Raw genomic sequence first — 71,218 nt, 5'->3', positions numbered from 1 at the left:
CCGGTCCCTGATTTCCTGGGCTGGTTTCATTCAAATACTCCCCAAGTTGTGCCATGCTTTCTGCTCGCAGTGTCCTATTGTGCATATCCCCCTTTTGCTGCTTCTCTGGATTTGGGGTCTGCTCTGCAGAGGCGCTTGGCAGCTATCACAGAGGTGAAGCTCCAGCTTTGCTCTCTTTTTTATGTCCAGATAGAAATATGGATGAGCATGCAGCAGCTTCTGCTTTTCTGTGCCTTGATATTCTCTTCCCTTCCACTTGATAGGAAAAGTCTGGCTATAGCTTCCTGAATGTTGTACTATCCCTTAAATCCTCCCAGAGATGCTGAGGCATTGGTCCACACTGTAATCACTGAAGGATTACAACCAGTGTCATTCCATATTAGTGGGATTATTAAGTAAAATTGGCTTACAGGATCCAGCATGCTGGCAGCTTACCCCAGCTTGAACAATAGCTGCGTGTCCCTTCTGCCTGTCCGCCCTTGCGCTGCCTTCCTGCCAGGCTTCCCATTGATTTTAAATTTTACTATTGACTTTTAAAGCACTCAGGGGCTTGGGGTTTTCCTGCATTGTTGATTTATTGCTTTCCTGGGAGCTAGGACAAGCTTCAAGATCTTCATCCATCAGCCTGCTGTCAGTGTCAGGGTTTTGCCCACAGATTTCAGCAATGAAATGCTCCGGGTCTGGCACTGGTGGCGTTCAGTCAAAATTTGAAGCCTGTTTGTTTTTAATGACCCTGTTCTACTCATAAACTGCCCTTAATTCAGAGCAGACAGAGGTGGTCGCTGCATCGTATTCAATTTGCTGCTGCAGCTGCCACTGGGGTCATGTGCAGTGCGGGGCAGGTTATGGGAAGATGCTGCCCAATATCCTCCAAATTTTGGAGAAATCATTAGAAACTCTTTTAGCCCTTACATTGGCCCCGGCTGCCCAGCTTGTGCAGTGTGCTGGGTAGCCTGGGGAGACCCTTTTCTGAGCTCATTACTTCCATTTTTCAGACCTTCTGGAGGGAGAGGAAAAGCACCAGGCTTTTCCAGCCCCCCAGTCACCAGATGAAAGAAGTCTTTGAAAGCTTCAATCAGAGGGTAATGTTGCTAGGGGAGGACTGATTGAGGATGTGTGAGGTTCAGTATTGCAAGAGAGTGCTGTGCTGCAGTGGGCACCCAGAAAAGTAGGTAAAAGTGCTGCTGCTCCAGCTTAGCTTACCTTTAATGAACATATTATTCTTTCTTTTACATCATTGGAATGTGTAACTTGTTTTTTCTTATTAATGAAGTAATTGGTTACAGTGCAGGGTCTGTGTCCATTAGCACATCTGCTCAAACACTTGTACTTTCTGATACATGCTCTGCGTACAAGCAATGTATTTATTCCTTGTCTGAGTACGTGCCTTATCTATTACACCTCATCTCCCCATTTGAATTTTAAAAAGAAAACTAATAAAGAAGATTACTGCACTGTAACAATAACAATGCTAATTGATCACCGGCACAGCAATATCTTGGGGATGTTTCTGGAAGTTGCTTTGGTGAATTCTTAATCAAGTGCATGAGGGCTCTCTATTTTAACAGAGTTCCTGCCTTGGGTAAAGACCTCTTTGACTTGGCCAAGCTTTTTACTTTCATCCACAAAAATTGTATAGAATTAAGTGTAAGCAAGTATTCTGACTTGCTACTACCATAGCAATAACCTTTGCTCCTGGATCCACTCCAAGGCCAGATACTGTGCTCGATCCGGATCCGACCCATGGTCCGTGCTCATTCCCGTTTCACCCATGTGTGACCCAGGAAGGTTCACTGCCTGCAGCAGCCAGGCTGGGGAGCCGGAGGGAGAGCACAGAGAAAGTTTAGACACTGCTAAACACAAGCAAAGATGCCAGATGAAAGCAGGTGACCTGCTGGAAGCTATGGAGGAAATGTATGAAAGCTGTAACTCTCAGTTATGAAAATCATAGAACAGAGTTAAAATTAATATAAGACAAAAGAGGACTGAGATGGCTCGGGTCTTGTCAAAGGAATTGAATTTAAAACTATAACTCTGAGAAGCGCTGGGTTTTGTTCTGTGTTTGTGTAAGCAGCCAGGATTATTGCAAGCGCAAGGCTCTGCCTGGCATTCTTCCAGAGGGGGTGCGTGAGGTTAGAGCTGCATAAGTCTCCTCTGTTGGGCTGGGGAGCTTTGCTAAGCTGCCTGACACCGCTTGATCCTTCTGGATATAGAGAGAAGCTTCCCATCATCTGCAAAAAATTAGAGGTTATACGAACAGTGTCATGAAGAATATCAGTGTAAGTGAATTACGGCACTGATGTGTCTGTTGTGGAGCGTGTGCCCGGAGTGGTGTGCGTCTCTCCCTGTGGGCCAGGTACTGCCGAGCAACTTGTGCTGCATGCCTGTATCTGAGTGGCGACCAGTACATGTCACTCAGAGCTTTGAGATGCCAAGAAGCCTCCGGCAGATGTTTTATACCCTCGTCTGCTGTGAGAGGTATGGACAGCTGTTATGAATTGAGTGTTGAACCCGAATGGAGCCCCAGTCCTCATTAAAACCTGTACTCGTGACAACTTCTAGACATGCTCTCAGCTTCACCAGCTCCCTGCAGTGCAAACACATCACTCTGGGCCAAGTGTGCGTATCAACCCTCTGGTGAGGTGGGGGTGGTAGAGCATCCCACGGCTCTGAGGCTGGACTGGAGGCTGTGGTCCCAGAGGGAGGCGGAGGTTGGAGAGGGGACAGAAGTGCATAGCTTCACACTCCCAACTTCTTGGGCCAGGGCTCTCCAGGGAGGTTTTCTGAGCAAGAACGGTGTCCATTAGGGTCTGCTATGGTCAAGAGAAAAAGACTTGGTGATCTTTTGGTATAAATAGGGTGAAACGATGCATGTATCAGGCTAATCTCCTCTTGCAGCATTAGACTAACAAAGAGTAGTTACTGCAGTCCAAGGGGCAAGAACATTGCAAGACTTCATTCATGTCTTAACAGTTCTCATCAGTCCATTGAGAAAGTCCCAGGAAAGTCCTGAATTTCATCACAGAGATAATTGTGGTGCTTTCCTCTTCCCCTTCTCTGAATGTCTCGAACCCTTTCAAATTCTGCGCAGCCCTGGGGTGCTGCTCTCGGAGGGAGCCCCTTCCCTGCTTTTCCTTATGCTACCTTTTGGTGTGTTTTGTGGACCTGAGGAGTGGTGCTAGTGGGTGCTTTTGGAGGCCAGGGGGGACAGCCCTTGCCATGCTAAGCACATGGTGGTGCTCCCAAAAGTCCACAGTACATGTAGCTACAGCACAATTTCATCTTGCTTGCTCTCTGTGTTACAAACTGTATGCAAAGGGTGAAATAAATAAATGAATAAATCATTGGCATTGTAACACTGCAGACAACTGGAAACATGATATAAATACTAAAGGCTGGATCTACGCTTCCCAGCAGTGTTTGATGTGGGCCACAGAAACACTACCCCAAGGGACTTCTGGTCCCTGAGGATCTGATTTACGCCAGTGCTGGAGATCAAAAGCCAGGATGTGGTGTTGCACAGCTATAATAACGGATGTCCAAATTTCGTTCAGCTCCAGGTCTGGTGAGACAATGCTAAAATGCAGCTATTGGCAGACCAGGAATTAAATGATTTTTGTTGGCTGGTTTAGGGAGGGGATTCACTGTTTTCATCAGATGCCAGTACTGGTTCAGCCATGTATGGAGGAAAAGAAGAGGCTTTATAAGGCTTTATGAATTGGCTGGACACCAGAACCTAAGCCTTGCTAGATGTAGCGTTTATCCTTACAAAACTCATCTTCCAGTTGTGGAAATAAGCAGGGCCGGATTCCTGTCACGCAGCCTGGGACTGCTGTAACACTGATGAGAGCTCCGGATACTCCGACCTGTGAAAAATCATTGCATAAAGCCCTGAAGTGCCAGATGTGTTGTTAATAGGTTCCTTTATTTACTTTTTAGTATTTGCTTGTGCCAACCATTAAACACAGTCCAGGCACTGGCCCTTAACAGGGTGGAGTGTTTCTATCCGGACAGGAGCATCTGTTATTTGCTGGTTAGCCAGACGTGGGGCAACCCTTAGCTCTAAAGAGACCAAATTGTGGACGTCTCCTCTAGCACAGGGCCAACCTGCAGATCCATATGATGTTTCCACACTCGAGATCCCCAGCACAGCGTGCTTTCCGAGGGCCTCTCCTCGCTGGGTATCACAACCTGGGAGAATGATGTGAGATTTCTTCCACTTGAACATTTGTATCCCTGTGTATTCTGGGTTGTGCCCTCAAGGAAGCAACATCTAAACTGTAGATCACTGCGTGTTAGTCTATGGCTTCTACAAACATGAATTTAAATAGTCTATTATCTCAAAGCACTGTTAATGTTATTATTCCCACTTGTTAGATGCATGCTCCATACTGAATACACTCCAAATTCATTAGCTTCCATTTTATGTTGCATAAATTTGTAGTCTGCCCTTTCTAAGGAGAAGATGAAACCTGACTGTAAAATTTACTGAATAGTTATTCCAATGTAGCTCGATTAGTAACTTGCAAGGATTTTGCAAGCCTCTGAGATGGCTTGAAATGCTTGAGTCATTTTATTATAAGATTTGGGGTTAATATTCCAGCTTAATAATACATATGAGCATTTATTAAACTCTAGGCAGCACTTATAAAGTAAAAAAGTGGTTTATCATATCTGTAACAGCCTCAAGGAAGAGAAACTTGTGACTCAGACTCTGCTCTCTTTTCCTTCGTGCTGAGTTGCAGCTGAAGTTCTGGGGGAGGCTGAGCTCCCTGGGAAGAGGACAGGCTTCATTTCATGGACTGCTCTGTTGCTCCCAAGTTTTCTTCTAAGGATGACTAGATGGTAATCTTTAAATTGGGGTGCTTTGCTTGGGATGTGGAGAAGGGATCTGCTGTTTGGAAGGCAGTTGTTTCAAAAATGTAATTTCCTATAAAAGTATTCAAGATGGACACTAAACTTTCAGGCACCAAGAAACACCCTTTGCTAAAGGAAACCTTAACCATCATTTGACATGTGTTCAGCAGGGCTGATGATCTGAGTAGGCTGGTTCTTGATTGCTCTGCTATGCCACAGCAGCCTGCAAGACTGATTCAGTACAGATCTCGAATCCCTCCAGTGCTTGCTGGGTCACACGCAGTGGCTGATGTACAAACGAATGTGGGTTTTTATGTTAGTGCATTAAGACTCAAGGGTCCCTGGTTTACAGATCACTGCTAGAAACACCTTATTAACAGGCAGTAGTTCATATGGCACTATAAAAAATCAGAACAAGTCTCCCTATAGGGAGATTTAAAACTTTCTTGACTGAATTTTCTCAGCTTCAGGAGATCAAACTTTCTCCAGATCTGAGAGTAACAGCACCAAAAATATGATGCACTCATTTATGTCAGCAGAGATTCTTAACCAGGCACTGAGATGCACTCCTGCCTGTTGGAGAGAGGCAGAAGGAAGCAAGTAATATGAGCTAAATTAAAGAAGGAAACTTCTAGCTTGAAAGTGGAGTCTTAGGAAGCAAATTTAAAACTGGTGCAACAATATGGCAGTGGATCATTGGAGGGGTCCAACATCAGCAAACCTGTGCAAGTGTGATTAATCCACGGGCTGTTCTCCGGCACCTGCAGGCACCTTCACTGAAAGGGCAACGTGAGGCTGGCTGGGGAAGGGCAGGCTTTTCCATAAAGACATCACAAGGCTTGCAATAGTGACAAATGCAAATGCATTCTGAGAGCCAAATTCATCTCTGTGTGTAATGGCTGTGTATAACTCATCAAATTAGAGTTTGTGAGACACATCAACCTAGTGCTGGCTCTCTCCATGGGACTAAATTTCCTTTAAACTGCTTTCACGTGGTGTGCAAACTGGAAACAGGCACGTTAGTGATGCTCACAGCGGGGCCTGCAGTGGAGCAGCAGCAGTGAGGATGACTCAGAATAACAAACCTTGTCATCCTGGGTGAACGTGAGTGAACGACAAGCCAGCAAGAGGCAGAGCTGAGGGAAGACCTCTCGGAAGGCGATGAGGGAGCGGCTGGGGCTGGTGGAGGGGGGCTGTGTGCCCCACAGCCAGGCTGGGAGCTGTGGGCAGGCTGGGGCCAGGGGAAGGGGGTCTCCTGGACATTCCCACTGCTGTGCTACCAGAGACTGTTTTGTCCTGCAAGTGAGATAAGAAAGAGATGTTTGGAGGAACGACACTTATTCTTTGCTAATTCATCCTCCGAGGCTCGAGCAGTGTGTGTCCAAGAATGCCTGTCTGAGGGCTCTTCTGGGTCCAGGGATGGGAAAGGTTGGTGTAGAGAGCAGGACACAGCACCACTGCACATGTTTCAGCTTGTTTTATTTGTGCTGTTCACAGCTTTTCCAGCCCTTACTCTCCCCTGCTTCTTGCTGTTTCCCATCCAGTCTATCAGAAATGTCTCAGAGGGTTTTCACTGAATGATGCAGGATGCTGGGACCTGCTGAGCTGGCCAAAGGTGTATCTAGCATGCAGTGAAGGTGGACTGGGGAACAGCCACCTTGAACTTTGCCTATTCAATTAACATTAGTATCATGAAGGAAGTGCATGTCCTGGTGAAGATGGTTGGTATTTGGGAAGTTTCCTCCATCTATCAGGGTTGGCTCTGAGGCTCACTGAAACCTTTGACATGACCTGCTGATTTTAGTATCTGCTCAAATATTTACAACCAAATAGATTAATTGCAGCATCCAAGGCATAAAACTCCTGATGACCCAGGTGCTCCTCTCTGGCATGTCTCTTGTACAGCTGTGGGAAGCCCAGTGAGCAAATCCGGTTTAGTCTGAAGGCGAGTCTACACTGCATGAAGGACTTACCTCTGCTCCTGCTCATTCAGCATCACCCAAGACAAAAATCCTCCTGCAGCCATCCAAATCAATCTAATTGTAAGCAATATAAAATGGTGCTTTAAATAAATCTCATTTGCATACTGTGAAAAACTTCTCAGCTTACTGAATATGGAAATTACCACTGGAAAATTATTTATCACCTCAGTATCAAAATATCAGAGGTTGGCTGGTGCCTTTGGGAAAATCAATTGTGATACAGCAATATTTCTCACTTCCCCATATATAACGCGAGCTGCCAAATTTAATCCAGTTTTGCATTTGATGGTCCCCAGTAGGATGAAAAGGTGAAGCTAATGTCATATAAACAATACCAAGCATCATCCCCCATGAAATTTTATGTGACAGTTGAAAGGTGCCGAATTATCCCAAAATAGTCTGGGGACTTCACAGTTCATGCAACCTGGCAGTTTACAACAATGCAAATATTTTGCTGCTCACTTTGCTTCTGTTCTTTCTTTTTAATTGTAAATTCAGTACCAGTATTTCAACCTAGTAGGTGAGAGAATGGAGGGTTTTCATGCTGTGCCGTGCACTATTCTCTGTAACGAAATGCTGTAGAGTGCGAATGTGGAGGCAGAAGGAAGCACTTGCTAAGTCCAGATCCTTCCCTCTTCACTCACTGTTGATCAACCAGAAGTCTCATCTGCTGCCATTATAGGGTAACTTTCCCTAAATGTGGCCAAAATGAGAGATTTGTCCAAGGACATATCATGAGCCAAATTGCAGGTTTTTTTACCATGCAAAAAAGAGCCTGCTTTTTTGCTCTTCCCCTGCCCTCCCAGCTCCTGAGACACTGTCTCTATTACATGGGCACATCATCACTGAAGGAACTCCTTGTTTTTCTTGTCATTATCTGCAAAAAGAGTCTGATGTATATGTAGGATGTTAAAAATGTGTACATTTATTGAAAATTGCCTGAGTAAGATGAACTACTGTTGAGAGTATTTGAGTACAGCCTACGAAATGCTGCTAGTTCCCAGTCCAAGGAAAGAACTAGATGTGTTTTTCTCTTTCTCCAGTTTCTCTTGGGCAGTATTGCTAAATGCTGCTCATCTTTGACATCTGGGATCTGGCTATTTTACTGGGAAAAGTCCCTTTGTGATTATATCTATGCTGGGGTTGCCCAGTTAATTTCAGTGAAGCACGGTGGTGTCAGCAGGATGCAATGGAGAGATGCTTGTTTCAGAGCGGTTGCAACTGCTGGACTTTTTTTCATTCTTTAACCAGATCTGCATCAGACATCAGTGTTGCCTATCAGTTCAAATTTGTCAGGTGCTGCATCTCTGCAGCACTGAGTGCATATTTTAGTAGACTGAAGAGCTTTCAATTTGCCTATAATGAGGCTAATTACCAAATGAACACTATGCTGGTCTCCATGGGACCTGAGGATGGAAGGACTAGGACTCTGCACAACATGTACAAAGATCTCATTATATTAGGAGTAAATTGGAGTAGGCACTGCATTAACATGGGACAATTTTTTTTTTTTTAGCTGATACACGATGCCTATAAATATCCCCTTAATGCGTTTTTATAATGAAGGATGGCAGATTTTCTTAAGTTCTCAGTTACCTCATGGGCTTGAGGGAAAGGCAGTTTTTCACTGAGCTGCTTTGCAATCAGGGTGGGAGTAAGGGGTGTGTTGCTTTGGGTGCAAAACGAGTGTAAAGGTAGATCTCTGTTACAGACATGAGTAATGTCTGTAATGAGGTTAATGCAACTAACCCTAAAAAGGGGGGTGAAACTGGTGAGCTTCTAAACCTGTGTTGTCCTGGATGCCAGTTCTTCGCTGCCAGATTACTGGCATTTAACTTGGAAGTTGCCAACAAGCTGATGGAAGAGTTTCCTGTGGGTTCGTTGTCCTGGAAAATATTGTGAGTTTATCTTGAAAGCAGTCCTGTACTTTTATTCCTTTACAAACTCTTCATTGACAATATTCCTACATTTGTGCTTTTTTTGCTTAATTTCATAATTAATACATATTTTTTCTAGTCTTTCACAGTTTGCAAAGGGATGGAAGGGGGACCAAGTGCTTAGTTACCCTACCTGTCATACCTGAGCATCCTGTGGTGCTCGTCATGGACCTACCCATGACACCATGGCCAGGCTCTGTGAGGACTGACAGCAGGACTTGAAGGCTATAAAAGCAGGAGTCCTCTCTGCTTCAACTGCAGCACAAGACTCGTTTGCTTGCAGGGGCTAGTGAAGGTTGTTCGGAATTGAGATGGTTAGCAGAAATAGATACAGCCCCAGTTTGGGAGCAGTCTGTCGCTTGGACGCCCAGGGTTGAAGGTGCAGGGCTGGGAACTGGGGGCATGAAATGCTTTAATTTCCACTAAAGCAAATATATATTATTTCAAATCATTCTCTGTTGCTCTGGTTGTTGTTCTGCTGTTGTTCTCTGGAGGTGACTTCCACCCTGGAACTAAAGATCTGGTGCAAGGCAAGGATTGCTAATAATAAGCTCAAAACCCACCCTTTTCTTGCACAGTAGCAGCTGGCCTGTGCTTTGATAGCACCGAAAGACCCCTCTGGCAGTGCTTTTGGAATAGGTTTGGTTTGGCTTTTCTTTTCCCTAGGGAGGCAGTTGCCTTTCTGCTGCCCACACAGGAGCAGGGCAATGCCCGGTCCCTGTGCCCTGTAGCCGGCATTCTGGTCCCAGCACATGAAGGGACGTGACTGAAACCACAGAGCCTGTTGGGCCCAGAGGGTTCAGCTTGTCGGGATTTATGCAGCTGTGAATGCGGGCAGAGGCAGGCCTCTGGCTGTATGACCGTTAAACAATCTTCATTCATCATTTTTGGCTGTCCCCAGAGCCCTGTTAAATAGCTTTTTCCATTAGCTCAATGGGCGCGTGGTTTAGCTTGGTGCTTGAAGTGGGGCTGCAGGGAGGGAGACGGGGGCCCTAGCTGCAGCTATCACCTCTCACCGCTGCTGCCCTGCATCTCTCAGGCATGTGGGGTGGCTCTCGGTGATGTGGTCTCTGCACCAGCCTGTGCCCCTGTTGCCAGCCCACTGCAAACAGCCCCCCTGATAGGGGACCAAAATCAGCCATGTCTTGTCCTTGGGCAGGACGAGGAAATCCTAAAGGCACTTGGAGACCTTGCTTCCTGCCCAGGGGTGGATGGTCGGGGGCACCGCCAGACTGCAACCTGCTCCCAGCAGGGCTCAGACATGCTTTGCCCATGTGCTGAGACCTGGAGAGGATTAGCCAGAGCTGAGCCAGCCCAGAGGTTTCATCACAGAGGGGGTTCAGAGCAGCCGACAAAACATGGGGAGTGGGCTGGGGGCAGGAGGGAGGGGGTCTGCAGAGCAATCGACTGATCAGAGCAGCTGTAACCACCAAAGGCTAAGTTTTTTCTCCCGTTTTGGTTATGAAAGTCAGACAGAAAATCCTGAAGGCAAAGTTAGCATTAGCCAATTATAAGGCATCTTCAGCTAATCAAGCCAAATACCTGTTCAAATACTGAAATCTTGTATTTTCAATGTGAAATAGGAATAGCTGCGTTATATAAGGTATAAGAAGAGAAAGGCATATTATTGTTTTAGTGCAACCTTTTCAAGCAAATTTGTATTCACACTGTATCTTAACAGAGAGATGCAGGAAGCAGACAGAAATTTATCTTCTCCAGAGAGTGATACATCAGTGCCTGGTTCACAGGAACATTTTTCAGACATCTCAAGAGCACCATGCACAAAAATATACATACCATGAATTTCCTAAGCAGACAAGGGCTAGCTGGAATGACGACAATGGTAGGAAGAACACAGACAAATAGCAGAAGCCTGGCAGGAGAAATCAAGATTATTCTACTGGAAATGCAGTGAAAACAGCTAGGAAAAAGTTTGTCCCCTCATTAGGCAAATGATTTGCGTTTTCTTCGCTGCCTGTCCCCAACGTGCCTTTTGTGTAGAGTTCAGCTTCCAGGATGCTCAGGACTCCTGAGGAATCCACTCCCAGGGAAGCATCTTGTTTCCCCATGCCTCTGAGCAAAATTTGAGATGGTGGAAACTTTTGGAGGAAAGTGTCACTGTCAGAAAGAAGCCAGCTGAGGTCTTTCAAAGAGCATTTTGCAAGAAAATGTAACTTCTCTGTGGGACTCGCACCCCTCCAGCCTGATTTTCCCTGACAAGGCAGTGGTGGCAGCAGGGTTTGTTGGACCAGTGGAGCAGTGACTGTTTTCTTTCCCTTCCTGTAGACATAACAACTGCTCTCTCCCTTTTAAACAAATCCACACAATACAAGACAAGTTGCCAAGAAAGATTAAATCAGTCTTTCTGTAAAGTATCCAAAGTCCAGACTCAGCTTTTGCACCTGAGAGGGCAAAATCTTCCCCAAGATGGTTTCTGCCATCACCCAGGGTGGCAGTGGGACAGGATGCTGGGATGGGAGGAGATGGCATCCCCCCTGGGTAGCAGGCCATAAGTGGCCTCAGCTCACCTCAGTCATGATCCTGTGATGTGTTTTGCGGTGCTGTCTCCCAGATTTTAGTGAAGGTTTCTTCTCCTCCTAGTGGCATTGTCCACACTAGGACTCAGTAACCCCAAGGTATTTGCTGATTTGCCCCAGTGCTGCCTCCAACAAGTTGTATTGAAGCAAAACCAGTCGATATTACAACTCTAGAGGTTACTGTGACCTCCTGGGCAGGCAATTGATGCAGGGAGTGAAACTGTGTCAGGCCTGGAAAGATCAATGCACAGGAAGTGGAAGCACTCTACAAATCTGATGACTTTTCACTTGGCCTGTGCTTGTCCAGGAGACTGATCATATTGAAGGGGCCTAAGTCTGGAAAGGCTGGGTTAAAAAAGTTATCTGAGTTAAATACTTAACTCTTGTTGCATTTTTCCTCAGTGAGTGCCAAATGTGTTACATAAGTTTTTGGTGTCACTGTCACATTACAGGTGAACTCAATGAGATCTTTTTTCTGGCACTTTTGGGACCAGAGGGTCTGTACGGGGACCACCATTGTGGTGAGGGCAGAAAGCAGGTCTCCGGCACAGCCCCTGGGTCACAGCCTGAATTGGTCACCCTTTGCTCCTCTCTGACACACAGGTCCCAGGCCATTGTTTCCCTTTTCTGCTCTAGTTTGTTTGCTGATACTTCTGCAAACATAAATCCATAGCTATAAGCATTATTCTTATGGCATTATGCACAGGCTTTACTGGAACATTTTTATTCCTGCAGTGCAATTTTCCTGCTTTTTCCTCTTCTAATAAGAGTCATGATGGATAGATAAGCATTTAAAATAAACCAACCAAGAGTGGTTGACAGGTTGGCTTTGTCATAACAAGCCAGGAGGGACCAAGCTTGGTGGCATGAGGTGTGGAGCAGCAAGTGAGAGCTTCTGCATGAGTGGTTTGGATGTGAAGTGTGCGATGAGAGCAATCAGTGGATATCATGAACTGTTGGCAAGGTGGCATGGGAGAAGAGGAGATGCAATTTAGTAAGCCATGTCCTCCAAGGGCAAGGCAGTCTGCAAAACCAGCTGAGTTTCCTGGATTGTTTCTCACAAGGGTGTCTGAGGGATGGGGAACATCTCCAGACCCACACAGGTAGTACAGCGGAACCTCCCCATGCCTGAAGAGCCAGCCCAGGGTGTTTCCATGTGGGGTTAAGCTGTGGTGGAGGAGAGCCAGTGTTGTTTTGGCTGTTCCCAAAGCCATATCGTGCACGTTCACTGCTGCCAAAGAGGACTGGGGGGTATAACAAACATGCCAGTGTGGTGGCTAGCCGGAAGCTGGCTTTCTCCTCAGAGAGGCTGCAAGCTGCCTCCTTAGCAGGGAGGGCTGGCCCAGCGCCTGGTCACTGCCATCCCTCCTCTAAGGGGTCCTGAGCTGCTGTGACAAGGTCCTTCTGAAGAAGGATGCCCATGTGCATGATGCCCCCATACTCCACGCTGTCTGTCCCAAATCAGTGCCTGATTGCCAGCGTGTGCTCTCTGCTTAGTGCTCATCAGGGCAGCCATGTCTCTAGGCTGTAGGAAAAAATGATTTTGTAGCACAGCGATGAGTCTGTGGAAAGTGTGGCCTGAACCAGATGGTCAAAACTCAGCACTGGGAGGAGAGTTTTCAGCCTCTTTTGGATCCGTGTGGGCAGCCAGGGGCTTGTATCACCTCCTGATGTGAGCCCCAGGAGGCAGGGGCTTGCCCTGGTGTGGGAGATGCTTCTTTCGCATGTACCACCTCTGTGATTTGGGCTGCATCGGCTGCTGCAGCATGAGTGAAGGCACAGTTGGAGTTGGCTGGAGCATGCTGAGGCTCCTGCGGGCTTATCTGATCGGCAGTGGCTCAACAGGGATGCTGTGATAACAAGGATACTGTGATTTGTCACTCCTGCTGCTGGATGTCAGCGTATTTTTGATGCCTCAAGGACAGTGTTTGATTAGGGAGAGAATTCCAGAAATGGCAGATTGTACTCAATTGGTGATGTAATTACTAACATAATTATAAAATGCCTAATGACAGAAGTATATTGTGACTAATAACAGTCTGTGCCATGAGAACACGTTCGGATCCCCGCTCTGGTCCCGGATCATGTGCTGGCTGCTTGCACAGCTCCACCAGTGGGTAAAAAAGACTAAATCCTGGTGGACCCTCCACTCGAAGGAAACCCTGGCTGGGTGAACGGCTGGTCGTGTAATTCCTGCAGCACTCCAGCAGCGCGGGCTGGCTTAGTGTTACAATGCTCTCTTTGTTTCTTCCTTTTCCTCCTTGAAATCCCAGCTGCACGGCACACTGCCATCATCCTCCTTTCCCCCTTCCCCTCCTTTAGATCACAGGCTTTCTGCAACCAGGGAATATTATTGACTGTGGGTCTGTGTTCTGTGGGCTTTTTAAGCCTTAAAACCTGTGAATGTTCCTATTTCTACATGGTACATTGCAAAGATGGCATGAACTGGCTGGTCTCCACCATTAGTATGATGAAAAGTAGCAAAGGTGTGATGACCTTCCTGGAGGTGCTTGGGGCAGAAGAGAAAGGAGCAAGGAGGCCAATAACTGGAGGGTGAACCTAATAGTGTGACTTGGGCATTTTTCAGTGCAGTGATTTTATGGCAGGAGATTTATGCTTGTATGGGTGCCCATTGAAATAACTGAGTCTGGCCATATGCCTCCCCTTACAGGATTAAGGTCTTGGTTGAAAATTCTGGCATGAAGAATCCTCCTATTTGATGTAGCTCTAAGAAAAAAAATATTTTTGACCATATGAGGAGAGATTATGAGAGCAAAGATGGCACTTTTTTGCATAATTATTTAATCATCATTATCTCACCAGTGCACTCTTCTAAATAGCTTAGTCGGTGTCTTTTTAAAGCAAACATTTGTTATAACTTACTCCAGAGTTTCCAGCACATGGCTTTAGATTTCTGTAACTTCATATTCTTCCGCCAGTCAGCTGAATAATTAAATAGCTAGGCTGGAGATTTTATTATCCAGAAAATCTGCAATTGAGTATTTGTTGCATAGAAAATGGACACATTTCTTTTCCGAATACATTTGGACACAGCAGGGATCTGAATCTCTGGTGATTTCATTTATAGAAGTTTTCCAAGTGTTAAGTGATATTAAATTAAGTGAAATGAAACACTTTGAGTCTAAATATTTCACATCTTTGTATAAATGGCTTCTTCTATTATTGAAGTGTATGAGTTGCAGGCTTGCCCCTACATTTTCAGCACAGTGAGTGAGGATTTAGCCCTGGGACACCTATTAAAGGTGATGAGTGTCAGTGTGCCCATGTATTTCTTTTCTATTTGTGCAAGGTGAAATGCAGGCAGAGTCTTTTCATTTCTTCACCTTCACAAAATGCCTAGCAGTTTGTTTTCTTCTGGCCTATCTGGAGCTCTGTGCTGTTGACACTATAGAATTATTTTTCTTTCAGAAATTATTTGTATTATGGGGCCTGATACCATATCTTCAATAACCCAGTGAGTAACACACTGCAACAAGAGCTGATCTCGCAGAATGGTTTGACACAACCCCATGGCCTTTGGTTTCAGAGGTGGATATGCACAGATGGCAGGGCAGGGAATAAGTGCTGCTCAGGACGGGGATGGGATGAAGGGCTTTTGTTCAAGCTTTGGGTTTTATTTTAAAAGCTGTCTCAAGTGAAGCTTATTAAAGGCTGAAATAAGGAAATGAATGACTAGAGTTTCAGGAGCAGTAGGTACAGAGCTGTTCCCCCTGAGCTAATGCCTGTGTCCGGGAAGAGGTTTACAAAAATTAGTACTTGCTGGTTTGTATGTTAGAGAAGCCTTTAATATTTGGTCCTCAAAGCCTGAACCCTGGCATTAGCAGGGGGTTATGGAGGTTGCAGTGAAGTAAATCTTGTTACTTCACAAAGTTGATTGAGTTTGTCTTGATTTTAAATGGCGTGGTGTGTGGTACTCTATTCAGGCTTGATCCGTAGCCTATTAAAGTCACTAAAAGACTTTTGTGGATGTCAGCAGGTTTTGGGTCAGGCATTCAATGTGATAATGGTGCCTTTTTAGCCCACTGTCGTCATTCAGAACCTGTTTGTTGCAAAAAACCAACAGATTTCTAGGATATATAACTGTCTCTTGCCATTCTGTTAGCTATAATGTTTGGGGAGTTACCCACACCGTGTTAGCGTGTAACAGATGGGGAACAGCGTACTGAGAACAGTATATCCACAATGTAAGCATTGCTTCCACGCACAACTGAACTTAAAAATATCCGTCTTGATTTGTTTAAACTGTTGTAATTTAAATTACTCTTCATTGACCACTGAGTAGTTTTTTGAGAAGGGTACTCATTTTTGAGCCGAAGCTGAGTTTTGTTCCATGTTGGTTTATGAAGCAGGTTTCCTTAGCAAGCCTTCCTGGGATATCTTTTGAACAAACATCATCCAAATGGTGCCAACCAGAGCCCCATGGGTTTCTTCAGTGGTTGGAGTATTTGAAGCCACTCATGACACAGGCTGATGCTGGTTGCTCTTGGCTGGGAAAGAAGGGTCTGCCAGCACTTGACCCTCTCTGGTTTGAGGCAGGTTTGCTTGCTGATGGAAGAGGGCGTTGCTCAGGACCTGCTGGAGCATCCATCACATGTTCTATCTGCTCTTGGCCTTCCCTGCCTCCAGGGAGGCTGCAGTGGTGGCCATCTTCAGCCACATCTGCAGTCTGAGCCGGCACTTTGGGGATCTTGCTCCTTCATGGAAATGGTCTTCAGGACTCAGCCCCAATTTTGCATCCTCTTTTCATTCACTATAGGGGTCACATAACTGTGACATACTCTTCTCAAAACCTTTGGGTCACCCCCATACATAGGATAGTTGGGGTACAAGCAGTCTTAAAGTTTCCGTAAACCAATTGCTCTGGTCTGTAGTGAGGCGAGGAAATGAACTGAGAGAGACAGAGCCATGCTTGTGCAAACTTCTGTGAATAAAGTGTTTTCTTCACCACTTTAGAGCACTTTTTGCACTTAAGTCCATGTCCTAGGAGGATCTCCAGACCCTGGTGTATTTTCTCCTCTTAATAATGAATCTCTCCTCCCCTTGTGTACACAGGCCTCCTCAGCTGATCCAGCGGTTAGCATGGTCTATCTGCTATAAAAGCACACCTTTTTTTTCCTCTGCTCAGATGTCTGAGTGCCTGGAAATCTCTTGTGTCTACACCCTTTAGGATCTGGTGGTTTCTAAACCTTCACCTTGATTTCTGTGTTCTGTGGTTTGGGCTCTCCCTACCTTGGCCATCCTGTTTCAAAATATACAGGAGAAAATTTGCTGCTTCTTAGACAGAAACCACTGGCCTGTGGCTTCCTCCTTTGAATAGAATCACCAAGACTTAATAATCATTTGCTATCACTGTTTTGAGAGATAGACAGCACAGTCCCATGAGGAAACACTGACCCCAGACACATTGCCAGTGAAGGAGCTGAAAAAAGCCCTCAAGGAATTAACTATTTGCATTGAAATATTATTTACCTATCTCAGAAGAAAATCATGAGGGAGAAACCAGGGTGCTTCCCTGCAAGCAGGGTGGGGACAGGGCAGCCATGTGTCTGAGAGAGCCCAAAGGAGATCTGGGGTAGCATTGGACCCCAAACTTGGGGTTGTCCTCAGTGCCCTGCCTCCCACCACACTGTCTGCCTTCTTACAGCCCGTCTGCCTTTCAGAGAGCACTAGAAACAGCACTTCTTTCATTCCAGCACATTTAAGAGACTGAGAAGTCTCCAAAGACAGTTAAACTATTTAATGTGTCTCATAGGACCTATTGGCAGGTTTTTGCAGTCTCTCCTTGGGAAGCTGTGGCTTCTGAGGGACCGTGGGAAGCAAGTGGGTGCCAGACTTGGGGTTTTGGCAGCCCAGGCTCCTGCTCTGGGAATGCCGGCTCCGCTCCCCATGGTGCCACCAACGGCTGCTGTTCTGCTGCTCGGGAGCAAGAGGTGAGCCTGGCCTCGTCCCCATGTTTTTGCCATGGCACCTACTGATGCCCTGTGTTTTGCTTGAAATTATCATAATTTGCATAGAGAATGCTGGCTGCGTGGGATATTTTTAGGGTGATAAAATTATAGAGATGAACTGGGACAATGAATTGAATCAAGGGAGTGTCTTTCGGCTCCTGTTCCCTTGCAAACAGCTCCTGCTTTATTTATAGCTGCATGTATGTGCGTGTATCACTATGTGATCACCTCTTTCCGAAAATCAGATCAAATCTTCCTGGCACAGATGATTCCCAGTCCATGTTTCCTTATTCATCAAAGGACCATTGTGTCATGTTTCATGTCTAAGTCATACCTAGAAATGCATGAAGCAGAGCTTTTTTGAGTTGAATTAAGATCAAATGAGTAGGAGGTGCAGCTACAAGTCTTTGATGTAGACAAAGCAGGAAAACTCTCTCCATGGTGAGGAGCTAGGAGCCACTCTCTCCTTCCCAGCAAAACTCAACTCCCTATTCTTATAAATTGCTTAAATAACTAATAGCTTAAAAAGGTGCTCCCACCAGTGCTCATTGGCTTTCTGATCACTTCAGAGCTGTCCATTCAACTTGTAACAAGATCTTTGTGCTCTGTCTCCATAATGCTGCTAAAGAAGTTGTAGTAATAATTAATACCATTACAAGCAGTCATGTTTTACAACCACTGCTAAGGTCGGCCAGGGAGAAAATTGTATTTGGATTTTGGCCCACTTGTTTTAATCAGGCTTCCGAAGTGCTTTTAACTTGTTTAAATACCTGTGAGACTTTGTCTAAAGTAATTGTTTCTATTAGTCACGAGGATGTATTGCAGTCAGTGAAAGATCTTTAGATCTTTAGAGCAAGTTGTATGGCTGGGGAAATGGGTTGTGCTGTAAATACCTATAACTTGGTGGCCAGTGATGGGCCCTGAAGGGCTGTGCAGGGCAGAGATTTTGCTGGTTACAGGACTGCCTGTAACATTTCTGCTGGTTTTATACAGAACTGGGAAGAGCAAAGGGAAGAGAAGCCCCCAGTGGCAGGCACGGAGGGGAGAAGCTCAGGGTTTGCTTTGCTTTGCTTTGCAGGATTTCAGGTCAGGGCTGGTCTGCAAGGGACATGGGAGACAGTGCTGTAAGTTTTGCAGTAAAAAGTCTCTTTGCCTTTCCTAAGTAATGCAGACATATTAAAAAAAAAATCCCAATGCTTCCCCAACTCATGCTGGTTGAAGAGCTGCCTATACTTGAGTATCAGGTTGAAAACCTTCAACTGCCTATGTTCAGATGAAGCAGAGTCCCTCTCTTTGGACTCCTTCAGAAGCAAAACAAACAAACAAACAAAGCAATGTGTTCTGACCTGCAAAAAGTGGATTTGTGGGGGGTTTTTTTGCTGTTTATCTCCTTCCTGGAAGAGGCATCCTTGCCTGTTTGCAGTCCTTGCTGCTAGGGCTGCATGTCTTCCTCACTGGCTTTCCTGCCCCTCTTTGCTTCTGTTCTGCTGATCGAGGATGCCAATTAAACTCAGACACCAGAGTGAGAAGAGTAGGCTGATTTTACTGTTAATAATTAAAGGACATAACTAAGTAATACAGAAAATAAACAGTAAGAAAAATACAGAATAGTACACTTAATTATTACTACATACAGTTAAGCAAGACAATGTACCTAATCATTACTACATGATAGGGAGAATAGTGATTGAGAAAGATCCATCACCACTTGTATACATTACCAACATTCAGATCCACAGTCGCTGGGGAGCCCCAGCTGCAGCAAGAATTTGGAGTACTTTTCCCTGCAAGTGGGAAGTCCTACACGATGCATCCATCCGTAGGTGAGGCATCCAAAGTTGCGGCAAGAGGGTCCAGCCTTATATACCAAAAATCAGCAAGTCAGAATAACTTGCACCTTTGTTTTGAGCAGAAACATCTGGTTTCATCCTCCTGTTGGATTCCACCCAAAGCCTGGCCAGGGCTCAGGGGGAACAACCAAGGGAGTTTCTAACAAGGGCAGACACTTGGGTTCTCAGCCTTGAACAAGGCTAAACAAGGAAAGGTGGATAGATTCTCACAGCATTTCATCCTCACTGCTGATTATATTCTGTCTAAGCTACATCTTTCACTAGTGAGAATACATATTTTGTTAATGATCAGATACTAATAATTAACACTAATGGTAATACACATTTTACTAATTACAGATACTAATAATAGATAACATTTAGTTGTGAGGTTCATCTAGAGGTCAACTTTGTTTCAGGGCCTATTATTCAGGCCCTAGCATTACAGCTTCTCTTTTTGTTCCTCTTGTCAAGCAACCAGGGCTGGGTAAATGCTAGCAGAAAGGCAAGGCAGCTTTATTCATATGGTGTTTCTCTGTCTCAGTTGCCCAGAGCACTGTACAATTATAGAACTCAGACACTTAAAATAACATCTGGGTAAAGAAACAAAATAAAGTGTAATTTACAGTTCACACTCAGTTCCCCCCAAAAAAGAAAAAAGATTAGCAGCTAATGGCTTGTCTAAAGAAATCCATCTCTTTAATGGCTTTGAGGCTTCAAAAAGGCCAGGCTAGGCAAATGCCCTGAGATGACCGCTTCTGCTAGCAGTGCTGCAGTTCCGATGTATCTTGAATTTATTCTTTTAGATTTTTCTTTTTTTTGAAAGATCATGAAATTAAGAGATCTCTTTGGTATGTCCTTTTGGTCCAGTGCAACTTTCCCTGAAGGACTGGCATGATCTCTTGCAGGCTGACTATCTCAACTAGGTTTGGAGTAGAAAAATTCAGGGGAGATTTTGATGAAGAAAGAGGCAGATCTTTTGCACAATGCCAAAGGCCATTGCTGAGAGTCTGTCCTCTGCCTGCCTGCAACTTCCCTGAGGGTGTGGGGACAACAGGGACAACAGCAAGAAAATAAACAGAATGGAGAAGAAAACAAGTTTTCTGGTCCCACCTGTGTGTTTGTCTTTACCCTCTGCCAAATGCTGAAGGGTTGCAAAGACCCTCTGTTTGGTTGAATGGTTGCAAAGAAATAGGAGAGATGGAGGTTGGCGGTGGGAACAAAGAGCCTTGACTTTCCCAGCAGCAATTTCTCCTGGAAATCCATGTGTCAGACTCGGTAACTGTTGCCTAAAGGGAATGGTCTAGTCTCTACTTAATCCCCACCATGCCGTAAGGTGAGGAGAGCACAGCGGGTTGGGCACCCCAAATACCCGACGGGGCCATTGCTGTCCAAGTCTCTGCGGTTTTGCCTCTCATCTGTGGGGTGTCTGTGCAGGGTGGAGTGGGGAGCCTGCGGTCGGGGAGCATCGATAGCACCTGGTTAGTTGGGGAAGCACAAGACTGTAAGAAAATAGCCCTGGAGGGCAAACGTTAAAGGGTGAGAACTGAGAGTCTAAATGGAGGCTGGAAGTGACTCCTGCTCCAGCTGGTGGGCAGGTCTGAACCCAGGAGAAACCAGGAAAGAGTTTTAGGTTGAAAATCAGCTGAAAAGGGCTGGAAGAGTTTTAGGAAGATAGCAATGACTGCAAAGAGTACGTGTCAGTGTTTCTTGTCCGGGAAACTAAAATGAGTACCTTAACTGGAAAGATGCGCTGCAGGAAGCCCACCATACAGAAGAGATGTCAGCTCCATAGATGTCAAGATCTGGTGGGCCACTTACAGTCTTGAGACTCAATTTCAGAAGTTTAAGATGCTTCAACTGGTGGCAAGTCAGTGGGGTTTGTGTCTTAAATTTTTAGGATAGAACAAAGCCCATTTAGCTATCTTACTCTGTCATACCTTTTTACTACTATCAGCATTTTGCAGTAATTTTAGCCATATGGATAGAAGATATAAAAGAATATTCACTAGATTTAAAAAATGGGTCCCATTTAATTTCCCTAAAAATGACAAATAGTTGTTGCGCCTTATTCATGTCAGCGGTACAGCAAGCTGAGAACATCTTCTCACATTCTTTGATAAAATAGCTTTTGTACTCTTTAATGGGGAGAATAGATGGCCAATCAGATGCTAAATTTGACATAAACTGACGTTATTTGTCTTTGAGCAGAGGATAAGCCCAAATAGCAAAGTTGAAATCTCAGTTTTATCCAACACGGTGTTTCTGATAGTTCTAGTCCAAGATCTGCCACACTGGTTTGAGCCAACCACAAAATGTGGGTCCAGATCTTTCTGTAAGGTTTGGGTTCATCTTTATTTCTAAGTTCTGGCTGCTTCAATCCTACCTCGGAGGATGATGATCCAGTCAAAGCTGCCTAGCAGAAGCGCTCTCTGTACCTTTTTATCAGCAGAAGTTTCCTTGATCACCATGTTCCTGCTATTTTTCAGGCTCCGATATTAACAGCATGTAAAGTAACACAAGACAGGGAAACACCACAGCATCTCTCTTCTCTTCTGAGCAGCCCTTCCAGACTCCTCTACTTTGTTGCTAGGAAGATCTGGGTGCAGTGCCACTTGAAATGACAAATTAAAAAATAAGTCAGTTTTTCCAACTTTAGATGCCGCAACAATTCAACACGAACAAATGCAATGAAAATAATTAAAGTTCAAATAGAAACTCGATATCATTAAAGATCTGCCATCATATCCACACAGACCCATAGTAATTACGATGCATGAACAGTAATAGAAGCCTAATGGTTGCAAAATGTTCTTTGGATTAATTGGCTTTGGCAGCTTACACACTCACATGATTTTCTACATTTTTGCCCATCCTGACAATCATTCTGTGCTCTAGGCAATCTTTGCCTGAGCTGTCTGTCTTTATAACCATCACATTATTCTGGCTTTTTGAACATCATAGTGCAGTAGTTTGCCTCTCAGCATCCAGTATGGTTTAATTATGTCCTTATTTGTGCACCATTGTGCAGAGGATAGCCCTTTCTTTCCTTTCTAGAGAAGGCAGTTTGCACAGGGAGGGCAATGGTGTTCCTGGAGCCATGGAAAGTGAGTGGTGGGGCCTGTGGGTCTGTGGACAGTGACTCTGATCTTGCTTCATGGGGAAACCAACACTCGGGGATCATCACAGAAATAACAGGAGATCTTAGCATGGGTTAGGGAATGAATGCCAAACCATGGCTATTTCTATGTGAATAATATGCAATGCAAAAAACCACAGAGCAAGGGCTAGGAGCGTGGCCTCCAAACCCTCTTCAGTTTGATAGACTCATTCCTGAGTTTGCAGAAAAGTGGTTGCAGCTAGAAAATACTATTCCCTGCTAATTCCCCAAAAAGCCAGTGTGCTCAAGCTGGGCAGCTCGAGGTCGGCAAGACCATGACCAAGAGACAGCACATACCCCATGGAGAGGGCATCACACCAGGTACAGTCCCGTCCACAGAGCAATAGAGTATTTTACAGCATTATAACTCTGACTTCGCAAGAACTAAAGCCCCTGCATCGAATGGGATGACACTTAAGCATGTACTTAAGTGCCTTGCTGCATCAGGATCTAAATTGCTTGGAATAAGGAAAGATGACTTTGCAACAGACAGGCCACAGTATGACAGATTAAGCCTGCCTTTACAAGTTAGAGTTATCTGATTAAATTGGCATCAGTGTCAGCACTAAAGTAAGCTTGTAGTAGGATGAAGCATTTCAGATGACTGGTGGAAGCACTGCTTTTTGGAGCTCCTAGCTGTGAGTTTCGCAAATGGTGCAATATGGTCCTACCAGTAAGATGCTATCGCTTCAGAAGAGAACGGCAGTGTTGCTGGTATCTTACAAAACATCTTGAGAGAAATGAGGAGAATGTCCCCAAACCAATGTACATGCATATGTGTCAGCTCAGCTCCCGCAGGTGATGTAGTTTTATTCACGTTGCTATTAAGCTTTGCAGTACGTCAGGCAGGGAGCAGCGGGGGCTGAGCACCACTGGAAGCTGCAGGGAAATCCTTCGCCCTGCATGGTCTGCATGCCAAGCAACGCGTGCTGGTGGAGCCAGCTGAACTTTGAAATGTGGGCTTGTTTGAAGCTGAAACTTGAAAGCAAACCTCCAGAGAGGAAGCAGTGTGAACCTTTTCTTTTTTTTTTTTTTTTTTTTTTTTTTGCAAACCCTGCAAACTAAGAGCACTGTCTGCTCACAGCTTCAAATAAAGTCTAGTAGATGAGCAAGTCTCAGAAAAGTCTCTTGACTAAGCATAAGTTCAGCCATTTTGGTCTGCTGATGTACCAAATACAGGGGTACGACTGGAGCTGCACCGTCCCTTTGTGGCTCTAGACCCAAACTAAAGCAAGGGCTGGGTGAGAGGATCCTGCAGTGGGTGCTGTTCCAGGGTGGAGAGAGGAATATGCCTGCAGCAGGCAAAAGCCCTGGCTGGTGGGACTGGAGGTGCAACGGGGCCAGGTCCACAGCGCAGTGATCTCCAGGTAACAAATGACCTCACCCCAGCCCTGCTTCCAGCATTGCTAATGTTTGTAGAAATTTCTTAAAGTTTTCTGGTCCAGAATTTGGGCTGGAATACTCTAGAATATTCCATTCTGCACCATTTGGGCTTCTTCCAGCTTTCCTGCAGTCACTATCACAGTGCAGACAGCTTTAGGATGGTGATGCTGTAGCCCCTGTCAGCAGGCAGATGCAGTGTGAGTATGCTGTAGCTCTACCACGTCTCCCTCTGCAACAGCTCATGGCTGGAATGAGCCACAGAGGGCACTGACACTCTGTCTTCTGAGTGTCAAAGACCAGCCATGGGCTGATGCTCTCCAAAGCAAGCTTTGCATGGCCAGGGGAGCATAGGGGGGGCTTTAGTCTGCGCTTGTTGTGCTCATTCATGCAAAGCCCATCAGCAGGGTTCTGTGTATGGACTAGAGAGTGTGTCCAGCCTGCACCATGGTGGGGACCCAAACGGCACAGACCACCACAGATCTCAGCCCCATCACTGGTCTGAGTTGCTCCTGCGCTGCAGCCCCATGCTGGGGATCAGCGGTGGGTACCAGAGACGGGTTTTGAAGCAGGTGCTATTTTGGGTTGTAAGTAGCACAAGCCAACAGGGCCCCGCTACCTGGAAACCTCTATGCTGCGATTCAAATTACTAATCAACTTGCCTGGCAAAATTCAGACACCTTCTAAGAAATGCATTTGCTTTCAAAAAGCAGCGCCGAAGCCAAGGTCACATTTCTGACGCACCCAGGCAGTACGGTGTGTTGTCTTTTTGTGACAGTCCTTTAAGGAATGATTAAACAAACGTAATAGGCAGGCACCGATACCGAGGTCCCATCTGTCTGAGGAAGAGTCAGAAGTTAATTTAAGTGACTTCTACAACATGTCGCGTAATTCCAGTGGCAGCAAAGCTAATTAAGATGGAGTTGGTCCAAGAGCGCAGTGGTGTGTCAGTGGTACAGAGAAAACACTGCCACAAAGGCACAATCAAATTGCAGTTACGCTAACGAGCCAGTCAGCACTGGGTATTCAGAGCCTGTGAGGAAGTGCTAAGCAACATAATTAACTAGATATCTTGGTGCCATTGATAACTTCATGAATATTTCATACTCTTTTCCCACCAATCTGTACTGACAACTTGTGACACAGAACTAGCTGGAGTAAAATGCACTTAATATGCAGTTGCTGTAGCTGTAAATTTATCATCAGACGTTATTTTCTTAAGAATGCTCCTCCAGGAACCTGACCAGCTACTCAGCAACTGAGCCTAGCTCCACAGGCCAAAGAGCAAACAGAGCCCTTCTCTAATGAGTGTTTTAATGGTTCTGATAACATAGAGCAAGTCAGCAGCGTGGGTCTGTAGCCCTCGTTAGGGAATGTTAAATTAGCAGGTCCCTGAGGACGGCAGCTCCAGCTCGATGGGGTCGTGCCTGGAGAGTAGATGCACCACTGGCTGCTTTTTCTCTGTCAGGAATGAGTAACTTTGTGCAAAGTTTGCTTGCTTTTGTAGGGGGATGATGTGAGGGAGGTTGTGTGTATGTGTGCAGTTTGTGGTGGTTTTCTTTTGTTTTCTTAATACCTGGTTCACTAAAAGTCCCCTTCTAAAACCACCCCACATGGGGAGGGCAAGGGGTGGCATGGGCTCTGCTGCAATGAAAAGCTACCTAAGAGGTTGCTGCAGCCTCTTCCAGGAAAACCAGCTGTGGAAGATGGAAGTATTTGAGGTACTTGGTCCAGGGGCAGCTGTGGGGGCCTCCTTTTTACACCAGCCTGAGTTGAATGAACAAAGGAAGTCTATCTGGGTGTTTTACTGCAACTCCCAGCAAAAGCGAAGCAAAGGCTATTTTGCTTAGATAAAATATGTAAGACAACACTGAAACAGTAAGGAGCGGGGAGACAGGGTGTTGTTTGTGTTGCTGGAAGTACAGCAGGAGCCCGTGCACCCCGCTGCGGCAGAGGTAAAGCAGGGTCAGTTCAGGGGAAGAAAGCTGAAAACTTTCTGGGAAAACTTGCCGTGGCTCCACAGAGGAAAGCGCCAGGCGAGCCAAACGCTCGCTCTGTGTTCAGGCTGCCTCCCCAGTGCTGGGGCGGGCGGGGAGCCAGCGTGGTTACCGTACCTGCTGGTGACGCAGATGGCCTGGCCAGCCACAGGACGGTGGCTGTGGGTGGTGGGGAGCCCGGTGACACAGCGGCTCCCACCTGCGGGTGTGAGTCAGAGCCCGTGGCCCCCGCCTGCGCCTGTCTTGGGATGCTTCGGCTGCACTGCCTGCGGTCGTGCGAACCAGCACACCCACAATGGAACAGCCATGCTGCCCTGGGAGTGAGTAATAGGATAAGTTTTCCCTTCCTTTTGTTTGTTTTCATAAGTTGAACATGAGACTGAACTTTGGAGAGGCTGCACTGCATCACCGGGCTCCCTGCTGGCCACGGCTCCCGGGGGCTGCTGCTGCGGGCAGCATCGGGCAGCTGCTCTGGACATACAGAACCGTGTTTGCCCTGAGAAACACCAAAGCCACGGGATCTGAGACCCATGTGAGCACAAGCACTGGCAGGACGGGAGATTTTGGCACCAGTTTCCCAGCAATGGTTTTTACTTGGTGGTTCTCAAACCTAGCTCCAAAAACTGGCGGTGCCTCTGCCAGGCAGGCTCCAGGTCTGGGAGTCGCAGAGAAAAAGACCCACAACCTTTTAGTAGAGAAGATGGAATTGTAGCTTCAAATTGAAAGCAAGCTATACATTTACATAAACCTTGTGCTTTTAAGCCAAACGTGATTCAAGGGGAGGGTCTGGGTTAGTGGGAGTGAAAGCGGATACTTTCTTGTCAGGTCTGAGCTCCTGGGTTCATCCGTCTGGTAAACACACCACGGGAGGTCGGCATGTCCCATGCTCACACCTCTTGCAGCCTGCAGTGGAATAAGTGGTGGTGATCTCAGCCCTGTCAGGGATGGCTCCTGTCCCTTCTTTTTCCCTCATTGGATTTACACCTGGTACAAAGCAGTTGGGAGTAGAAAGGATGTGCATAAAGTGAGGAGTCCCAGGAGCCCTCAGAGCTCTCTGGCCATGAACCTGGGCAACTCCATCTAATGCCCATCATTCATACTCTTTGCACCGCTCTCTTTAATGATTTAGGGGGCTCAGACATCACTTATATTGTTGTTTCCACCACACAAAAAGGGTTACTAAGGCACACAGAGAATAAAATCACAACTGAAGTGTTCTGCATCACTGTTTTCCTGTGTGCCTATATCAAAATTGTTGCTGCAGAGGAGCTGGTGCTCCTCGAGCCTGGCTGGGGAGCTTGTGAAGAGCTGGCAGGAATGGGTGGCGGGGAGGATGTGGATGGGGTGTCAGAAAGTCCTTTGGCTGGTGGAACCAAGGATTGTTGAACAGGTGATCTGGAGAGGTGGCAGGAACACTCTCTGGGGAGAAACAATTTAGAAAATCAGCTGTCAGGGAGGGTTTTCCCTTGGGCCTGATCCTGCCTTGGGGCAAGGCACCGGCTGCCTCATCTTCCCAAGTCCCTTCCAGCCCTGCAGCTCTATGTTTCTGCACCATAAACGCTGTTGACACTCCCATACGGCAGCAGGCTGCTGCCACGACCCTGCATTAAATCAGCACAGCCCTTTGCCCAGTGGCACTCATCCGGGCCCTGAAAGCGGCTTCCCACAGCGATGTCCTGCTGTCCCTGCACAACCCGCTTCGCTTTGACGGGCTGTCCCCATCAGCAGTTAGGGAACCGTAAATTCCCACAAATTGTATATTCCCAGGGACCTACGATGTGCCCAGAGGATGAGCACAGTGTTTGGGGTGGAGTGTGGGGTCAGTTTTGTGTGAAGGGGGAGGGATGCTGCCTGCATGGGGGGCTCACAACCCCCTCATTTGCAGTGTAGCCAGGGACAAGTGGCCTCACACAAGGCTCTTGCTTCTACTGGCAGGTTTGGAGGCTTGAGTGAACCACAAATTTGCATTTTACAGCAAAATTGCCCAGGGTGGTGCCCTCGCATGGTGGGGAATTGTGGTGCTCCCTGAGGGCTGCCTCGGCATGTGGAGGCTGAGGCCGCTCCCAGGCCAAGGGGATAGTGTCCGACCAAGTGTGACCCACAGAGACGTTGAGGTGGGAGCTGGGGACGTGGCTCGCAAGGATCCTTTCATTTTTAAGACAAATTTGAACCATCTCAATTGGCATGTACTTTGCCTCTCTGTACAACGCAATCGATTTAAAATTTGATGCATGTTTAAGCAGCACTTAATCAGAAGGGCCAAATGTTAATACTATATAATTTATTTCATCTTAGTTAACTTTCAAGCAACACACTGAGAAAGATTAATTTTGCATCTCTCTGTATCGCCTGTGCAACAGGAGCAGCAGCAGCATTGCCACAGATATTGCAAGTATCTTCTTACATTTTATTCAATTGAGTTCATTTTTATCTCTTTAATCATAAAACTATAAAAACAAGATGATATCGCCACTGGTAATTACGTAACAAGCCACTGGGCAAGAAAGAGCACATTTAAAGTTGTGGTATAAGCAAAGGATATTTTGGGGGTATTAATGACCTTGAGTATTGAAGCTGAGAGAGTGAAACAAATGTATGGGGTTACAATGCATTTAAAATACAGGAGGGAAATAATAAATCAGCTGAATAGTTGTAAGGAAATTGAAAATTGTGGAGAGAGAGTAACAAAACTACGTGGAGATTGAAGGACTTATGCCTGTTGCTAAGAATGGTAATGAGAATATGCAATCTGAATAGGTCTAAACTGCCCTTGAAATATCATTATAACTTATTTGAAAAGACATTTACCATTTGTATGATTTTCCCAAATGTAATACATTTCCTTCCATCTTTGTTCATTCAAAGCATCTGAAATATGTTTGAAATAAACCCATATTGGAGTTGAAAATAACATAATGTTCCAGGAAATCAAATCAAAAACATGTTTTAATCGGAAGGGTTTCCACAGGAAAGTATCACAGTGTAGAGACACAGTAGCAGCATCCAGGTTAATTTTCTTTTCTTTTCTTCCTCCTATAAATAAATGACCAAAGGGAATGAAAAGCATCAGTCACTTTACAAAGTGAACCATCGCAGCAGTGCTCTACTGAACATCAAAATGACAAGCATTAACTTTGTTAGTGCTACTTATTTCTCTCTTTATTGCAGCTAGCTGTGACCAAATGCCTGGACACACATATTGCTCTATCTGCTGCCATTGCCCACAATGGGTGTCAGCACAGTAATTGGGAACACTGGGGAGGCCCCGGGTAAGCCAAAGAGGCGAAGCGATTTAGGATTGAATCCAAGGGTTATCAAAGTCACTGGGAACCATCGCAAGGGCTCCCACAGCCTTCGCAAAGACACAGCCCTTTCTCTGTAACCACATCTGAGCAAGTGAAACACGTGTTACTTAATAAGCTTGAGCAGGGAAACAGAAGTTTTCTTTGAAAGTATGTGCCAATCTCCCAAATACTATTTCCAGCAAAAAGGCCACTTCACAGCTACTACCACTACAGACAGAAGAGGAAAAAGAAGTCTTTCTCCCCTCTCAATGCCACAGTGCAAGGACTGCTGGTAAATGGCTCTGAAATAGGGGCTCTGGCTTGCTCCACAGCTTGTTTCTTTTATAAATAATGGTTGCATTTGGATAAACTTTGGACTGATGTTGTAAGCGTGTTCCAGACAGGGATAGCTGTTTCTTAGAGATTGTTGCAAGTCACCCACAGGAAAGTGATAAAGTTTATTTTAAAAGGTGGCTGCAAGAAATATTTTAGTAATGAAAACTTATTTAGAAGGCTTCAGTGTTTTCAACGCATCCTCCCCAACAAGGTCCTGTATAGACTGGGACTCTATGGGAAGATGTTGCCATTTCCAAAGAAGGCGCAGGTTGCTTCTTTTTAACAATTATTCCTCTTTGTGTGTGTAAAGTCCACACTTTTAACGGGCTGTGAAGAAGCAGAGGACCAGAAAAGAAAGTGGAAATAAAGGCAAACAGAGAGAGACACGTTTGCTGCCATCCAAATGAGTGGAGTTTTTTTCTTTTCTTAAAGATTCAATGCACAAAAGTCAGGAAAATCAAACTTATGGTTCCCCCAACAGCTATAACTCTGCTCCTGGCAGAGAAAGAGCAAGACATAACTATAACCTCATACCCAGCAGTACATGCGACATATGTTCAAGGAGGTAAGTTATGGGTGCTGCGGGGACCATGATTTTGAATGTCCTGACTTGTGAGTTTAAATTCTCAGGTCTGATATTCTGGGTAGTTTCTTTCTTTCCTTTTTGCACCCTATAGTTATAAAATGTATTACAGCTCTTGCTCTCCTTTATGCTGGCACAGCAATTTGGATCCTGCAAGTGGCTGAAGACTCTGCTCTTCATGAGAAGGTGATCACAGTTATTATTCATAGATTTTCAAGGCTGGATCTGTCTTTCTTTGTATCACAAACCTTTATGCTGATCTGTGTCATCATTTGCCTCTAAAATGAAAGGTCTGACAGGGTAGCACATGTCGTTGGTAATCTGCATGGCAGTCTTTGATGGCCTTCAACACACGCTCCCTGGATGTGTGTGTGTGCTACACCTGAACCAACACGTGTGTGGGCATGTGTGCGGAGGTGACGGTCCTCCATCAGCAGGATGCCTACGTCTCAGTGAGGCAAAAGGTGTAACGGGAGATCACGGTGCCTGTTTGCTTTAAATTTGAGCACATGTACCTTCAGTGGGGCAGAGCTGGGTTTAGTTATGTCCCGCCAATTTGCTCTGTCATCTTCATGCCAATAAATTTGTACATCTCTTTTAAACTCCTACTTTATTTTCCCAGATAAGGCTTTCAGACATTTGGAAGATTTTCTCTAAGTATCATTAAAAGAGAAAGTCTACTGTGCTTTGCATTTCAATTGGACTTGTTATCCTAAGGAGTATGTATTGAAGACTCTCCATAAATTCCTCACATATCTACCCTGTTCTCTTACTAGTGATGTGGATCTACTATTAAAATAGTTTTCACAGAAATGATAATAAAAAAACTAGTATAAAATAATGACTGCCTGGCTGTCCTTTAAAATGAATTTGTTAAACTGTTCGGAAAACTTCTCAGCCCCGGGTACAAAATCTGCTGTTTCCCTTCCAGCTGTGGGCATCTTGTGCTGAGAAGGGCAATGAGAGGAGGATGAAATAAATCCAGGCAAGAGGCTGCTCAGCAGCTGGAATGCAAGTAGGATTTTGCAGACCTGTTTTGGCAGCCCCATGGCACATAAGCGGTAATCCTGGCCATGCAGTAGGTGTATATATACAAAGGCAGAACACAACCCTAAATGCCTCAATCATTTCCTTCTGCTGTTGTTCGGAGTCTCTCCTGTGGATAACTACATATATTCTGGTTGTGGAGGTAAAACCCAAGATCATGCTGCATCTAAGGAAACACCTGCTTTATTCTATCAGGTCAAAATTTGTCTTTTTGAGTCTGTCTGTGTTTCCAGGACTGCTTCAACCACCTTCCTGCTGCATATTCACTTTTAGCCAGAGCCAAGTAGAGGATAGAGAACTGTTGGGTTAGTGCGTGTTTTGAAAAAAATTAAGTTTCTGTTGAAGCTGAAAGCTCTTTAATGACACTAAAATTCATCCCTGAGAAGGACAGTGTCTCAGATCCACATGTGTGATTTGGTGACTAGAGATAGGTTCAGATATGCTCTTAAAGGCTCTGTTGATTTGCAGGCAGAGTTTGTAAAGTTGAGTTTGTGCTGTATCACTGTGTTAAAAATACATGGCATGGCAGGCCACCTTCTATATATCCTGCCTGACTGCAAATCTTCAGTGTTAAACTCCACGAATATTTAACCATACCAGGCCTATGTAAGAAGGAATAATGCGGTGTAAATAAACTCCATCTGACTTTTCTTGCAACGCTTTGCACAAATTTAACATGCAAGTCAGGTGTCATGGTAGCTGTTGGAAATATGTAATGCTGACTGTATTTGGTAATAAAAGAATAATCGCTGCATGTATCTCTGATGGAAAGAGATTCACATCCTTTTGAATCCCTAATTGTGTGCCACACTACATTAGAGACAGATAGTTCATTGTCTCCACCTTTCAGAGATGGGAAATTCAGAGCAATATGCAAGACGTTCCAGAAATAAGCCGGTTTAATGAAGCAGCAAATTAGACCCTTCTATCTCTTTATTTAACTTGTAGTCCCTTGAATTTATCAGAGTTCATTACAGAGGTGCAAAATAGAAAAGAAGCTGCAAAATTCATTTGTGATTAGAGCTAATGATTTTGAAAATGGCTTTTCATATTTTTCTAGATAACAGCTATTATTTATTATTAAATTTATGTCACGTTTGCTCTAATGAAATTACATTGTCTCCGTTCCCTTGTTTCTATTGTTTATGGTTTGGGTTTTATAAAAAGAAGAATCATAAAGATGCTATACGTTTCTTGCCAACTACACTGCCTTTGAAACAGCTTCTGATAGCTTACTCCTGTGACTCATGTCAGAAAAATGGTTTTAAAATTTCCTTCCCAATTTAATCCTTCTATAACACTTGACAGATAATGAATCCAAGTAAATGCCCTGATGCCTTTTTCCCCCACAATTTCAATTTCAGACATGGACTGAGTAATGGACTGAAGGTTGTAAAGTTAAGGGAGGAAAAAAACATTTGAACAGCAAAATAAAAACATGAAGAGTCCCTGCCTCTTTCCAAGGTCTGCTCTCCATTCTGCTCCTGGCAGGCAAATAGGTGCAAACTGAGGGAGGTTTATGTCCACCCCTCTGCATGTCTCAGCACGTCTCTGACAGCACTAATCCTGCTCAGGGCTGAAATGAGGGAATTGGGGGATGACAACATTAATTTGGCTGTTGTTTGTCAAATGTTATTGCATGTGGGGGTACAGGAGCCGGCATCAAGCACCCGGCTGCAGCTGGAGGTAGAATGGGGACCTCTTGTGATAACCCTTCCAGTGCATAAAGACCTGTAACAGTTTCCCTGATTTTGTTGATTTTGTCTTTGGTACTATCATAGCTTCTTGAAGGAGGGTTTGTGCGTTGGTATGAGTTTGATAAAGTGCTTTTAAAATGCTTAATAATAATCAAGGTTGCTTAAGATAACGTATTGTCAGCCCATTAGTTCACTTACTCATGCAATATCTTTTCTCTGCTCTCTTTAATATTTGTGTATATTATTAATAGCTAATGGTCCTTTTTCTAGAATACCAGAAGTGGAATCACCATTTCTGACGTAGGGTGTTAAGTGAGCTGCGTGTTTTATTTTTGAAAAGGATCTCCTGTAATGTTATTTATAATGACTAATGTTACTTTTCTCTGCTCTTTCTTTTGCAGCCTCCTTCTTGTTGCAGTGTTTCTTCTCTTTCCTCTTAATGTGATGAAACCTGAGTATGAATGGGAAAAGTTCACTCGTAATGTGGCCAGTCCTGTGGTGTCAAACCGAGAAAGTTTGTGGTTATTATTTCCTCCTATGGGGAGTTTGTGGATGACCATTTCAGCTTTGAGAGAAAGAGTTTCTCTGGCAGACCACGTGCAGTCTCTGGGTAACCGAGCCCAGAATTTCCCCAAGTTTATCCTGTTAACCAGCAGTGCCTGGGTCAGATAGCTGCTCCATCCCTGGGAGCTGAGGGATTACAGCATTTATTCCGCAAGCTCTTTCTGGCTGGGTTTCGGATGAACTCAAAGATTGGTGCTTGTGCTTTTTTCCTTCTAATTCTCTTTGCACAAAGGACACACAGGGCTCCCATACCTGATATGTGACCAAGCAACCTTGCATGTAAGTTTGTTAAATACATGCCTAGAGATCAGCTGTAGAAATCTCCCCACAGAGCTCAAGCAACACAAGGAAAAACTCATTATTCAATACCTTATTTCATGCTTTGGAAACAAAAGCAACAACCTTAGCACTTCCTTCTCTCACAACCACGCAGTTTCCATCACTCTTTTCAACTCATAATGAGATGTAGTGTTGAAGAGAGATGGTTGTGCCAGAAGGACCAAGGTGAGACCTTTCTGATCAAAAAAAAGTATTGACGTTTGTAGAAAAGCTCCATTTCTGTATGAAAGAACAAAGCTAATGCCACCTTTGTAAAGGTCTTTGGCATTGTACCTCGACTGCTGCTACGTCAGGAATATGTTTATGGAAAGTCTGCAAGATCTTACTGAGCGAACTTGCCAGAGATTTGCTTTACGCCAAAAGAAACGTCGTCCCATGGATGCTTGCAGCAGCCTCGGTTAACTAACAGATTATGTTGGGCTGGAGATGCTGGGAACACGCAGCTATTCTCCTGCCCTGCGTCACTGGGTAGAATTGCTGCTGCCAACGGGCCGGCAGAGAGCAAGGGCTTTTTTCAGAGTGATTGGTATCTTATCGCAAAGTGAAAGAGCAAAAAACCTCTGTGGTTGTGCACCTCCTGCAGTAGATTAAATCTGAAGGCAGGAGTGCAGTAAAAGTATGTTTTCTGCTAATAAACTGAGCAAAAGTGACAGGGAAGTCAGTGCAACATGGAGCATGGCCCTACTTTTTGCTATTTTCCTGATGATCTTGTCATTTTGCAATACCCAAGGAATTTTGTGGATGAGTAGTGTTAACCTCTTATCCCTGGTAAGGATGCAACATGAAGTACAAATACTTGAAATTTTAGGCTGCTGTAAAGCTGTAAGTGAACTTTGCAGCTATCCAGGGAGTATAACAGTAATAAATCTTTGACTTTATTATACAGCAAGCTTAAAAATACCTTGAAGGTGGTTTTTTTTTTTATTCAGAGAAGTTCAAAATGTGAATTAATTTCTCCCAGCTATGACTAGATAACGTGTTAGTAAGGGCTAGTATGTGGCTTGGGGTGCAGTGATGGACATGTACTCTATCCAGCATGCAGCATCCTGCAGCCTGGACCTGGACCTGCTCCTGCCTGTATGCGACCCAGCGCCAAAGGCAGCAGCTACTCCTGCTCCAGTCCAGCCTGTGGAAGGACCAGCACCCTCAAGCCTGATCTCTGCAGCTTACCAGCCCAGAGCACACTACCCGCTGCCTCCCTGATCCCGTCCTGGCCATTACCAATGGAGAAGCACCAGCCGTGGGGATTTGGACCAAAAATACCAGCACCCAAGATTACAACAGCAGCAGCAGCGGTTCAATGCTCTCCTTTTAATTTAGCCACTTTGGCCACTATTAAAACACCACAAGGGCTGAGGCAGGAGCACACAAATACCTCTGGGCTTGCTCACTCCCGGCACTGCACTGCTGGGCAGTGAGGCCCAGGACTGCTGCTCTCCCTCCTCCTGCCCCAGCAAGCCGAGCTTGTGGTCGGGATTGCCAGTGCCCTCAGTTATCACGTCAGCAGCAGAGCGAGCCCCTGCTGCAGGCTGGAGCTGGCCAGGCCGTGCTGAGCACTAACACCTTCGTGTCACCCAAGGGCTAGCCTGTGCAGCCTCATGGGAACTGCCATTAAAGCTCAGCCATGCACCTTAAAATGATTAATTTCCATATTAACACAGCCCTCATGAATACACCCAGGGCTCTAATCTTAATGAATCACATAAAATGTTATGCCCTTTGGAAAGGCAAATAGAACCTGAGTAATTATGAGCCGCTTTCTTTTTTTTCTTGACATCCAGCTCTGCCTATTCAATTTGCTGTCTCTACATGCAAATTTTCTTAACACACCTTTGCCTTTGGAGCTGCAGCAGGCCGCCAAGCAAGCTCTGACGCTAAGGTCACCCCCTGCGCCTGGAGCACCAGTGCGTGTCTGGAAGCGTAGAAGCAGATGCTGGAGGTGCAAAGCAGAGACAGCAATTACTCATTTCCCACGCGAGCATGCACGAGAGGCGGCACTGACCCAAACCCAGCACTGCCGTGAGAGTAACCCCAAAGGGGAGAAATACCATCAGGCTGGGCTGGTGAATGAGGCCTCCTTCTCTTGGGGGGCTGGGGGTGGGCAGCAGCCCAACCCAGGGTCCCCCGGCATTGAGTAAAGAGCCGCAGTGTGGCCTGGCGTGCAAAGGGCTCGAGCAGCTGCCGAGACGCTGGGGCGGCCCCACTCTCCCCTGCGGGACCTCCATGGCATGGCCCGGCTTTTGAAGCTGCAACGGTTGGGGCTGATGCTGAGGGAAAGAGCTGAGGATTTGGTTTGTTCTTTTTCAAAGGCTTTATTCCTCTGACGACTGAGCTGGAGTCAAACCCGACTGTCCACTGAATCCAGCCCTTTTATTTTTCTCTCTTTAAGTTCCGAGTTTGCACTTTACATACAGTAAGGGCAGGCTTAAGCTTGACTGTCAGAATAAAAGCCTTTTCTTTTTATATCGCTTCCTCCCCACAGTTCAAACACCTCCAGCACAAGTGATAGCAGCTTCAAAGGCTTCCCAGCACTGCAGCCACGGCTTTCGCCTGCTGCAGCCTGTTTCGGTGTCTCTTGATGGCCTGCAGATCTGAGGACAATCTGTGGGATTTCAGTTGTTTAAATGAGAGCTGTTAGGGTGCAGCAAAGATCAGGGCTGTAGATCACAGCAGGTACCCAGCATGCTGGGAGCTGCAGTGGGGAAGCCAAGGTGAAGGGAGCTGGTGTTTCTTATGCAGAGGGATTGCTCTGTCCTGCTACTGAGAGAGTCGTGACGAATTTGTCCTTGTACATAGAAACCTCAAGAGCTTCTCCAGCTTATGCTGGATTAGAGGAAGAAGCATAAACAACCATAGCCATCCCAGGGCCAAAGGAGAGCCCCAGCTCCCAGGGGACGGGGAGGTAATTCCTGGATGCTGCTGCTTGAACTCAAGTTAGGGTTTGGCTGTGGCAAAGCTTGCTCTTCCCGTCCTCGTTCTGGGCAACTTTTCTGGTAGAGGAAGTTGTTTAAGATGTTGATAAAGATGATAATGTATGGAGTGATTTCTTTAAGTTCCTGATTTATTGAAACACACCCTTGTTTTCCCCTAAGTTTGCGTTTAACGTTAAGCAAACAGGACTATTCATTTGGAGAAAAATTATGTGCATGATTGAATATGTTGCTCTATTTAGCCTTATTTTCAACAGAATATCCTGTTTATGCAGTTAAGGAAAAGTAAAATTCATGTCCATGAAAATTGCTCCTGCTTTTTTAAAAATCCATGCAAATTGTTGACCGTGTCACACCAAGCTGTAATCAGGAAGGATAGAACAAGGAGCAGATATGGGGAAGTTTCAGCTAATAACATTCATTCACACAGGAGAAGGAAACAGCAGGAAAAGGTCAGTGTAGGCTAGCAGTTATGCATTTTCTTCAATGGAAGATACACTCCTCTATCTTTTCTCCTAGGCAATTATCGTAATTATGTGAACAAGCCATTTAGCAGATTTCTGACTGAACAAGCTATCGGCATTGGCTCCAAGAGGTAAGTCACTTGACATCACGCCAGTTAAACACAAAGCACTTGCTGCTTAAAATGTCATCTCAGACAAGACAATGAAATGAGCTGGAACTGTCCCAGCTCTGACTATTAACCTTGGCAGGATGAAGCATGTAAGGACACCATGATGGCAGATGTGAAAGGAAACTGGAATAAGTAGAAGAGAAAAGGTTTTAGTGGGGGACTTAAATACCCAAGTAGTCCGTTGAGAACTGATTCGTTCCTGCTCTGCTGCATTTGGCGATGTAAAACTAAGGGATTGCTGGTTACATCACTCGCTGGAATTTAGGGTAAACTGAAGGAAATATTTCATCATCTGTAATTGCTCTGCCTTGCTGCAGGAAGTTGAGTAACTGGGTTTAGAAAGAGTTGGATTTAGAAAGAGCTGGAGCAGTACCTGCCTGTTCCGCTCTCGATGCATCCGACAGGTCTGAAGACGGTTGGTTGTTCACGCAACCGCGCGTTGAGGGACTTTGAGCTGATGTCTCAATGCTTCTCAGAAACAGGACTCCAGCACTGCAGGGCAATCCAGCTGGGCAGTGATAGTCATAAGAAAGCCCATTCCTGATTTATTCATGGAGCTGCTACATAGAGTGATCAAGGGAGGAGTCGCTTTAGGAAACAGTGCTGTTCCCCAGAGAGCAAGTAATGGACTGAGCTCAGGAAACCATGCTTAACTGGTTTCTCACTGCTGCATGCTGCTGTCATGGTACTGAAATGTATTGGTCACCAAGGAATTCCTAAATTAGATGTGCCATGATTGGAATTAATAGCAATGTAAAAGAAACAGCACTCTGCAAAATATGAATTACAACTCTCTGTAACCAACAACCTGCAGGTTATACAGCCCTGAAGCCTGGGGAAGTTGGCTGCAGGTTGTCTTTGGACTCAGCAGTTTTTGCATGAGGCTCTCATTAAAGAAATGTGAGTGTTTTGAACATTTGGGGTTATTTTGTATTTTCAAGCCCTATTTTCAAAAAATAGTGGTGCACTGGGAAGGGATTTGCTATATAGTACTTGAAAATCCAGCCTTTAGAATGAGAGACTGGAGACTCTTCCTGGGAAAACAGCCAGCCCCTTTCTGAGGGCAAAAGCCCACTTATCCTAATGATACTACCACATGTGTGAAAACTTGGTTTTGCGAGTCTAGTCGCTTGCCTTGTTCCCAGCAGGATTTCATCAGCAGGTATTACACCAGCACAAGGTTAAAATAGATCTCTGGAGCTCAAGTGTATTGTCAAGGCAATAAGAAACAACGGTGTGGTCTTATTCAGCCATTCACACAACCGAGTTGCCCTCAGACAAAGCTGTTTCTGTGGGACTCTGGTCACAGAAGGGAGGCTCCTTTGACGATAGGAGATGTTGGTTTTTGGGGAAAGGGAAAATGTCATTTCCACGTGCCCCTGGATTGGCTTTGTTGTTTTGGCATAGTCAGTAGAATGGGAAAATGTGGACATGGGCAGCGAAATGGGTGGTGCAGGTCCACGTCTTCAGCATGGAGATACTGACTAATGAGGCAGGTCTGTGGTGGGGAAAGGTGATCCCAGCCAGGTGTGCATGGCCTGAACCCCCATGCTATGCCCCAAGGTGACCCAGGAGACAGAATTAAGACAATATGCAGCACCCGGTAAAGCAGTTTTGAGATGGCAGAGCTGCTGCCGAGGGTGCTGCCAGGCTGCGTGGCTGAGCACGGACAGCCTCCGCTGCACCTTTTGCCTCTCACACCCCAACCACACTCCTTTTTGCTGCTTCCTTTCCCTCAGCCTCGTGCCATCCTCGTCCTCCTCTCCCTCTGTTCCTCCCCATCTGTGGTCTAGCGACTTCTACCCAGCTAACGAGCTGTTCAGAGAATGAAACGCATCTTCCCAGCACTCGGCTAGCCGCTGAGGCAGGCAGCCAACACCAGCCCGCATTGCTGGGGGTTTGGTTTTGTTTGATCTTTACCATAAAAGCAACCAATTTGAATTCCTGGCATAATTAGTTGCCCTTTGCACTAGTGGCTCTTGAAAAGTGAGCTGGCGGAAGAACAGAGCAGGGAGTAGGAGGGCGAGGTGGATGATTTGAGCTTTGTAGCGGCTCGTCTTTAGGAGGTAGTGCAGTAGGTCACACTCTTCCCTCGAAAGCCAGGGGTTGGCGGGCACATTGAGCTGCAGACACAGACAGGGCTTCCCTGCCTGCCTCTTGCCCGCAGCCACCTCCTGCTGCCCTGACCCCAGGGTTTGCGTGAACCTCTTGGTCAGACTAACCCAGCCAAGCCAGCAGTTGAAGTGTTTGCAGGACTCCAGCCCAAGGCAGTGTCCTCACTTGTGTGTGCAGGACTCACCCTAGTGACTGCTGCTTGTCAGGGTCCCACATATTTGGCTAAAAGATAAAACCAAGATGCTGACGTCTTGGTGATGCTAAAGATGCCATGGCTTTTCCCGAGAATAGCCCAAACACACAGTAGCATTTTATTTTCTGCATCCTGAGAAAAAAAAACAACAAACCCCACCACCACCAAGCCAGGGGTTAGATTCTTTTTTCTTTTCTGTTCCAGAGTTGTTCTTTAATGTGGGCATGTGAAGTTAAACACTTGCCAGTTGTCACCCCAGATCTGGTTGTACCCCAGCCACAGCTAAAGTCATTCAGGAGAATGCGATTTACTAAGTGCTTCGGGATTCTCAGAAATGCAAGTCACTAGAGAGACATTATAATTTTCTAAGTTCATACTTACAAGAGTAGTAAGTGAAGTTTCCATGTTGAAGATGGCTCTGGTGAGGGGAAGCATTTTGCAGCCAACCCCACAGGGTTTTTAATGCACACTTTTTGCTAACATGCCGTTTCACTGGAATTTTCACCTTTCTGAGCAATCATGCACATGGATGAAAGGGAAAAAAAGGAATTCAGTGGTACTCCAGGTCCTGGAGACACTTCAGCTGCCCTGTGCTGGGAATACCCACCTCTTTGTGGCAGTGAAAGATGAAGCAGCACAAAGTACAGGGGAAGGAGAAAAAGACAAATATGAGAAAAGTGGGAGAGAAAGTAAGAGGGAAAAAACCTCATGGGGGACCTGAAGGCCAAAACAGATCAGAAAGTGGATGAGATCATTCTGTGCATGTGTCCTCCCTGTTTCTGCCTTGGATGACCAACGTTCAGAGCATCAGGGAAGGCTGGAGAGCTGTGAAGCTGCTAATCCCCCATTAGCGGTAGTGAACGCCCCATCCAGCAGGATGCACAGAAACATGGTCCCAGCTGCACTATTGCCTCTACTTCCCTCCCTGCAGATCACCCCCCCACACCCTGCCACACACCAGAGACCTACCATAAATACTCCAAATTAACAGGACAAAAGCTACAGCCATCACATGTCTCATGAAGACAGCCAGACAGAATGAAGGTGCAGGACAAGGGATTTTAGGGGTGAAATTCCCAGTTGATTCTGGGAATTTGCAACACCCAGGATGTAAAACCAAACAACAGACTCTTGTTTCTGGATATTGCCTCTCTTGACCTAATATGCTCATAAGGGCAGGAGCACAACCCGCCCTGTATCCTCTTGCTGGCCACCACCACATTCCAGCAAAGGACTGGAAAAGCTAAGCAACAAAATCAAAACAGAAACTAAACTGTGTGTTAAGGAGAAAAAAATTTTTGCCTGCTTGCTGCAGGCAATCCAAGGAAGCCATGCAGCACAAGTACAGTACAGTAAATAAAACTGAACAAGTGACCTCTTCTTGGTCCCCTTGGAGATAGCAGGAAGCCAGGTATTAGCAGCATTCATAGTGCTACTGTGGGGTTCCACGATAAGGGGCACAGAGGAGACTTGTGAGGTGCCCAGGGAGGTGTGGGAGGCAGGGGCATGTATGCAGGCAGCATGACCCGGGACATGCAGGCACCAGGGTGGGTTGCAGGCATGGACCTGCTGAGGGTGCAGGCAGAACTGGCAGGGACCACAGGGCCCTGGCAGGGAGGAAAGGTGGGCTGTTCTGTTTATTAAATATGGGCTTACCAAATCTGCTTAGCATTGGTCTAGCTGGCTCCCATTAAGGCATATGAGGCATAGCAGCGCTACAACAATGCCCTCCTGAATAACCCGCCTGCTTTTGGTAGATTTCTATGGCTATGGAAGAATTTCCATCTCTTTCCCCTATGGCCCACTGAGTCCCACCTCAATGAAGAACTACGTCACTCTGTAGGTTCAAGTGTGCACAGAGAGAGCATGGCTCCACCAGCCAGTCCCCTACCCACAGCTTCCAGTTACTAATCCATTTGGGCATGCAAAGGAAAGATATTTCCTACCAAAAACAATCAGTAGGAAGAAAAAAAGGTTGAAAGAATGATTCCTCAAAGTTCAGCTAACTCCCCAAACCAATACTGCGTCTTCTTGGTAAAAATTCTACATGTTTTTAAAGACGTATCTGAAAATTACAGAAAGGCATTGAGTCCCTGCCCATCACATAAATCCGCAGTTCCCGCTGAATCACTCAGAACTGTGCTGCCCTGGACTTTGCAAACGCAGTCACAGGGATGTGTAGAACTCTAAATAAAATCTGTGTACAAGTCAAAGGAGTAATTTTTCAAGAACAACTAGAAATTATTAGTTCTGTTTGTCTGTTTGCAGCGTTTTCTTGTTCTACTGCTGCCACTGTTTCATGAGTAGACTGTAATATTCCACTTCAATCCTTCTGAGCTGATGGGAGAACGTGTACTTCGCAATCAAAATGATTCATGCGGTTACACGATCCAGTGCAGAGTAATGGAGTAAGAATCCCTAATCTAGAACATTAGCACTTATCTGTTAAATGCTCTTTTTTAACAAACTGCAGAACCATCATCTTTTTCCTTACATAAGGTTCTTCATGGACTACTATGACAACGGCAGCACTGAAAAACAGCGTAATGAGACGCAAGGAGCACTAGGAACATACCACTAGAACAGCAGCTCATCACCACTATTCTTATCTGACCTCAGAAATAAAAACACTTTGAGATACTTTTTTGTTGCTAAAGATTTTTGCAAATCTGTTTCATTTTTATTAGTGTATTCACAAGGCTGTTTCTGTGTATATGCCGATAGTTGACTCAGTCTGCAAGAATATATAACTAAGAACAGAGCTGTGTGGCTAATCGTATGGGGTGAGAATATTCCTGAAATCACACCAGAAACTTTAAAAAGTTTGTTGATCTATTGGAAAGGGCTTGGAGATGAGCTGCCAGAATAATTTGATGGTGGCAAAAATGTTGCTTTGTAGTAAGAGGGCTCAATGTTAATAAACAGGTGTTTGTTCCCAGCTTATAATTACATGCAGAAGGTGAAAAAAATCTTGATATTAGAGGGCATAGTATCATCCCCTGGTCCAAATCCGTGAAATTTAAACAGGAAATAAGGTTTTAAGAGTTGGAGCAATTTGCTAAAGGAAATGGGGAATTCTTTGTTGTTTTAAGTTAGTGCTTGACTTCTCTTGAGATACGTGCTAGTTTAAAATGCAACTTATATCTCTATATTTAGGATTCACTAATTAAATTTATGGCTTGATTTAGTAGGAATTCAGACTACAGTGCCGCTTGTAATCCTAAAACCTGCACGTCTCTTAAGACTTTAAAAAAATTAATTAGTTTATTTGATGTCAGAAGAGGCCAGATGTGAGCCTGGGGTGTGGTAATCATGAAGAATGACCACTGTGGCTTACTCTGAACTGCAGATGGCAAGGTGTCCCCTTCATGGTAAGTGTTTCCTTATTTCTTGTACAACTGGCTGCTGCATGGCTGTGGGCGGACGTGCTCCTGCTGCTCTCCATACTGCCTCCTCACCTGCATCCCATCCCCGGGCAGATACGTGCTGACCTCTCAGCTGTGCCTACAAGTTCATGCAAGCAGAAGCCTCATGGACATCTCCAAAGGCAACTACTGTGGGACTTGCGTATAGCAGTCAAAATTACCTTTCATTTTCTGTACGTTACACAATTTCGCAAACCATTGTCTGTATGATCTAGGATCATACTGATGGGTGCCCAGACTTGCTAAGCCATTTACACTTCAGATCCCAGCTGGGGTTTACAGTCTCAGTGAGAGTTGCAGGTATGAAGCCTCCGTTTCCCAGCCAGCTCACTGCTGGTAACTTGTGAAGGCATTGGCCAACTTCAGCCACATCAGAGAGAGAGGGAGAAAACTTAGAAGTAATTTGCAAAAATCTTTGCAACTTAAAAATCATAAATGGTAGTTGGGTAAATGCTGGGGACCCAACTTAATGCCAGTGCAAGCAGAAAGGGTCTCTTCTGCCTTCTGTACAGTCCTGAAGACAGAGGACAAAGGATCGAAAAGGGTCTTGGGCTGGTTTGGGCTGGCCTCTGCTTCACTGAACGATAATTATTGACATAAAGTGGAAATAATGAGTGAGAAAAGGATGGCATCCCAACCCAGGTTACAGTTTAGAAATTAGGATATTCTTGCATGGATTGTGTGTTCAGGTTATTCCAGGCACTAAAGACAACAGGTTTGAGGTCTTCCATACCTTGGGTGAACTTCCACACCTAGACTATGAATCTATATAAGCATCTGCTATAGATAAGTATGTTATTCCTGTATGAGAGTCAGCAAACTTACACCACTTTGCTGAATTCAGACCATTGTCAAATATATAGTGTGAAAGATTAAGCAAATTAGATACTGTCATTATTAAGAGAGTTTTTAGGACAAAAAGTTAATTCTCCTGTCTCACATTATATGCTTTTTCTCATTTCATTTATGAGAAAATTATCTTTTTAGATAGCTGATGTATTCACATTCTTAGTCTTCAAAAATCTGTAAACTCTGTAGTGCATTATCACTTGAATAGGCCAAATAATTATTTGAATGCCTACTCATAGACAGTTAGCTTTCAGTAAAATTGAGGCTTTGAGAAGAACCAGAAAGAGCTACCAACTGCACTGAAAGCTAAAAATAGGTATTTCACTCTGGGTTCTTAAAGCAGCTGAGGACTTTGGGATGATTGTTAATGTACTGTGTCAAATCTAAAGTATCATGAATAATTTGGAGTAATATTTCCTAATTCTGATATTAGAGTTTTTATAGTAGAAGATATTTAGTGGATTTGTGAAGGTGATCTGAAAACGGGACTTCTTGGGTTCCATCCTGGGGAGAAGCCTAACCCCCCCAAGCATAGCCAAAGCTGTAGCTCCACTGAAGCCTTGCCTGCAGGGTGACTACACGGGATCCTACTGCTGGGTGCTTTCATACGGAAGGAAAAAACTTCTTCTAAGGTATATCCATTTATACCGGGACAGTATCGCAGATGTCAGTTGGTCAGGGATCTGCATGGAGGAATGAGGAAGGTAGCTGCATTAATTGTGATAATATGAGAGAGAGGCTGGAAAGCTGCTTCTGCACTAGGCTGGGTTATATACGGTGTCTGTCCCTCATGTCCCCAGTCACACTCCTGGGTGGTTTTGGTATTGTACGGGCAGAGACAGAAAGAAGTATGAAGAGAAATGTTACATGTTTCAGAATGAATTGTATAAACGCCCCTATGCAAAAAATCCTTTTAAACTAAGAAAGCTAATACGAGGCTATCCTTCAAACTGGATCAAAAGAAATAAAAGGACTTCTGAAATTCTGGTGCATTTGTGAGATGGGCACTATGAAGATTTAGGACACTTTGTGGATTTTTACTACTTTTGTAGTTGAAAAATTATCTAGGCAGTAATGGCACTGAAATTCAGAGACTCACCTCCTCAACTTTCACTTTTTTTAAGAACAGAAATAGTTTAATTGCATTTAATTAATGTTTCATTACAATTTTGTAATTATCTAAAGGCCATATAGATGTGTAAGATCCCTTCTAATAGCAAACCAGTTCTAGTGCAAGTTGGTAGTAAGAATATTGGCGTTAGGGTGGATGTTAGTAAACCTATAGCATACCCATCTTGATGTACAACACTGCCCTTCCAGGCTAATGACTGGCAATTTTTCATAAATGATACATTTTATGTAAAATGGCTTTTACAAGAAACGACTGAGTGTACATAAAACTGCACAAAATTCTTCCCCCTTTTTATTTTCCCTCAATCCTTAGTGGTTTTGAAGGATCAGGAGATTTAGAGCTGAAAATTATTATTTGTTTTTTAAAGTTCTGGGCACTTGGGGATTGTGAAAATAATCATTCCTGGTTTAAATTAATTTTTAGCTTCTAGGATATAAATAAAATTTAAAAGAAGCTAATCACTTCACCTGGTTTAAACTGGTGATGGTTCAGGCCAGCCACGCGGGTTTACAACAGCTAAGGATCTGTCCCAGGTATTTTTAATACTGTCACATCAAAATTGGCTTATCCCAGTTTACTTTAAAAGCATCCTTGAAGTAATGCTCTATTTACTCAGCCTGTATTTGTCTCTAGTGCACTTTTACAAAATAGCCATAAACAGCCAAAAAGGCCACATTTGTAAGGAAAACACCTCCAGACAGACTGACCCCCTGAGGGGATGCTGCTAACAAATCGATTTGACAGCTCCTGACTGGGAGTGAACCAAGCAGGAGCGCACCGAGACACTCGGTGCATTATACACTCCCCTTCAGCTGCGCTTAAATTCACCTCAGCCAAAGAATGAGACTGTTTGAGGACTTGGGGAAATGTGGGCTCTGCAAGGGCCCAGCCTTCCTGTTTAGAAAAAGAGAATTTGAAAAATCTGAGAAAACAGGGACCTATGTGTGAGAAGGGGACACATTGGAGGTGGGGGAGCGGCACAGAGGGACTGGACAAATGGAACAGAAAGGCAGGAAAAGGGACAAAAGGGGAGTTAGGAGGGAGAGGGCAGGTAAAAAGAAGTAAGTTGAAAGAGTTGGAAAAGTAAAGAAAAGAAAATAAGGAAGAAAAACAGTGAGAGAGAGGCAGGGAAGGAAACCTTGCACGTGTTTTACTGACTGTCACTGGGCTCTGATGTCCCCCCTCCGCAGGGGACGGAGGTGCCCAAAGGTAACACAGTCATTAAACCCTGGCTTGTGTTAAATTTAAGCGGTATACATCTAGAAAGAGGAGCTCACTGAGACAATCAGACCATGGCCTGGCATTAGGGCTGGAAGGAGCTAGTGGTGCTCTGCCTCTGAAAAGGGGGTCCCTGCTCCCCCTGCCCCTCCTTCCCCCCAGATCTTCGGGTGGGAGCCAGCCCTCCCAAGGGAGAGCACTGTTTCCCTCCTTATGTCCCTGGGTGCTACGGGAGCTGGGAGGGCTCAAGCAGGGGCAGGGGGGAGCAGGAGAACATGAGTTCAAAAGGTTTCGGGGTTCCAGAGCGCCTTGATGCTCAGACAGGTCCACAAAGGAGTACGGTGAAGAAGTACACACGAGCGTTACTTTTTTTACTCAGCATTGGCACTTCTTGGGCTAAGTGCAGTAAGCAGGAACTGGGGTAATTCAATTCTTCCGGGGCCAGTGAGGTATATTTGCTTTGATGCTCCTCTGCCACAGACAAGGTGAGGTGCAGCCTGCATGTACCCCCTCCATGGCCATGTCCACAGCACTGCTGGGGCTCAGCAGAGACCGGGTTGGGGGCTGCAGGTGGTTCCTGTTCATAGAGGGGAGCAGGGGGAGCATCGGGGCTGGGACTGGCAGGGGAACTCCTGGGTCTGCTGCAGGCCAGGGAGCCTGAGGAGCACAAGCTGAGGAGACGTGGCACTGAAGCCAAGACAGGCCTCCAGACTGGCTCCAGAGGCTCTGGGCTACCACTGACCCACTGAAGGATGTGCTCTAACCTGCTGTGGGACCCCCCCCCTGCTGTGGGATCCCTCTGGACCTGCTGTGGGGTGTCCCCCAGTCAGTCCTGGGATGACCCCTTAGACCTGCTGTGGGATGTCTCCAGCATGCTGTGGGATGTCTCCCCCCGCCGAGACCTCCTGAGGGATGTCACCCCCCCAGACCTGCTGTGGGATGTCCCCAACATGCTGAGGGATGGCCCCCCCAGACCTGCTGCGGGACATCACCAACATGCTGAGGGATGTCCCCCTCAAACCTCCTGAATGATGTCCCCAACATGCTGAGGGATGTGTGGCCCCCACCCCCGACCTGCTGAGTGATGTCCCCTAGACCCGTTGTGTGATGTCGCCCCCCACCCCAGACCTGCTGCGGGATGTCCCCCCCGCCGTGGGCTGCCCCCCAGGCATCCGCCGGCTCTGTGGGGGTGTGCGGGGGGGGTGCGTGTGTCCCGCAGCCGCGGAGGCTCGTCCCGCGGCCGCGCACCTGGGCGCGGTGGGGTGCGCGCGGCGGTCCGCGGCCGCGGCGCTGCCAGGGCGGGGGTGACTCACGCTGCCGCCAACGGCAGCCCCCGGCTTTATAACGGCTGGGGCGGCCGCCGCGCCCGGCTCCGCTGCGCCGCGCTGCGCCCGCGGGGAGCGCAGGGGCCGCGCCCGCGGGACGGCACCATGCGGAGCTTACGCGGCTCTCCGCCGCCGCCGGTGCTGCTGGTGCTGCTGCTGGTGCTGCTGCTGCTGCTGGCTGCGGGGCGCGGCGCCGTCATCACCGGGGTGAGCGCCGTCATCACCGGCACCGACGGCACCGACGGGACCCGCCGCGCCGGTACCGGCGGCCGCAGGCGGGCTGGCGCCCGGCGGGGGCTCGGCGGGAAAGGGTTGGCGGAGGTGGGGTGGGGGCTCCGCTTGGGGAGCGGGGACAGGACTTGGGGGGGTCTGTCTGCAGTGAGTGATAGCGGGACGTGGCGGGGGGGTGCCCCGGATGAGGGATGGCAGCGTTGAGGGGGGAGCTGGCTCTGCCGTGAGGGATGCTCGGAGGTGGGGGGGTCTCTGCGGGGTGGGCAATGCCGGGGGTCTGTCCCGGATACGTGATGCCAGGACGTGGGGGTCTCTCTAGGGAGAGGGATGCCCGGAGCTGGAGGGTGTCTCTGGGATAAGTGATAACCCGGACGGGGAAGGGAGGGCTGTGCCCGGGGATGAGAGATGCCAGGGCTTGGGGTGTCTGTCTGGAGAAGTGATGCCAGGACGTGGGGGTCTCTCTGGGGTGAGGGATGCCAGGATATGGGGGCGTCTCTCTGCAGTGGGTGACAACAGGACTTGCAGGTCTCTGGGGTGAGAGATGCCACGGTGGGGGTTCTGTCCCTGTGGGGTGAGGCATGACTGGACTCGGCGTGGGGGTGTCTCCGGACTGGTCCGGGAGTGTGTACACACTCCAGCTGCTTCTCCGGGACTGGAGGCTGTGTCCCCGTGCCCCCCCCATGCACCCCCAGCTGCCCCCAAACCTGCCTCGGGAGGGCCCGGCTTGGGGCACCGCTTGTGCACCCCGAGCTCCTTCAGCCCCATCGCTTGGAGGGCAGGCACCGGTATTGCCATCCTCGCAAAACGCTGCTCTTTTTTTCTTTTTTTTTTTTTTTTTTTCTTTTTTTTGACTATGACTGTGCTGCTTTTTTTCCTCAGTAGCCACCCATTGCAAATGAGCCCTCTGTTGTTGTTGTTGTTGTTTTTAGGCTTGAGATTTAGTTCGGTTGTGAAAATATTTTTTTTCTAAAGATGTTATTTAACCCAAAGCCTTGCATCACTCTTAAGCAAAATGATTTTTTTTTTACTGTTTGCTTTGGATTAATAACCCAGCGCCTGCATTCCTTCGAGAGCTTACATGTCTTTTGTAACCATCAGAAGTTGTACTTGCAGTAGCAGATTACTCCGTGGCTGTCCAGGCTCCCTGTCAGGACTTCACCGAAGTCCATGAAACAGCTTGTAGGCATTTCTCTGGATGTCAGATCAGTTCCCAGGACTTAATTTTCAGATCATAGAGTGTGAAGGAATTTTTTAATATTTGAGAATTTCAAGTTCCTTTTAAGTAGAAATATTTCCAGCAATGGAGAACTAGTTTATATAAGACTGTTATTAGAATCGTGGCTACACCTTTAATGCATAATTAATCCATTAAATAAAATAATTGTGAAGCACTGAATAATAGATCAAGGACAAAGCAGATTCAAAAAGTAGAAATAGATTAGAACTAGAAAATGTTACTTTATTAACTTTTGCTTAAACCACTTTGATGCATTTTTGGCTTCTGATGAACAGGCAAATCTCAGACAAGAGCTGACGTAGGTGTTCCCGTCCCCATCCTCTGAGTCTCGAAGGTGCTTTTCCTTTGCAATTTAAGGACTTGATTCAAACCTTCCTGACTTCAGTGGTGGTTCGTGTGCTGACTTCAGTTGGCTTTGGAGCTTGCATTTCACCTGGGACTTTTTCCTCGAGCTGAATTTTCCACAAAACTGTGTTTAAATGGGGTGCTGAAGAGGAATGTCCTTCATGTTGTGTCCTGTGAAGATTAGGAGTAGCAGTATGAATTACACACTGCAGATAAGGTGCGGGCAGGAGCATTTGGGTTGAATATTTTCACAACTTGTCACACATTTTTGGAAAGGGGACCTTAAAAGTTCTGCCAGGTGTATATATGTGTGTGTGAGTTTTAAAAAGAAATTGTTCAGCACAGTGTTTTAGATACCCTTGCTTGCTAGGACATACTGAGACCCATTTGGCAGCTGAGTGGTACTTCACTCCAGGACCAGTCCCACGGAGATGGATGGGGTTTGAGATACACAACTGAGAAAAAAGGGAGTCAGGAGCTGACCGGTGAGGAACAGTAGAGCCTGTGACTCCAGCTAAGCAGTGGGCAGGGGCAGCCAAAATCACTGGACCTGCAGTTTTTTTGTGACTCGGGCAGAATTAGACCATTAGAGCGCTTTTTTTTTTTTTTTTAAGAAAGAGGTTAGAAAGTAAACATTATCTATCTGGTAGGCTGTAGTGGTAGTTTTATGGCCATCATAATCTTATAAGTAAATACTCTGTGTGTTTGGGCTCACCTGTAGCATAGACCTATCTGCTTCGTTACACGTGTGTTTAGGAGGAGTGCTAGCTGTTCTGGTTACACACACTATTTAACAGCTTGACCTTAATGCAACAGCTTTTTCCTAAATTACTGGCTGATCTGTAAATACGTATTTTGATCTGGCTTCTGCTGGTTGAACTAGTGTAATATTTACCCAGTAGAGTACAGTCTAATGGCATTTATCATGTAAATCCCAAGGTAGGACCTGTAAGCGTTTTTCCTCAAGTGAGTGTTTGTTCTGATATGCAGTATTCCCCAGAGCCATTATCATCTTTTATGTACATTTTTATAAGTTGCTTGTTTATGTACCTCTGACCAGTGCCTTTCGTCTATCACTCCCACTGTCAGACATTAGGAGTAGTGAGTTAATTAAGCTTACCTTTGGGGTGTAATCAGAACCTTTAACTAATGGCATTTCTCAGCAGAGAAAGGAGATTGTTTTTTGCATTAAATTCATGCTGATAAGCTTTTGGTTAAAAAATAAGCAAAAGATACGCAGTAACCTGTTTCCAAACTCTAACATGTCGATTGCTCTTCATGGTTTCTGTTTTTTAAAACATACCCAATAGTTTGCATTTTGGTTTGTGCTTATCTAAGCTGTATTGGTTAAGTGGCTGAAATATTTTTCCCCGCCCTTGCAGGGGGAATGCTACCACTTGGATATGGACACTTATGCAGAGCTTTTTCTATTATACATTTAAGACCTCTTTTAGTTACTTGTAACTTTTAGTTACTTGTCATTCTAGATAACAACTACAGAATCCATATTTAAACTTCTATTTTAGCTACTTCCACTTGGACTTCTCTAATAAAACTATCATGCAGCCTTGCATTTGCAAAGGCACTCAACCATAAGATATTATCACAAAAAACTAGAAGGAATAGTTTCTTAAAAAGCTTTAAATTAGTGGATAATTTCTTATCTAGCTTCTCCATAAGATTGAATTCCTGACTGTTCCGTGTGCTTGGTCCTTGTACTGCCTGAGTTCACCTGGACTCCAATCTGGGAAAGTGGAGTGGCATGTGTGACGGTCCATCAGTGCTCAGAGATTGGGACTGTAAATCACTGACAGTCCTGGATTTGGCCCTGAGCAGCTCCATATGTGGTTGTGGCTTTAAACATCCTGGGCTCAACTCTGAAACATGCCAGGAGCCTGTATTCTGATCCATGGGAGATATAAGTATCGTGAATCAGCCTTAAATCTTGCTATTCAGCTTTAATGAGCCATGGTAACTTGTGGGGTGTCAGAGGCAGTCCTGATCTGTCCTATTTCTGGAATATATTTATTATTCATTTTATTTGCCTAACGCTGTATTGAACTGCAGGCCTGCGACCGAGACCAGCAGTGCGGAGGAGGGATGTGCTGTGCGGTTAGCCTCTGGATTCGCAGCCTGCGAATGTGCACGCCGATGGGAAATTTGGGAGAGGATTGCCACCCTTTGAGTCACCCAGTGAGTACCTCACCAGGGGGGCTGTGGGACCAGAGCTGGCAGGGCAGAAAAAAACAGGACTATACTGCGCTGAACGTCACATTGCATAAAAATTATACGTGGTGAAAAGGTGGGGAAACATCCCATGCGTTACAATACCCATCCATTTGCATTTGTATGGAAATAGAGCTGAAGGTACCTACGTAAGGAAATACATTACTGTCAGAACTATGCTGAAGAGAATCCAAGGATGAAAGTACTACACACTTTCCAGATTGTTTTCTTATTAGTTTGTTGTTGCTGTTTTGCTTCATTACGTGATCCAAAACAGCTTTAGCAGTTCCCAAGCCCAACCCTGCCGATGCCTACGTGCATGAGCAGGAGCGTAGCAAATGCCACTGACTGCAGTGGAACTGGACAGGATCCCATCACAAGCATAAAAATGTCACCAGCCGGTGTTGGGACACCTGGTGCATCACTGCAGCATGGTCCCTGCCATCCCATTTTGCTCCAGAGGCTGAGAGCCACTGGTGCCTTCAAAACCCATTGAGAAGGTGTTGACACACACTTGTACTTGAGAAAACTCACCACGGGTTCTCTTTGCTTCTATTCTACCTATTAATTTCAAATATATATGTATGTATACATATATACACACACATATATAACACTAGGTGCATATTTGTACATTATTATATGATATACTATTATTAATATAATGATATTAACAAATGCATTTATTTAAGGCTATGTAATTATGTATATATTATGTACTATGAAAAAGGCTGTTTATAAGTAATGCAAAAGACTGAATGGGATGTTACCAAGGAGTGGAAAACCTGGTGGTCTTCAGAGCTGTCCTCAGGAAAGAGTATGGCCCAAGAGTCATCACATGAAAGATATCATGGCAATAAATGTAGATTATAAACGTGCAGCTAGTTAGCTGCCTCCCTCACTGTCTCATCCAATGCCTGGCTTCTCAGATCAGTATCTATGGTTTATTTTCTCAGTGTTAGGAAGTTCAAGGCTCTGTTCTAATACAGTTAAATTTTTAAATCTTCTGCTGTGATATTGGGGACCAAATTCTCATCTTTACTATGTAATGTAGAAGGTTTTTCTTGTAAGGGATCTTTGCATTAACAGGAATCTCAGGGTAAGAAATTGTTTTCTAGGAGGTTTTATGAGCTTATTGTTATTGGGCAATAATTTATACTGTCTGATATATTTTAAACTAATTGCCTGCATAATTACAATCAGAGAAGATGCCTGTTCACCCCATACTTACAGTCATAGTCACTGATGTTTATAAGCTTTATGAGGTTAATTTTAGATTTAGATTCCTCACTCCACTGGTCTTCATGACAAGCACAAAGCAAATTGATTTACTGTAGTATGTGAAATTGGGTATTTTTAAGGACAGAGAGTTTGCTCAGTGAGTCCTCTTCTCTCAGTATCTGGGTGGGGGGCAGCTGGGAGACCAATTGCCCTGAACACCAAAACCTTTCATCTGCAGATCAGGTACAAAGCAAGCACCACCATGGCCATGCCACCGCCTCGGGGACCTCCTGAGGAGCCTGGAGATACCCTGGAGGAGATGGCTGGTGGTTGGGTTTCCACCTTCTAGTTTCCTTCTCAGCAACTAGATGGCGTTGGCTTGATGCCGTTAACAATCCCAGTTGGCACTGAAGAGGCAGAGTTTGCAGGCAGGAAGGCAGGATTTGCTGGCAGGGCCAGGCAGGTGAGGTTTGTCCCATCAGCAGACAGAGCTGGCGGCACCAGGGGTGGCTTTGCAGCCGCTGTGCACATAACCCCCCCGTCTCTCCCAGGATCTCCCTTGTTTCCTTTTCACCTACAAACTCCCATTGCCTCATGCTCATTAAAACCTGGTGCTGGGCACACGGCATGGCAAAGCGTGCACTGGCTCAGCCGGCATCGCTGGCACCGGCTCCAGGCACGTGGGCTCTGCCTGTGCAGGCAGAAGCTGCACGCCCCAGCAAAGCGCCCATCCTGCAGAGCTGTCACCCACTGCCTGTCCCCAGCCGGGTGCGTTATTAAGACACATCTTCAGCGTGGGAGTCCCACTGAAAGGAAGGTTTCCTTGCAGTGAATGTAACGTTTTGAATAAATCACTTGAGCTGTCGGAGGGCTGAGAGGTACCTCTGAGTCAGCCTTACCAGCCCGAGGAGCTCACATTTTAGGTTTTTCTGCAGTGCTGTGCGTGGGCACCCGAGAGATGTGATTCCCATGGGGAGTCCCCGGCACCCGTGGTCGGTGGCCTCTCTGCTTACGCCAGGGCTGAGGGGCAGTGGTGGATTGCGTGGGGAAGACCGCAGCATCCCTTGCTCTGGGTCTGCTCTTCAGATGGTGCTGGGCAGGGGGCTGGCGCTGGCCCAGGGCACCGCAGACGATGTAAGCCCCCAGCTCAGCCCCTACAGCTGGCAGGGTGTCACCAGAGTCAGGCAGGTCCGTGGCGTGATGCACAAGGGAACGTATGGGGCTTTCTCCCTTCGACTTCCTTAAAGAGAAAATTTGCACACTGACACAAAACAGTCTTGGAATATTAAAATCACAGGCTCAAAACACCCAGAAATCTGGAAATGAGGGAACTGGGGCTGCCTGCCCAGCTGGCAGCAGTGGCTTTGTACCTCTGTGCTTCCCCTGCTGCATCCCATGGATGCTCGGTGCGTGCTGCCGCCTGGCAGCACCGCGGCTCCCAGCACGCAGTCCCACCAGGCTGTCCTGCTTGGCTCAATGTGCTGGCGGCGGCACAGCTCCTGTAAAAGACAGAGCTTGTGATCAAGTTGTTAAAGTGTGTCAGTGCATGTGCACGTTGTGACGCAATTAAAGTTGTTTAATGCAGTCCGTATGTGTGCTCCCTGCAACAATGATGTGGCTGGAGGAGGATGAGATGAAATGAGAAACCTCTGCCCTGTGGCAAAAAGGCTCCTGCTCAAAGGGAGGTCAGGCGAGATGACCTCCAGAGATCCCTTCCAGCCTGAATTACCACAGGATCCTGCAGTTCCCTGGTCCCGCTACGTGGCTGACAGGCTGCTCTGTGCTGTACTACAATGCAGGAATCAGGGCAAGCAGAAACCCCTGCACAGGGAGCACTGCAAAACGTGATGCTAAAGGCCAGCGTAGTTTCACAACAGACTCCTTTATGAAACGGGAGTAGATGGAGAATATGTGTCACAGATGTAGATTTACACAGCAACACAGACTGTTAAATTTTGCTCCTAACTGTGGCTTGACCAGGAAATGCAATAGGATTGGCTTTGCCATCTGCTCTCCAGCCCCCGCGCTGCAGCTCGTGGGGATCTCCTGCCGTGGAGGGGGATGGGTGGCATTCCCTGTATCGCCACTCTTCATCCGAATCCATCCCCCCCAAGCACCACCGCCGCTGTGCTCCCTGTCCCTGACGTCTGTGCTCTTTGTCCCCAGGTCCCCTTTGCCGGGCGGCGGATGCACCACACCTGCCCGTGTCTCCCCAGCCTGGCCTGCGTACGGACTTCTCCCAGCAAATTCAAATGTTTACCGGACTTCAGAAAAGAAGATGTCTTTTTTTAGCAGGAGCTATTCTGCTCTAGAAAGAGCCACTCGATGTATTCTTTTTCTTGTTATTGTGACAAACGAGGTACTTGCCAGGAGAAACCCTTTACCATACTTTCCTGCCTCATCAACACTGAAACTGAAGATGAGATACTGTGCTGTCGTGGCCAATGTTTTCAGGAGGGACTTGCAGTGGCGGGTGCTTTCATTTTGGGTGAGCAAAATGACATCTGCTAAAGCAATACTGCTTTCTGAGGGCAGGAGCTTAATGATTTCTGAACCGTCTCATGGTCTTCATGGTTCCAGTTTAACCCCAGAATGAAAACATCCAGGATTATTGTCAGGTTTAAAAAATTTTGGCCATGTTTTTACACTCTGGAATGCCTGAATTGAACTGAGAGTTGAATAATTGCATAGTGTGAAGCATATGACAATTGCCAAAAAACTGTATTTACATTACATTTCATATCTTTATTAATATAACTGTGTTTGTAAGTTAGGTACATCTCTAGGGTAAAAGTTTAACCAATAGATGTAGTTTTTACACTTTTTAAAAGTGGCAGGTGGAACCAAAGCATTTCAATATTCAAAGCATTAAAGGATTTTGTTATTTTAGTATTCTAAGATGAGAAGAAGTTGTTGTTACTTGAGTTGGTGTAAAACTACCCGATCATTTCAAAATATGTATTAAGATGTAGTTTATATTAAAAAAGGAACCCTGAAGTTTATTGTAATGGGCTGCCTGACTTCTTGTATATGTATCAAATTTGCTGTGTAAAAATTCTGTATCAGAATAATGGCAGTATATGATTTGATTTATTTTAATATTATAATATTATTTTGTCATTGTGGTTTTCCATTTTTATTCAGCGTAATCTGTTATCACAGACTGGATTCACCCAAGCTAGCAGAGCTCCTTACGGATAGCTTAGCTAAAGATTATATGCCTCTGGCTGATTTTAGGGAAACTCAGCAGTTTACAAGGCATGAACTCCTCAAACAGGCTGCAGTCTTAGACGATGGAGAAATATTGGTGTAGCTAATACGAGAGGTTTTTCTTGGCACATGCCTCAAAGGATCAACTTTAGCCCAGCAAACATAAAATTTGTGGCTTTTCTATGAAATACTGTGCAACTTCATATTTACTTGCCAGTCCCTGGAGCTGGAATTCCAATAGTTTATGTGAGTTTCACACGTTTCATGCTCTCAGACATGCAAACATATGCTGGAACTGGAAAAGTGAAGTCATTCATCTTTCAACAATCAGTGCTTTGCTGCTGATGATGATGTGGAGGTTGAGAGAAGTTAGCACGCTTGTATTAAGGCAAACACCTGTATTACTTAGAGAAGATGAGAAATATCCCAGCAAGTTTCCCAGGTACCTTCCACTGGGCTCCACAGCCTCCCCAAGGAGACAGAAGGGAACAACTGGACTTGTTATTTTGCCAGATCCTGCACACATTACAAAAATAAATGTCTTGAGAGATAGGATTGCATCTTCCTGGCTCAAGGCAGCTCAACTCCAGGGTTCCCACTCCAAAGCTTATGTATTTTGCTTCACCCTTTGCAGTGGCAATACAGCAGCTGTGGAAGTGGCAACAGATTCAGGTCCTGTAGAAAAAAAAAAAAAAAAAGTTTGAGGTGCCACTAAATGTTAATTTTACATGTGGTTTGCATTAATGTGATCAGGTACAAAGTGCCTCTATTAGTTCTGAAGTCTTACAGGGGGTTATTGCTAACCCAAACGGTTGGATTGTGCTGGTGAAAGATCAGCTCATTCCCATGCTGATGCAGTGACATGCGAGCACTGCAGAAATTCCCATAACCTGGATTTAAAAACAAACCCAAAACCTGATCCTACCACTGTCACTTAATAGCCAGGCTCCCCAAACACCCCGTGCACCCACACAGTCTGAATCTGCAGAGGAGGAATGCACTGGGAGCCTGCGGATTGCTTTTCTGTCCATGTCTATCAGTATAAAATTCAGTTAATACCATGGACTTCAGTTTACACTCAAAGGGAAAATCAAGAAGGAAAATAAAGCCCAAATGTGTATGCATCCCATCTCTTGCTCCATTCATTTTTACCAAAGCACATTATCATGGTGCTCAAAATGACGAACCATAGCAGGAAACACCAGCCCTGCTTCTCATCTGTCACTGGCATAAATCATCAGTGACTCCACTGAAGGTAATAATCCTGGTTTATATCATTGTAAATGAGTGGACAGTTATATCTGGCAACTGCCTCAGACCTGCCAAACTGAACTCCTAGGAGAGTTTATCAGACAAGAGCAGAGTGACTTTGTAGTTGTAATTTGTGCCAATTAACTTGTGGGATTAGGCATTTATCTAGGTAATGAGAACAGCCCCAATTACATGAGTTCAACGTTCACACCATCTATAGGAGGTTGAAGTACTCGTGTCCTGCAGCCGCTCCTGGACAGGGCATGAGGAAGGTCCTTCTCTGAGAGATGTGATCCTGTACCTGCCCTCGAGGGTTTTCTCCACACCACCTCTGCTGCCGCCTGAGCACAGCTGCTGGCGTAGAAGAGCTAAAGGCAAAACCTCACTGTCCTACATCCCCACTATATTCACTTGGCAATAATTATTACTTTTAGTAATTTAATTCTCATTAACTGACACTCACAATGGAGGTTAGTTGATTTGAGAGATCATTTTGGATGGATGATTATGCTTTCGCATCCCAATTCTTTCCTAAACTCTGTCCTAATCAATTACCTTTTCTCCCATCCTAGGGGAGATTTCCTAACCCAAGCACACCTGCAAAGTGCCTTTGATTTCTTTCTGGAGTGGAAGGGGGCAAAAAAGCCTTTTCCTTTGCTTTACAGTGATAATAGTTAAACCAGTGACCACAAGAAGTATTTCAAAATGTAAATGGCCATGTGTGCCCCTCTGCTTTTCCCTTGAGCCAGCTTTTGACTTGAGGGGCACAGCAAACTGGCCTCAACGTGATGATGGAAAAGGTGGCCAGCCTTGAGCCAGCTCTGCCATGAAAGGTTTTCTGCAGCCCCCTGGGCAGCTCAGTTTGGCTCAGCATCTCCCTAGTAATAATTCCAGGCCAGGAACAGCTTCCTTGCCTGCCTGGGAGGAAGGGAGAGGGGCAGGACCTTGCAAGAGAAACCAGATGAGAAAAGAGAACAAAAACTGTGCAGCCCTGGAAACACAGAAACACCTCTGTAAAAGGGAAAAGCCTCATTCTCCAGTATGTGTAGCTTGTTAAGAGAGAACGCTTTCCTTTATTCACTCCACTTAGGAGATCTGTGCCAATGTTTGGTTTAATTTTATTAATATTGGAGTAATATTATTAATTATTAATATCCACATGTGCATTAATTTTTAATATTATATTAATATTTATACCACAGATATGCTATAGAATAATGATGATATCACACCAAACTGCAGGAGTTTCCATGTTTATTACCAGATATTGGGTTAGCAGAGAGCCGTTTTAGGAAAGGACACCACCACATATAATGAGTTGCTGCCTTAATTTGATTACAGACTTATTAGGAAGGGTGAAGCAAGGTGTTTTGGGTTTGCTGGTGCACAGCTGGCTGAGCAAGCACCTGGGGGGCTGCAGGGAAAGCAAGCTGTGCTGCTGATCTTGAGAAAGCCCAGCTGAAGCTCAGCCTCATCTGCATCCTCCTGCCCACAATTCCCCCCCTGGGAAATTTTGTCACTTATAAAAAAAAGTGTTACAAAGTCTTTGAGTGATGGGGTAACACAAAATAAATAGTCCTGGTTCTGTGGCAAGTGGGACCCAGGTCTGCATGGGTGCTTACCTAGGAGACGGGTCACCCTAACCACAACCCTGGCTTTATAGGAGGAGTAGCTGATACAAGACTGAAGGTTGATTTGGTGGATGAGAGAGCAGTGTGGACCAATATATACCTGTACGGACTACTCTAAGGTAAAAGACAAGTTTAAAATTACTTTTATTTATTTGTATGTGGGTTGAAAACTTTGGATTTGTTGCTTTTGAACTCTAGAGTGTTAGAAGATACTATAGCATACTTTGTCAAGAGATATTTTGCTAATTTGTGTCATCAGCATAATGCACCATAATGATGTATGGTAACAGCAAGTATGACCACAGACTGAGGTCATCGCTGATGCCTTACCCCAGCCCCAGTAGCTGATTTTTTTATTACTGCACAGATGGATATTCAAAAGAAACAGAAGGTGCTAAGAATCCCTTGATTTAAACAAGATGTCTCAGGAATTTGATCTTGACAATGTGTAACATGTTTTCCAGAAGGAATTAGAAAATTGCAGGAAGAGAAAAGACAGTGCAAATACAAGAGGATTTTGATAACAGCAAAATCAATGTGCTCTTCTCTATTACATAGATATGAAATGCCAAAGCAGCGGGGGTACAGCATTTAGACTAATCAATAATTCTGAGCACAGGAATGGAGATGAATTTAATGCACATCAAACACAGAGCAAATCACTTACCATTTCTCAAGCAGAGTTCTGAGTGCGGGCAGACCCAGCCCAATACAATAGGCTACATTTCAGTGATTTGACAGGGTACATTCCCCTGTATGATCCAGCTGCCTTGGAGGATGGTAGTAGTCTTTGGGCTACTCTGCCTGGTCATCAGGGCTGAGAAAGGCTGAATGTGAAAGGCTGAAGCTGAGTAAGCCTAGTGTACTGAAGGGAGGGTGTCTGGCAGCATGTTTCATGGCAAGGGGTACAGCACAGGGCAACAGCAAAGTGTGCAGGGAAGGAGGAATGAGCACTATAACCATACAGCTCACTTGTAAACACCCCATGGCAGGGGTTTCCCAAAGGTCTGAGTGTAAGACAGCTTAGTACAGGGGGAAAATGTAAGTCACAATGTAAAAATGACAGAAAAGTCTCCTCTGTAAGCCCCAGTTTGCCTGGGAAACTGGGTAAATGTTAACTGTGTGCCCGGAGTGCCCAGAGCATCCCAGATTGATGTTCCTTTGTACCATGGCACCAGATATCAGTGTGTTACAGGCATGTCCCTGTCCCCAGAAGGTTTCAACTCTCACAGACCAGATAAAGAATGTGTCTGTGCTGTATGCAGTGCGTACCCACACCACTGCAGCCTGAGCTATCCTGGGATGCATAACTGTCCCTGTGCTGTGTCCCAGTTGGTGGCATGGGAAGGATGGGCTGTAGCTGCGTCCCTGCCAGTGCCACACGGCTCTGCATCACACTGTGTGAGCAGTGTATCCTGGGCTGGGAATTCCACCCAGGCCTCCTGAACCCCAGCGCCATGCCTTCACCACAGCATCGCAACACATGGAAGGGATTAAACCTGGTTTTAAATGTAATGTGGCTTTGTAAATCCCAAGGCTGTAACACGGTTCAGAAGCAGACTAGAAATATGGCCTGGTTTCAGCCAAGCGAGTTGGGCTGAGCCTTCTTTATTTACTTTTTTTCTTGCAGATGTTTACAGGCCTGAAAGGTGCAAATGGGCAGCCGCAGCTCTTGCTGCAAAGAGTTCACAAACCAGAAAAGCTGCTGTTAATTTCAGGGGGTGCAAAGCTGGGCCCATTCTTTATTTACTCCTCTAGACCACACTGGAGCCCAGGCAGCAGAGCATATCTCTAACTGCTTTCATGGGACCTGCCAGAAGGGCCAGCTCAGGGAGAGGCGCTAGTGAGGCAGCTGCAAGCACACTCACTCCAAAAATTTCATTGCATCCTGTCAAATTGGTAGATTTCTTTTTTTCCTCCCCAGTTTCTTCTCTCACATGGGTGAAACCTTGACAGAAAGGTCCTCCACCCCCTCAAATTCAATGGCAAAACTTCCTGACTGCAGTGGTGTCATAATTTCAACTCCCTCCCCGCCCTGGTTTCATTAAACTCCCCAAAGTTGCTAGCAAACCTTTCACACATTGCAACAGAGCCTTCAACTATTTGGATTTGGTTTACATCAGCACTTATGCTCAGACAGATATTGCACAAACGGAGAGTAAGAAAAAGTCTGTCTGTCTGAGAGTTTAGATCTACTGGGGAGGAAAATTAGCACTGAGACCTCCGTCCCCACCAGCAGCACTGCAGGCAGGTCCTGGCTTCTGCAGTATCCTTCACTGCCCTGCCGGGAAGCGCTTTGGTGATGCTCAGCCTGAATGTGTCCCTCCTTGCTTTCACACCATGGCTCCAAGCTATACCTCTGCCTGCAATTCTGCTGGCTCCTTGGCTCGGGTGCCCACGTTCTCCCCCTTTAGTCACACTGCAGCTTGGCTGAACATATTGCACGTTCATCCGCCTTCCTCCACACCCAGATGTCTTCTGTGGCTCTGCCGGAGCTCGGCCCTGCAGGCACCTGGAGCTGGTCTCTGTGGCCACTGTGGCCCCGGGGCACCCAGAGGACTGTCCCATCTCCTCCCTCAGCCTTGGTGTGGCATGCTGGGGGACTGCTATGTAGTGTGAGTGTGCAAGGTCTAATGAGGGAGAAAAAAGAAAAAGCCCAGCTGATTTACTCGACTATCAAGCTACTCAATGGTTTCTTTTCCGTCGCCCTCCTGCAAGCACTCGGTGACAGATGGGGACAGATTGAGTGGTTTGATGGAGTGAGGTAATATTCCACTAAATCATTCCTCTTTCTCTCACTGTCAGAAAGCACCCAGACTTCAGCCCTTCCTTCTGAATCTTCTTGTGTTTCCCTCTGTGGATTTTTTTTTTAATGACAAAGCCATTTTAGCTCTATCTCTGCTAAAATTTCTGAGCGGAGCAAGTGCTGGTATTTATAAGGTATGATAAAATGGGTGTTGTAAAACAGTTAGAAAAAGGGAGGCGTGAATCACCGCAAGACAGAGAGAGTTCTGGTGCTGTTTACTGGTGTTTCTGACTTTTTTTTTCTCTTGGCGTGCTCGGGCTGAGCCCCAGACCCTGGCGCAGGGACCCTGGCCAGGCAGGCAGCAGGCTCCTGGGCAGGTGTGCCGTGGGCAGGCACGCAGGCTCGAACTGCATGTCTCACAGATGGAGGATCCATTTTTTTTTCAGGGATGATTTGTTCCAATGGTTAATCATCCTCACAGAAACGCAGGATTTTTTCTTTTTTTTTTAATGACACACCAACAAATAACAATCAGAAACTTTAGGACGGGCTTTCTCTTCACAGGGCAATCTCTTGATTTCTGCCTACTCTATTAGTGCTGTGATGGCTACCTAAAATTAACTGGGACTTCAGAGCTTCCCCATGCCCTTGCAAGACTAGCTTTGAACTTGAAAGCCTCCTACACAAAGTGCTTTGCGCTACCAACCTGGTCACGGTAGAGGTGAAAAACGTGGCACTGAAGAAAGTGGCTTTCCGATAAATACATCCACAGTACAACCATGCATGGCTCACAAGATCAAAGACAGAGTGCAAGTACTGAGGTCATTAAACATGAATAGAAATACAGAAATGCAACAGCTTGCATTAAAGGCTTAGCTTGACTTTAAAGTTAAGTGATGAAAGCTTATGTAGCCAGCAATTGTTCACCCGTGATAATGCTCTGCTCTTGCCATCAGTAGTTCTGTGCTTTACAAAGGTGAGTAAGAATAATTAATAATTTTTCAGATAAAGTTCTGAGGTGTGGAGTGGTTAATGACTTGTCCCAAGTGAAAATAGGCTCAGAGATGCTGAGCATCATCAGTTCTAGGGAAAGTCAGAGCGCTGCAGATGTCAGCCTGTTGGAAAATCAGGGCTTGGTCACCAGTTCTACAACCAATGGATGAGTAAAGATTTACCCCACGCGAGGTCCTTCATGAATGACACAGCATCAGAGGTCGCCAGCATAAAAGGAGGTTGGGGTAAGACTTCCACCACCCACAGCCCCAGCCCAGCATGACTCTGCACCAGCTTTTAAGACACCATCTTCACTGACGGTCTTTCTCTGGTGGCTCCATTTCTTTGAGATGTTGTATACTTTGTAATATTCTGAAGCTTAAGAACATCACAGCATGGAAGATGCTTCCTGGTTCGTATTACAATAGAGTTAATTGTAGCCTGTGCACTTTTGTAAGCAACTATAAAGGAAGCTGTGCTAAAATTGAGGATTTTAGAGGACCTCTATTAGAAACAGCTCTCATGTTTCTAATTTTTTTTTTATTTGCAGTATTACTATCTAATAAGTTTTCTGGGGTATTCTGATCATCTAATCTGCAGCCTAAGTTAATGAAGTACCTTGAGATACTTAAAATCATGTTCTGCCAATATGTGTCTGTAACTCTGGCCAGAGCCACTTCTTTTGGGGTGGTTTGTTGGCAATTGTGAGCAAGTGCAGGTGCTACAAAGGAGTGATGTGACTGTGCTTAACCGTGTGGGGCAAATGGCAGAGGTCCAGTCAAACTCCACACATCCTTTGCTGGGAAGGGAGGGAAAATGCCAGCTTTGCTCTCCTCTCAGCTCAGCACAGCATGGCCCAGGGCAGTCCCGCAGCATATGGCAGAGCAGCCTTTTGGAGGTGTAGCTGTACCACATCCAGGTAGAGCCCCAGGAAAGAATTGTTGCTATCAGACTAAGCCAAATTCCTGCCCTTTTCCTCAAGGCTACTGGCTTCACACCATTCTGGGAGGCAGCTTTGTCTCCCCTGGTGCAGACCTGGTACTAGAAAAGCAAACGATGAGAGCTTATGGGCTATGCACCCCCCTGCTCATCCTCAACCTCTAGCACAACCACTAAATGAGACCTTTACCCAACAAGATAATTTGGCTGGGGCCAAATATTTCAGCCCTTTTCCTAGCAAACTCATTCCAAATCTAACAGCAGAGCTAGAAGCACCCCACAGTACTCCAAGCGTTGTGTCGTAAATCAGAGATTGCCGTAGCCACTACTTGTTGAGATTTCAGACCAGTGTAATTTTTCAAGCTGCCCTGACATTTAAGTTCATGCTAAGAGCCTCCACTGACTTCGATTTTGACTGGGAACATTTGCAAGGAATGTGTTAAATACCTGGTGAGTGAGTGAAGATCCCAGGAGCAATCAAGATTTTTCCAGAGTAGCTTCTGGTGCAACTGCAATTCATGCAAAAGCAAGCATGCTGTGACCTCTGAGCCAGACTGCAGAGAATCTCTGGGGGAGGTGATGTTGGTATTTCCTGTGATAATTGGTACTCATGTTGCCCAGAATATGGAAAACTATCATACATCTGCCTGGAGGGATATAGAGAAGACTCGATCTATATTCTGGTCGAGCACAGGTAGATGGAAGAGCTGGGAGAGCCCCACTGCTACGCAGCTCACCAAACCCTCCGAGTACTTGGTATTTTGGTCAGTCAGGATGGGGAGAGGGGTTCAGACCATCTAAGTTTTCGCAAGCAAGCCTAGGACTTGCACAACAAGCTGCAATAGCTTCTCACGTGGATGTGGGAGGTGATTATTAACACCCAGCTCTCACCAAGTCTCAGCCATTACCACTTCTGTGCAAGACCAGCAACACTCTGGTTTTTTGATGGGCAGCTGGGGGTATGGAGGCTTACAGCCATACCTCACAGGTCCCAACAGCATCAGTGATGGCTTCCTGTGCTCAGCCTGTTCTCCCTAATGCTATTTCTCTACTTTTCCTATCCAGAGCAGGTTTTCATGCTCTCTGACACCCCTTCTCAGATCTTGGTCAAAGCATTTAATCTCGGTGACTCACCTTCCCCATATGCAGACTGAAGGATGCTGTGAGAACATGTTAATGCTGTGCTTAGGAAATGCTATTTTTTTGCAACTTTCTTATCTTTTCTCAGATTTCAGAAGGAATATTTATCCTCTGGTGCCTCTCCAGCCCCTTCTGGTTTTTTGTACTTTCTTGGTGTACTCTCAGCCAGCAGGATACGCTTGCAAAGTCGTTTGTTGGTGTGCCGGCACTACGTACTGTTTGATTTTCTGCCATGTGTCTGTCCTTGATATTTATTTTCACATTTTCTGGAATGAAGCCCTATTGTACAACACCCATCTAAACCCTGAATTAAAGCTACTGGAGTTCCTTCTCTTTTGTACTAGCAAGCCAGGATCATAATATGCCTGATATTACAGGTACCTAAAATATAAAATTAACTTCAAACAGTGCTGATTCTGCCCTCAAAGTACATCAGAAGTCCTGAGACAGCCCTGGAAGCTACATGCAAGCAAAGGGCACGATACACAGATATTCTTTTTGAACTTTTTTGTATCCTTGTGCTGCAGCAAGGCCAGGTCTGGTTGCCACTGAAGGGTGATAGCAAAGCATCTGGTATCTTCACTGGTAAGAACTGGACTTGCCCATCTAGCAAGGGCTAGATGAGGGATGATGAGATGCTGAGATGGGGGATGCCTATGCACACAGATTAGCATTCAATACAGCAGCAGGGCTTGATAAGCTAAGTCTAAATAAAACCATCAGGTCACCCAAAGGTGATTTTTTTCATCCCCCGCATATATGATTGACTATACAACTTGTTCTTAATTTTTCTAGAAGTGAAAAATCTGGTTCTTGCAGCCTTTAAGAAGGTTTTAAAATAACTATTCTCCCATCTCTGTGGTTTAAATAGAAACATAACCATACTACTTATAGCCTGGAAGAGAGAGAGGATGCCAAAATATCAGGCATTTTTAACAGAGTAAGAGAAAGAAAACATTGGCTTGGGTACCAGCAGGATTAGGAAAAAGAAGGCAAGATTTGAGTTAGAGATTACAGTTCTAGACCCCTACACAGGAACCTTTTTAAATTTTAAGGAAATAAATTCTGCAGAACTTGGAACCCTGCTGAAAAGGCCCAACAGTAAAACAGGCATGTAAGGTATACATGGAACACAATTCCCAGCCACAGCATCGATACCTTGCCCCTAAGTCTTTGTAACACAACTCTACCTCATTACTCTCAAAGATTCACTAAACTATGATCTGATATTCCAGGATGAAAATGTAATTAGCACCGATAACCAATTTCTGCTGTGATCTGAAGTTCTTGACAGCTTTCCTTCAGGACCCAGATGCATTTTCAAACAGCTCTAGAAATGATTGTTAAGTCTCACTTTGTTTTCAAGATACCCCATCCATGGTGGTATTTCTTAGCCCAGATCAGGCAGTATCAGTACAGCTCCACCTTCCTCCTGCCTACCTTCTCTGCAGCTATACTGAAAGCTCAAATTGCAAACTTATCCTTATGCACGTCAAGAAATGGTGCCTCTCTGGTGTTCAAATCTGAGTTGGGAGTGGAAAGCAAGACGTAAAACCAAACCAAAAGTCCCACCTCATTTCATTCCCTGCCTAAATCTGAAGCTGCCTCCTCAGCCCTCTTCTGATCTGTCACACGTCTCTTCTGTGCTCACTTCACAGTCAGGACAACTATTTCTCAGTTGGTGTCTAACAACTTTGGACTACTCTCTACAGAAATATTCTTAGCACATATGCAGATTTCTTCATGGAAACTGAGCTTCTCTCTCACTTTGTGTGCAACTTGCTCCAGCACTGCGATGATCAATGTTTAAGGGTTACATGATACACCAGAAAGAAAGCACATTGGGGACAGTTCCCTCTGAGATGGCTAAAAAGTTGTGTCAAGATCCTGCCATCAAGTTAAAGTACTTTCAGAGAAGTTTTTGTAGAACAATAAAGCAGGTTAAAATGCCATGCTTAATAAATATAAATTACCCCCTAAGAATATAGCTTACAAATGAGTACAGTATTAACTGAGCCACCATGTTAAAAAACTGCTTTGCCAACCAAAATTAGTGATCCACAATTATGTGCTCTTTTCTAGCATTAACAGAGGAGTGATTAGCCAAAACAGAAACTTGGTTTCAGCAGACACAAAGAATTGTGCTATTTAAACCTGTTGCCCATCATGAACTTAAGTCTTCTTAAAAATAGCTTTAGTCACTTTTATTGGTATAAACACCTAAATTGAGATCTAACAGCAAATAAGGATTGTGCTTGTCCATAATAACCTCAGCTGTGAAATCTACTCAGACACAAGACATACAACCTTCCACATACACAAGTTATTTGTCAGCAAAGCAGAATGCTGCCATTCTGAAACAATTACATACAGTAAAGGTTTTCAATATTTTATTAAAGAAAACAGTCAAAATGTACAAGTATTACCCAGGTTTGTAGATAACTTCCTATAAAGGCAGTAAAATATGAATTTCAATCTAGGTTTTAAAAACTGCTATAGTTGATTATTTTTAAAGTTGATATTTTAAAATCACATTTCACAAATAGTTCTGAAATATTACCAAATGAATAGTGCAACAAGAAAATTGAAATTAGTTCTACACTGTTTGCATGTCAAGCAAAAGTTATAAGTAACTGCTTCAAATACTCAAACCATTTGAGAATGAATGAACTCAACAGCTCCCACCAAAAACTGACTTCTGACCACATTAGGAACGTCCTCTTCTTGTTCTTCACTTAAAATCAAATAATAATAAAACAACACCTCTTGAGGTCATCAAAAATAACTTTAGTATAAAATTGTCTTGGCCCTTATCAAATATTACATGAGTAAAATTGTTAAGCCTTTATCAAAACAGACAGGAATAGGGAAACAAAGAAAATGTCATGGCCTTAATCCGTATCTGTTGGAATCATGTCTAGAAACGTTAGAAGCAAGACCAGAAACTCGGAGCCCTGTTTTGTTTTTAAAAACCACACAATCACAAAGAAAAACAGCTTCTTACTGCCTAAGGTTTGGGGGTGTTCTGCTCAAGTACCTCATTCCATAGACAGCAACCTTTTATGTTCTGAAGAGAGCATACGCAAAATATAGAAAAATAAATAAAATAGCTTCTTACAGCCTAAGGTTTGGGTGCTGGGTGGTGGTTTAGTACATCCCCCACAGGTCACACTCTCTTGAGATCATATGCAGAAACATGGAAAATTATATCCATCTTTCTTTTTTTTAGAAAGAGAAAAGCCCCCCTACATCCCAAAGCTCTTGAGATCGCAAAGGATGGTGCCCTGGGTGCTCTGGATGCTTTGGCAGCATGGGAAGTGGGCTCGGAGACAGACCCTGAGCTCCTTGTTGAAGATGAAGCAGAGGATGGGGTTGACCCCTGCCTGGGCAAACGTCATCCAGACAGAGGTGGTCAGGTAGACCTGGGGGATGGAGCTGGCCTTAATGAAGACCCGCAGGTAGCAGGCCACAATGTAGGGGGACCAGAGCAGCAGGAAGAGCAAGGTGATCATGTAGAACATCTTGCAGAGCCTTTTCTCCATCTTAAACTCCTCCAGCACCAGCAGCCTCTTGATTTGGCTGTGGGTGGCCTGCCTGATGCCCACAAGGGTGGGCGGCGTGGGCCCCCTGCCAAAGCCAGCCGTCCAGTTCGCAGCTGCTTGGCCGGTGGCTCCTGGCCCATGGAAGGTCCAGTTCTGGCTGATGGCCGGTACCAGCTGGGCCGGCTTCATCTTGCGGTGGCCGTGGATGAAGAAGAGCAGCTTGATGTAGACCAGGTGGGTGGCAGCGATGACGGCCGCCAGCATGAGCATGAAGCCCAGTGTGTCGTTGGCCTTGACGTAGCGGTGCTCGAAGATGCACTGCTCCTCCTCCCGGATGAACTTGTAGGTGCCCACGTCGAAGACTGGGGGGAAGGCCATGGCCATGGAGAGGGTCCACACCATGCACACCACAGCCAGGCAGGTCCAGCCCGTCATGCGCTTGGCGTAGAAGCGGTGGTGGGCGATGGCCATGTAGCGCGTGACCCCCACGCAGAAGAGCAGGAAGGCGGCGTGGAAGCAGAAGAGCACGGCCAGGAAGGCCAGCACCTTGCAGCTGAGGGGCCCGTGGGGCCAGGCGGCCCCGCTGCGCACCGACAGCATGACGAAGGGGAAGCAGGCCAAGGAGCGGAGCCCGTCGGCCAGGCAGAGGTCCAGCAGCAGGTAGTACGGGGCGCGGTGCAGGTGCCGGTCCTTGAGGATGAGCCAAGCGAAGAGCACGTTGCCCGCCAGGCTCACGCAGAGGATTAAGCCCAGGGTGGCCAGCTTTAGCCCGGAGGCGCTCAGCAGGCCGCCGGCGCTGGGCAGGTGCGGGCTGCTGCTGCTCCCCAGCTCGCTGCTGTTCGCCATCGGGTCCTTCCTCCTCCTCCTCCTCCTCCTCCTCCTCCTCCTCGGCGGCGCCGCACAGGCAGGGCCGGGGTCTCAGCGCCGCGGCAGCGCGCCGGGGCCGAGGGCCGCGCCGCCCGGCTCCCCCATGCCCCCCCCCGCCGCCGTCCTCCCCCCGCCGCCGCCGCCAACGCCGCCGCCCCGGCCCCGGCCGCTCCGGCGACGCGGGGCGCTGCCGCCGCGCTCCCCGCGGGCCATGCGGCTCCTCCGCTCCGCGGCCGCGCTAGGGCCGCGCCCGGCGCCGCCGCCGCCCCATGGGGATGCGCTGACGGGGTGGGGGGGGGCGAGGCGCGGAGCGGCGCGGAGCCACCCCCTTACCACCGGCGAGCTGCTCCTCCGCGCCGGGCGAGGGGCCGGCCGAGCCTGCGCACAGCGGCGGCGGCGGCTCTGCCCAGCTCCCGCCGAGGACAATGGGGTAAATCCCCCTCCCTTCCTCCCTCCTTCCTCCCTTCTCTCCTCCTCCTCCTTCCCTCCGCCCCCCGCGCAGCCCGGCCCCTGCGGAGCGCGGGGCTGAGTCACGCGCGCAGCGGCGCGGAGCGGCGCGGAGGTCCCGCTGCCGCAGCGGGGCGCGGAGCGGAGCCGCCCGCAGCCGGGGGTCCCGCCGGCCCCCGCCCTTCATCCCGGCGTCACTGCGGGGCTTGCGGGGGGGGATGCAGCGGCGGGGGGGATGCAGCGGCGGGGGTGGGCGCCGAGATGGGGCTGGGGGGACATCCCCGCGGGGTGGAGCGGGGCGGCAGGTCCGGGCAGCGCTGATGTTCCGCGGTGGGGTGGCCTCGGGGACCCCCCACGTCCCCTTGGGGAGGCGGAGGGGTGACACCGTTGGTAGCTTATGGCGCCGATGTATCTGTGTGTGTGAGGCAGGTGTGTATGTGCCCGTATACACACGTATGGATACCCGCCACCTGTATGTGTTGATCCATGCATTCACGATCACATTGATCCATGCGTTGGCGATATACCTGTGTCACATTTGCCCATGTGCTTTGGCTAGATATAGCCATTTCCCCCTCTCTCTGCACCCAGGGGAGGCAAATCCAGTAGCGCCTGTTGCAGCAGAGCATCCGGGCCCGCGGTCCCTTGCTGGCAGGGAGGTTTGCAGGGGAAGGAGGTTTGCAGCAAGCTTGTGTGGCAAAGGTTTTGGTGTGATCAAGGAAAAGCTGCCTCTGCAAGCCAGGAGCCTGACATTTGGGGTCTGACTGGGGTTCCCCAGAAGGCAGAACGGGAGGGGAGGTGACAAAGTGTCCCTAACCCACATGGATGCTTTCAGTGGCCTTGTGCAGGGGCTTACCCAGCTCCCAGGCTCAGTTACACAGGGGCGGTGGAGGGCTGGGCAGGTTTTTGCGAGCTGGGTAAAACACCTTTGGCCTGGCTAGCACAGAGCTTCTGCTGATTACCCCCGTGCCATTGGTGTGGGTTTCTAACGGGCAGTTTAATTAATGTAGGCCAGTGAGTTGCTGATCCTTCTCCTTTCTCTCCCACTTTGCCATCCTTGTGTATGTAGGGCAAGGCCTCTCTGTGTGCCTTGTAAGGCACACACCAACATGCGGCCCTGGGCTCGCTGGAGACGCTAATGCAATTATCGTACAGTTACTGAGTTTCCTTCATGGCCTCTTGTGAAGGACACGTCTGAAATCCTTTTTGAGCATTCTATTAAAAGCCATCAGTAAATTCAGCATTATTCCAGAAACGATAGCAATTAAATCGTCTGCATCAGCCCCAAAAGCGGATGTCAGTGGAGCAGCTTTTGAGCAGATCTTTCTGGCTGGTTTCAGAAAGTCTCACTGCGTGCGGCAGGGGCCAGGCACTGACCTCGATTGTGCCACCAGACATCCAGAGCAGCTCTGCTGAACGCCTGGCATTTAAACAGCGGTGGAACCAAAACCAGACTTTGGCCCAAAGATGTGTTGAGGGCAATCTGTAATTGCACACAGCACTTCATTTGCCTGTGAATCTGTTATTTATTGCTAGTCTTAGGAGAGCAAAGAAATCCTGAGAGGGGAAAAAAAAAAAAGTGGCAGATAATTGAGGCTGCTTTTTGCTTCTTACTGGTGCATCTGAGCTGTTTTCAGTTGTTAGGTTTCCCATTTGCACCCAAGTTTTACTGTGACAGAGAATTACCCACAGGTTGTTCAGTGCTTTGTGCAATTTTTAAGGCATTTCTCACATTCGTGCAGTGACTTGAGCACCAGGCGCACGGTGTCCCCTAGGTAGCCCTGGCACCGGCATCAGGTCCCTCGGCATCCTCTTTCTGGAGGAGCCAGGGACACCGTGTACCTCACTTGCCCCCAGTGCAACACGAGACCCC

The 71,218-nt window shown here is 46.3% G+C and overlaps 2 protein-coding genes across 3 annotated transcripts; one reads left to right on the top strand and one right to left on the bottom strand.

Annotated features, from left to right (window-relative positions):
- Positions 1-47,377: 47,377 nt before the first annotated feature.
- Positions 47,378-55,699, top strand: PROK2 (prokineticin 2). Of its 2 annotated transcripts, none has more exons than XM_074835983.1 (3): positions 47,378-47,526; positions 51,200-51,325; positions 54,746-55,699. In XM_074835983.1, exons 1-3 carry the CDS (start codon positions 47,425-47,427, stop codon positions 54,869-54,871), a joined length of 354 nt encoding a protein of 117 aa, XP_074692084.1. In that variant the 5' UTR covers positions 47,378-47,424; the 3' UTR covers positions 54,872-55,699. The 2 variants fall into 2 exon arrangements, with proteins under 2 accessions (XP_074692084.1, XP_074692083.1); XM_074835982.1 differs by having other exon boundaries at positions 47,378-47,640.
- A 10,979-nt stretch (positions 55,700-66,678) lies between these two features.
- GPR27 (G protein-coupled receptor 27) lies at positions 66,679-68,881 on the bottom strand. Its single transcript, XM_074836361.1, has one exon. The coding sequence runs from the start codon at positions 68,875-68,877 to the stop codon at positions 67,735-67,737; it is 1,143 nt and encodes a 380-aa protein (XP_074692462.1). The 5' UTR covers positions 68,878-68,881; the 3' UTR covers positions 66,679-67,734.
- Positions 68,882-71,218: the final 2,337 nt, after the last annotated feature.

The sequence above is a fragment of the Strix aluco genome, chromosome 11 (genome assembly GCF_031877795.1).
Source record: "Strix aluco isolate bStrAlu1 chromosome 11, bStrAlu1.hap1, whole genome shotgun sequence".
Taxonomy (NCBI): Eukaryota; Metazoa; Chordata; class Aves; order Strigiformes; family Strigidae; genus Strix; species Strix aluco.
Note: the sequence above shows the minus strand (reverse complement) of the source record. Positions and strands in the feature narration are given on the sequence as shown.

Excerpts from the sequence above, each read along its gene's own strand:
- PROK2 (XM_074835982.1), top strand. The coding sequence starts at position 47,425 with ATGCGGAGCTTACGCGGCTCTCCGCCGCCGCCGGTGCTGCTGGTGCTG. Across the intron at positions 47,641-51,199 it reads GCGGGAAAGGGTTGGCGGAG|GCCTGCGACCGAGACCAGCA; the intron begins GTGGGGTGGGGG and ends ATTGAACTGCAG. Across the intron at positions 51,326-54,745 it reads GCCACCCTTTGAGTCACCCA|GTCCCCTTTGCCGGGCGGCG; the intron begins GTGAGTACCTCA and ends CTTTGTCCCCAG.
- GPR27 (XM_074836361.1), bottom strand. The coding sequence starts at position 68,877 with ATGGCGAACAGCAGCGAGCTGGGGAGCAGCAGCAGCCCGCACCTGCCC.